At 37.8% G+C, this 72089-nt stretch overlaps 2 protein-coding genes across 10 annotated transcripts; one reads left to right on the top strand and one right to left on the bottom strand.

Annotated features, from left to right (window-relative positions):
• Positions 1-4172: 4172 nt before the first annotated feature.
• RBM12B (RNA binding motif protein 12B) lies at positions 4173-11843 on the top strand. Of its 6 annotated transcripts, none has more exons than XM_027856988.1 (3): positions 4173-4231; positions 8184-8239; positions 8899-11843. In XM_027856988.1, the coding sequence occupies exon 3, from the start codon at positions 8927-8929 to the stop codon at positions 11162-11164; it is 2238 nt and encodes a 745-aa protein (XP_027712789.1). In that variant the 5' UTR covers positions 4173-4231; positions 8184-8239; positions 8899-8926; the 3' UTR covers positions 11165-11843. The 6 variants fall into 6 exon arrangements, with proteins under 6 accessions (XP_027712789.1, XP_027712788.1, XP_027712786.1 ...); XM_027856987.1 differs by having other exon boundaries at positions 4183-4235; XM_027856985.1 differs by lacking the exon at positions 4173-4231 and adding an exon at positions 4283-4427.
• Positions 11844-14166: 2323 nt separating this feature from the next.
• Positions 14167-54419, bottom strand: FAM92A (family with sequence similarity 92 member A). Of its 4 annotated transcripts, none has more exons than XM_027856944.1 (9): positions 54343-54419; positions 53672-53906; positions 50654-50722; positions 49589-49690; positions 41748-41753; positions 35709-35813; positions 23873-23986; positions 21060-21179; positions 14167-15325 (listed from the first exon to the last, which is right to left on the bottom strand). In XM_027856944.1, the coding sequence occupies exons 1-9, from the start codon at positions 54366-54368 to the stop codon at positions 15239-15241; spliced, it is 864 nt and encodes a 287-aa protein (XP_027712745.1). In that variant the 5' UTR covers positions 54369-54419; the 3' UTR covers positions 14167-15238. The 4 variants fall into 4 exon arrangements, with proteins under 4 accessions (XP_027712745.1, XP_027712744.1, XP_027712746.1 ...); XM_027856943.1 differs by having other exon boundaries at positions 14167-15328; XM_027856945.1 differs by lacking the exon at positions 35709-35813 and having other exon boundaries at positions 14167-15328.
• Positions 54420-72089: the final 17670 nt, after the last annotated feature.

Genomic DNA, 72089 nt, shown 5'->3' on the forward strand with positions numbered 1-72089 from the left:
AATTCATTCGAGGTAGGACTTGTGTAACTATTTTGGGGTCCCATCATCCCTAAACCTCAACAGTGTGACTTCCCCACCCTTGAGAAATTTATATTCTAATAAAGGAAGATAATGGCATATAAAATCAATCAATCAATATTCACTGAGCACCTCCGCAGGCCTGGAACTGTGCTAAGAGCTGGAGATATAAAGAAAAGCTTACAGTCTTCCATTGTAGTTTGGAGGAAACAATGTATAAACAAATACATACAAGGCAAATTGTTGTTGTTCAATTGTTTTAGTAGTGTCTGACTCCTTATGACCCAATCTGTGGTTTTCTTGGCAAAGATATTGCAATAGTTTGCCATTTTCTTCTCCAGCTCATTTTAGAGATGAGGAACCTAAGGCAAAGGTTAAGTGACTTGCCCAGGGTCTCCTTAGTAAGTGTCTGAGGTCGGATTCGAACTGAGGAAGATGAGTCTTTCTGACTCTAGGCCTAGCAGTTTATCCACTGTACTACCCAGTTGCAAAGCAAGCTATATGCAGGATTTATAATTAAGGGAGAGAAGGCACTTGAATTAAGAGGGGTTGAGGAAGGCTTCTTGTAAATAATGGGATTTTAATTGGGACTTAAAGGAAGCCAGGGAAGTCAGTAAGTGGAATTGAGGAGGGAGAGCATTCCAGGCCAGGAAGACAGCCAGAGAAATGCCTGGAGTGGAGAGAGATGGAGCATTTTGTTTGTGGAATAGCAAGGAGGTCAATGTCACTGGATTAGAGTACATGGTGGGGTAATAATATGTAAGAAGATTGGAAAGATAGGAGGGGGTTAAGTTATGAAGGGTTTTGAAAATGCCAAATAGAGCATTTTTTATTTGATCCTGGAGTCCACAGGGAGTCACTGCAATTGTTGGGTAGTGGGATAACATGGTCAGACCTGAGCTTTTGCAATGATCCAAGCATTCAATGATGAGTGCCTGTTCCACATTGGTGGCAGGATCAGAGGAGAGAATGGGGAGGATTCCAGAGATGTTGAAAAGGTGACGTTGACAGTTCTTGGCAACAGATTGGATATGGGAGAGTGAGAGATAGTGAGGTTATAAACCTGAGGGACCGAGAGGATGGTGTTATACTTTACAGAAATAGGGAAGGTAGGAAGTGGGGAGGATTTGGGGGGAAAGGTTGTTGTTCTTTTTCATTTTCATGGGTGAATTGGATTTAAGTCCGGCAAAGTTGCACAAAGTTGTCAGCCTTACTCTCTCTTTCTGAGTCATCTAAGTCCAGTGGCAGGACAAAAATCAAGATGACTGATGATGGCCAGGATGAAGTGAATGACCTTGGCATCTTGGATGTCTGACCAAACTCTAAGTGATCTACAATGCTTGCTTCAGCCATCTTTGTGGCCATTGGAACAAATTGTTCTCATCTGACCATTCTGACAGGGGAAGTTTTCACATACTTAGGGTACAACCCACTGATGAGTTTGAGGCCTGTTGTTTACTCTCAACCTAGTTTAACCCTTCTGCTGAGATGGTTTTACCAAAGTATGACTGCTGCTCCTGCTACAGATTCCTGGAGCCACAGGCAAGAATTGGGTGAATTAGGTAGATACCAAAAGTGGATGAGCAGTCTTGAAAAGTGATGAGGTCTAGAGGTTAGGGGTCCTGGAATCCCAAAATCACGACACTGGGGTCCTGCCCGAAAGAATTTGACCCAAGCCTTCTTGCAGCCAAAAACAAGGTTTATTGAAGATTTGCCATATTAGCCAGACTCTTAAGGAATCTGAGCATCTGTTGTGAAAATTGTGAAAATCTGAGCAGTGGCTAGATTTTAGGAATCTGAACATCTTAATGGAGACAAAGTGGACCTTATATACAGAAAGACTGTGGGAGGGACCTAGGAGTGGCCAGTAAGCTCGGGTGAACAGAACTCCTGGAACCTGGACCTCCTAGTCAAGGGAGAATGGAGCCTAGCTAGGATTAAGGGTGGGAAATGGCAGGGGGTCATACATAGGGAGGTAAAACAAAGAAATGCCTGGCTAGGTTAACAGAATTGGGAGACTGGGTGTAGCCACAATGAAAGGCCAGTTGATGGGATTATAGCCTCAGGCTAACACCAGAGATTTGGCCCTGTGGGAAAGTCCAGGGTTCTTCCTTTCTGGGGCCCAGATCCCAACCCCATCAAAAAGGGCTTAGCAAGTCCCTCACACCAGAGGTGCTAGCTCTCCTTGAACATCCTATACAACTCAGAGGGAAAGATAATGTTGAGTTTAAGATGTCTACTGATGTCTGAAAGGAAGTTGGAGATGAGGGAGACTGGGGGTCACAGGAGCGGTTGGGACAGGATAGGTAGATCTGAGAATTAATTGTCATAGAGATGCTGATTAAATCCAAAAGAGCTAAAGAGATCACCAAGTGACTTAATATGTAAGGTGGAATGGTTAGAGGGTGTGGTCTAGATAAGGATCCAGCCAAGGATCCTTATTAAGACTGGGTGGCCAAGGAACAAAAATGTGTGGGGAATTTACAGGGATAGTGAATTGATCATTAAAACAGTCAAACAATGTAACTTTCCAAGAATAATGGTATTAGAGAAATGCTAATTTGATCAAGATTCCCAAATCGTGAAATGTTTTAAGAGATCTCATCAGAAAAGGGCAACCAGGCACTTAGATAGTGAAGAGAACTAAGGAATGTTTAAAGGCAAACTTTAGTTCCTACAGGAAGATCTCTCCTTCACTGGTACCTTTTAGAGGATTTAAACGAAGCAGGGGACTAGATACACATTGGATACAACTCTGTGCATTGGTTTGATCTGTACCACTTGAAGGAGCAACCAGAAAGATAACAGCCCAATCCATTTTAGGAAGCCTGGCAGCAAGTCTTACTTTTGCTTGTTCACTTTTGTATCCTTGAATACACAGTTATAATGTACACAGTTGCATTTTAATAAATATTTGTTGGATGAATGTAAATTTTTTCCCAGGGTGCACATCGAAGAGCTCCTCCTAGATCCTTTTTTAAAGAGGGGGAACTCAGGAAGATACCTCGTCATTTCCTACCTGAGAGTCAGCAAACATTTATTAAGTGCCTACTACGTGTCAGGCACCTTGTTAAATTCTGGAGATACAAAGAAAGCCAAGGCAGGCTCTGCCCTGGAGGAGCTCAAGGAGGAAAACAACACAAAAAAAGAAGCTGAAAAGGGGGTAGGGGTGGGTAGGACGAGTGAGTACCCAGCTCTTAGGCATGTGCATGATGAAGTTCTGCATGGGGGAGGGGGGATATGATCTAAGGATTGTGAGTTACAAAGTTGAATTTATCTTTGTAGAATGATCAGTTTCTGGAAACATACTAGAGATCACTAAGGGATGAGGTGAATTCCCTGGCTGCTCTCCTTAAATGGTGGGTGATCTGGGAGGGTCTTCAATGTCCCACCTCCATCCTCTCCAATCAGAGGGAGGGAGAGCTTCAGGGGCAGGGGTATTGAGGAGGTGTGAGTTACAGAGTTGAACTCCTCTTGCAAAATGAGCCAGGTGAGAAATGATGAAGTGTCTGCGAGGCTCCCCCTACCCCCACTTAAATACAGGAGCTGAGAGGCGCTTTCAAACGTCTGACTTTCACTCCTTCCAATCAAAGGGAGGGAGAGGCCTAAGGGGCAGGGATACAGAGGCGGTGTGAATTACCCAGTTGGGAATTAGCAGTCTGTGGAGACAATGATGAAGTCCAGTGGAGCCGCCTGGTGGGAAAGGGAGGAAGGGGTAAGAAGCTGAGAGTACTGAGGAGGTTTGAGATGCAAAGCTGATGCTGTCCTGGCCTTCACCATTCCTCTCCTCTGACACCTTCCCTCTCCTGCCTCCTCCCGTACTCGCTTTCTAGGTGGTTTTTACATGTCTTCCTCCTTTAGACTGTAAGTATCTTGAAGGCACTATCTTATACCTTTCTTTGCATCCGTAGCGCTAACCACAGTGCCTGGCACGTGGTAGACGCTTTATAAATGTTTACGGATTAACTGACGTCTATTCTTTCGCTCCTTCTCCTTTCATTAAATTTCCGGAAGACCAAAATGCAGAGACACAAACTTAGCGCATGCGCAGGAGTCACGAAGTAGAGGGAAAGGGACAGATTTCCTCGAGGGAAAAAGACTGAGTTCGGCGACCGAATGCGCATGCGCCTCAGGTTGCCCGGCGGAGAGGGTCGGGAGGCAGGGGAGAGCGCGAGCTCAGAGAAGGGAAGGCGCATGAGCGGACCAACTGCAAGTCGGTTTGTCTAGAGACCCCGGGGGGGAGGGGTAGGAGTTGCCGCCATTTTGTTGTAGGCTTGCTTCGAGTTGGAGCTTTTTTTTTTATAGTCCCCCTCCCCCCCTTAAAAAATTTTGTTTTTCGTCTGGAAGCGGTTGTGGTGCCGAAGGAGACCTCCCAGGCTCGGCTGGGGGCTTGAGACTCGGGAGCCGCGGTGTGTGTTTATAACCGGGTTGTGGAAGAACTACGCTGCAGGCTCCAGGAATGGTGGGAGGGGTCCGGGCAAGTGGGGGGACTAGGGGGACGGGGGGGGGAAGAAGCGGGCCAAGGCCGAGGCCCGGGCCGAGGCAGGGCCCGCCCGCGCCGGAGGAGGAGGAAGCGGCGGAAACGGCGGCGGCCGCGCAGGGAAGTAACCGCCGCCACTGCTGTGGGCAGCGCCCCCGACACGAGCGCTGTGGTGTAGCTCCCGCGGCGGTTGCCGATCGCGGGCAGCCGCTGCCCGTTTCCCTCTCCCTCCCCCCGCCCCTCTCCGTGTTAACCCCCTCCCCTGTGTTCTGGGGCCGTGGCTCCGGCCCTCCGGCGTGGTGACGGTCGGGGAGGCCCAGGCCGGCCTGGATTTCGGGGGGGGGAGGAGGCGGCGGGCGCCGCGCGCCTCCCCTCGGCTCCCCGGAGTTAGGTAGGATGGAGGTAGCGGGCGACCTTGGCCGAGCCTCTGGGTAGGGGTGCTTGCCTCCCCGGGGGGAGAGAGTGACTGAGTGCCCTCGGCCCCGGCCGCGGAGACGGACGGAGGCGCCTGCGAGGTCAGGCTTGATTGACCCTGGGGGCTGGCCCCGGGCCTGGGGGACGGCATCGGATCCCATCCGGCGACCTTGGCCTGGCGGGAACGAAGGAGCCTCTTGACTCTCTTGGGAATGTGGACGGACTCTAACGGCATTTGGCTCTAGAACCCGTGGTAATGGAGGCCCCTGGAGGATCCCCCCTTTGAGCAGGATGGAGGATGTTGAGGGGAATCCTGTGCACCCCATGGAATCCATCGTCTCCATTATTTTCTTGTGTCTATCGGAGACTAAGGCTCTGGGCAGTCAGTGGTTTTGGCGCTCAATTGAGGGAATCGTTCCCAAAGACACCCAGATAGGCAGTTCACCGATCCTAGAAACTAATTGAGAATGGCAAAGGAAGAGAGAGACCCGTAACGTTGTTGGGAGTTTCTGAAGAGTTGTGGGATCAATCACGTTTGATCCAAGAGCCCGAGAGGAAAATCGCGGTTTTAGTCGTCATGTCTGGAAGTCAACTTACGGTGTTCTAGTTAAAGGAATGTAGATAGAGCGCAACTGATGCCAGAATTGAAGGGCTGTTTTTGCGTGTGTTGTGTTTTTTGGCTCAAATTAGAGGAAGATTTTGTTAATTTTGTAGGAAGAACTGGTGACAACATTTATGCATTTAGTGGTTGTGTAATCTCGATATCTTTGTTGCAGATGAGTATATTTTTAAGTGAACTTTTTTGTAACCAGCCTCCCCCTTCAAGTTTTCATTTAGCTCTGAAGGTTTTTGTTGTAGTTGACCAGTCTGTGTGTAACTCTACAAAAGTAGGCAAACTTAAATTTCTCTACTTGTTTTTCAGAGTACAGTTGAATGTGTCTTGTTTTACTGTCATTTTGTCTGATCTTTTTTTTTTTTGTACGAGGGTAGACAAAAACACGGAAATTTAATTTAAAGATGCAACTTGTGGATTGACAAACTTTTGAAAGTTTGTCTTTGGGTGTGCTTGGTTAGTCTGCCAAGCAGATTTCCCTGTAGAGTGAAAAACTTGCCCTTTCCCCACTATCTCAAGACCAAAATGTTTTCATAAAACAAATTGGAATGTTTGGTGTAGCTATGGTGCTTTGCTAGAATACCATCTTGGCCACCACCTTTAAACAAAAAAATCTCTGGTATAGTTCTGAAGTGGAATCATTAAGTGTTCACTGAACTACTTCGTTAAAATGACTTAGTGTTTTTAATATCAGTGTCATTAGAGGTAGTTTTAAACCTGACACTTTTGCCCCTAGTACTATCTATACCCTTCAAAAAGCTTCACCTTTTAATTTTCTTTAATATCTCCAGGGAATATAAATTGCTGCAAGAAACTAATTGATTTTACTGTATAATAGGCACATTTTTACCTTATTTGACCATGTGTTCTATAGTTTATACTGTTTTCATCTGTTTTAATCATATAAAAAAAATTTTCTGGACATTGTGCAGAGTAGGGAATTCTGTAGTTATGCATAGACCCAGTGCCAGAGAAGCTTGCTTATAGTGTTTATAGCTACTTTCAGAGTGTTCTAGATACTACTTTATAAAAAGAAAAGATTAGGAGTATTCCTGGCAGTTTTTTCTTGGTGGCTAGTGTAGTTACAGTAGACTTCATTAATTTGAAATTAATCCTAATTCAAGACAAAGTCTGAGTTAAAGATTTGTTATGAAAATATTAAGGGTTGAGGTGTGTTTAATCTCAAGTCAAACAATTTCAAGCTTCAGTTTTTTAAAATATAAAGTTAATTACAGAAGCAGCCTGTTTGTTTATTAAATAAAGCTTGGTAAAACATTTAATTGGATATAACTTTTAGTTCTACTTGAATTGCAAAGTAGTAAAACCACTTTTCTGAAAATATTCCGTAATTTGAACCTTTGACTAATTCAGACTGCCCTTCTTTTAAGCCCCCTTCATTGAGAGTAAGTTTGGTGTAGTATAAAGTGCACTGGTTTTGGAATAGAAGGCCTGATTTAAAATCTGGCCCTGGCACTTATTTGTTTGACCATGGGAAAGTCACTTCAAACTGTTCGAGTCTCACTTTTCTGTAACATTCCATCCCTGACTATGATGGGGATAAAAGTACTTGTTCAACCTGTCTTACAGAATTATTGTGAGGAATATTCTATGTAAAGTTGAAGTGATATGTAAATGTAAAATATTCCAAATTAATGTGATGTTACTGTATTTCACTTGATTTTTTTCTATAGTTTATTTAGAACTTTTTGTAAGCAAGTGCAATTTGGTTGTTTTGAAATGAATTAAGATCATATTGTATAGATGCTTGCTGCTTTGTCTGACTGATTTGGTGGGTAACTGGTATGTAGTGGTTTAAAATTAGCTAATTAGTTTTTCTTTGTAACAGTAATTATCTGTGGGAGTTCTAGTCCATATTATGTTCCTGTTCAGTAAAAGCTCATTTGATTTTAGTGATGGTGTAGGAATTGTTTCAAGGTTTTAATGAAGACTAGTTTGTTTTTTTGGGTTTTTTTTAGGAGATGGGTGTATGAAAACTTGGTTCTGTCTGAAAGTTGGGCATAGTGTATCCAGTGTGTACAAGTGTCACAGGTGGTGACACTTGGTCGGATTGGATTTGTGGTTTACAGATGACAAAAGGATTTCAGGCATTGTCTTTTATGGTTTCCTTTCCTTAGTACTTTGAATGGTTGAGTTGTTGCTTTATTTTGCTTCGTTTCAAAAAGGAGGAAGGAAGAGGAGTTGAACATTAGTATAATCATATCTTGAGCTGGATTTTTGTTCCTTTCATGGATGGAAGTAATGGAGGGTTTTCCTCCTAATAGTCTTGGAGCTCTTGAGTTTCAGCTATTCGTTGTGGAACAGTTGATGAGCAATTAATTTCAACCAAGTTTTCACCATTTGCTCACCTCAATTCTCATTTTATATTTTCTTTTCTACTTCTAAAATGGAATCAATCAGATTACTTTAAAAAAACATTTAAGCAAAGACACAGTATGTGGCTTTTTGCTGAAGGAGACCTGATTTGCCCTTGGAACAAAGAAGAATATTTCATAAAAATGTGCCCATAATGGTGGTTCCTTGCAGTGCTTCACTGTTGTGTTATAGCCACTGAAATGGACATTCTACAGTAATCTGGCATTGTTTAAGACAAAATACAGATGGAGCAGGCATTAATTATGTTTCATTTTCTTTCCACAGTTAAGTTGGTTTTACAGAATTATCAGGTCTTCGAGAAAAAAAAAATAAACAAACAGGTAAGCTGTCTAGAGCGTAATGCTTTTCACTGAGCCTTGTCAAAGATCATGGCTTTTCTCACAGAACTCTACCTGGAAAAATAGAATTGTACACCTGGGTACTCATGGCTTCTGCTCTTTATGTCTGATCTACAGTGCGCCATTGCTAGGTAGTTTTACATTGGTGAGCAGAAATCATCCACTGATAGAACTTGTGTGAGAACAAAATTCATCTTGTTTGGTGAATTATTTTAATTCTAAAGCTTTTATTTTTGTCTTTTAATATTCAATCAGTTAAGACTTCAGTGTAAGAGAGTTTTCTAAGTCAAACTAATAAGAGTTTGGTCTTGGTATGAAGCAGCAATTGGCAGGCTGGAGCCATGCCATGGAAGATTTGATTTTTTCCTTTTTTCTTTTTTCTTTTTTTGGCATTTGGATTGTGCAGGGCAGGTGATATGGGACGTTTCTTTGAGGAAGAAGTTGTTTTTACTTTTTTTTAGTTGGGATAAAGTTCTTCCCATGATTTCTTAAGAATAAGATAGGATCAATGTTTTGTGAACTTGAGTCTCGCTTTCATTCATAAATCTTGAATGAGACAGAAACTAGTAATTAAAGGTTTAGTTTGTGCTAAGATATTATAAAAGTAAGACTTGCTATTATGTGTACCTTTTTGTCTGCAGGTCATTATTGCTGTGGTTTGAGCTCAGCATGGCTGTAGTCATCCGTTTACAGGGGCTTCCTGTTATTGCGGGGCCTGTGGATATTCGTCACTTCTTCTCGGGATTGAATATTCCTGATGGAGGAGTGCATATAATTGGAGGAGAAATTGGGGAGGCTTTTATTGTTTTTGCAACAGATGAAGATGCACGACGTGCCATGAGTCGTTCAGGAGGGTTTATCAAGGACTCCCCTGTAGAGCTTTTTCTTAGCAGCAAGACAGAAATGCAGAATACCATAGAAATGAAACGAAAAAGATTTGATCGTGGAGGAAGAGAACTGATACCAGGCTCCAAAAGACCTGGATCTAGTAGTTCTGGTGCATCAGGGGTTGGCAGCCTATCTAATTTAGTTGAGGCTATTAAGAAAGGAATAAATAAACCTGGCTATGATCCTTCGGATGATCCAGAGGCTGGTTTTCATACCAATGGTACAAGACATGGTATTATGGGGCCAAGAAAAGAAACACGTACATTCAAGTCAGATAACCGTTACTTATTTTTACGTGGTTTGCCATACTCAGCAACTGAAGATGAAGTACGTGCTTTCTTTCCTGGATTATGTGTGGATGGAGTCATTTTACTAAAACATCCGACTGGCAGAAATAATGGTGATTGCTTGGTAAAATTTGCTACATCTCATGATGCTTTAGGAGGGCTTCAACGCCATAGACATTACATGGGCTCAAGATTTGTTGAAGTTAGTCCAGCTTCAGAGCAACAGTGGATTGACTGTGGCGGTAGCGTAGATATAAAGGATGAAGTTCATTTCAGGAGTGAAGAGCGTTCTCCACAAAGAGGAATAAATGATGCACATTTGAAAAAACGATCACGATCAAAATCTCCAAGAAGAATGAAAAGACGCTCTCGTTCCCCTCACAAATACGGATTTTATGTTCACTTAAAAAATCTATCACTAAGTGTTGAGAAGAGAGATATAAAAAATTTCTTTAGAGATACTGATCTGGCCAGTGACCAGATTAAATTTTTGTATAAGGATCAGAAAAGAACAGGATCTGCCTTTGTGATGTTTAAGACATTGAGAGACTATAATTCTGCTCTCGCCTTGCACAAATTTATATTATTTCATCGTCAAGTTCTTATTGATCCTATATCTAAAAAAACAATGCTGAAATTCATTGAATGTTATGAAAAGAAAAGATCAGGGTCAGTGGGGAGAGAACGACCTGGGCATATTCCGGAAAAAAGCTACCGGGAAGGACATTCTGGCCCAAAGCTGTGCATATATATAAGAAATTTTCCATTTGATGTCACTAAAGTTGAGGTGCAAAAGTTCTTTGCTGGGTTTTCTATTGATGAGGATGATGTTTACTTGCTTTATGATGACAAAGGAGTTGGTCTGGGAGAGGCGTTGGTGAAATTTAAATCAGAAGAACAGGCGATGAAAGCTGAAAGTTTAAACCGACGAAGGTTCTTGGGAACAGAGGTATTATTAAGACTTATATCTGAGGAACAGATGCAGGAGTTTGGTGTGAATATTTCATCGATCCCAGGTGAGAAAATGCAAGATCATTCACAGACACGAGATAGAGATGAACATTCCCATTCAGTTGATACACAAGGACCATCTGTGCATTCATTCGGCCCTCCTGGGAAATTCCGGCATCCCCCAGAGGATTTTCGTCAACAACCTGATAATTTCCGGCATCCTCCAGATGATTTCCGACACCCTCCGGACAGACACCCTCCAGATGATTTCCGGCACCCTCCAGACAGACACCCTCCAGATGATTTCCGGCACCCTGCAGACAGACACCCTCCAGATGATTTCAGACAGCAGGATAGTTTTAGACCACCACCTGATGATTTCATGTGCCCACCTGATGATTTCAGAGGTCCTCGTCCTTTCATGAATTTTGGCCCCCCTGAAGGTGAACCTTTTGGCCGGTTTGATTTTGGAAACAATAACATGGGAGGTTTTCCAGAGGGAAGATTTATGTCTGATCCAAATTTTAATTGCGGCTCAGGTAGAGTAACTCCTATTAAAATAATGAATCTTCCATTTAAAGCAAACGTCAATGAAATCTTGGACTTTTTCCATGGTTATGGAGTAATACCAGAATCAGTTTCAATACAGTATAATGAACAAGGATTACCATTAGGGGAGGCCATTGTTGCAATGGTAAACTATGATGAGGCTATGGCTGCTATTAATGACCTGAATGACAGACCAGTTGGCCCACGTAAAGTTAAACTAATTTTGCTCTAGAGGCTACTTATAAATTGAATCACCCCCACTCCCCCCACAGTATTGGTGCAGCAAAATGCATTTGTATAAAAAAAAAAAGTGTTTATTTTTAATTACCAAAAAGCCCCAAACCTTTAATTTTGACAATTTCTGTGAACAGAGCAAGTTGTAAATAGTGGAATGTTTAGATCTTTTTTTCTTAAGTTTTTTTTTGTGTGTGTGTGCAAATTGCCATCTAACTTTTTTAAATTTTCAATTTCATTATGCTTTTATTCTTTGACAGTGGAAGATAGCACTAATCCTTTAAATGATTTATGTAAATTGCATAGCTTAACTTCAAAAATTGAAAAGTAGAGTTGTAATGTATTTGGGAAAAGGGAAATTTTAATTCTTCCTTTTCATAGCCCATAGTATCTTTATACGAATGTTTAAGGAAATGTTACATGATTGTTCAGGGATGACATTTTCAGTGCTTACCTGACTGTACAAATACAATTCCCTAACCACCACCTGGGATAATATTGTATTTAGTTCCATGTTAAATATTTCAAAATGGACAGAATGTAAACTTGAAAATTTCTTCTGTGAAAATCTTACTAGACTTGTTGTTTCATATGTTCACAGGGATTCTTAAAAGTTTCCATGTTCATTACTTTACAGAATTAAAAAAAAAAATAAAGATACAGCTGAATGGACCAACTATTCATTGTTTACTTGTGTTTGTGTGAAGGGGGAAAAGTCCTACCAGCTTGTTTTTTGGGGGGATTTTTAATGAAAATGTTAGAACTGTTTACAAGCAGAATCAGATATTCTTAGTGTATAACACTGTTGTTCCTCACAATAATATCTGACTATAAAATTTGTAAGATACCTTGATTTATTAACTACAGGCATGAATCTAATGTATCAAAGTAATTAGGAACTCTCTGGGTTTCTTTGTGAGGAAAACTGATCCAGAGTGGTCTCAGGGCCACATGATAGTTAATCTAAGTTTGCATAGTTAGTATTTGTCATTTCTAGTTTCCAAACAGATGGCTCTAGTTGTTACTGGTAGGTACCTTAGAGATTGTGGAATAATTTTTTATAGATAAGAAATTAATACTCAGAGAGGTCAAATAGTTTGCATAAAATCATACAACAAGGAAATGGTAGGGTCAGGACTTTATTCAGGCATTCAGAGCCATACTACAGCATATTGCTTCTCAAAGACTCAAATTACTATAGGCACACATTAATAACTAATAAAATTTGATTTTATTTTAAAAAGCATTTTTTACTATTGCATAACTTTGAAAGGATTTCAAGTTTGTGCAACTTTTGAGAATTGGATCAATTTATGCATTTCATTTCAGCAAATATTAAAGTACTTTTTGGGAATTCTACCATAGCAAATACATTATGGTGTGTAATTCAAAAATACATGTATTTTAAAGTTTGCTTTTACATTAGGCCTAGCAGTTTCTAAAATACTAAGGTATCCCTTGGCTTTAGTAAGCAAAGAGAATGTCAAGTAAATTTCTGTTATCAGTATTTGGGCTGGTCACTTATACAAAAAATTTACCAGTAGGTTTCCAGCTTACAAACAGTTGCTTTTCTTTTGTTACACTTATTTTTGATGGTGCCTGCAATGTACTTATACAGCTTATTTCCTTATTTTAATCATTTTAAAGTTTTCCTAAAATGAGTCCCAGTTCTTTAAGTGTGACAGATTGAGTCACTTAACCTTTCTGGGATTCCTCTTTCTTTATCTGGATAATAAAAGGGGGTTTGATTTAGATTATTTCTTAAGATCATTTTCTACTCTGAAGTTCTGTAATTGTAGTTTTTCTGTGGTTTTATATATCAGGATTTCCTCTCCCACTATACTTTATTAAACAAGAAAATAAATTCAGTTTCGCTCTTAGAAATATTCATTGTATTCAAACCCAGCCCACCTGTATCTTGATATAGTTTAAAAAGCCTAATAAATCTACGGAAGTGTACTTTGAAAAAAAAAAAAAGCCTTTTGAAAGTGACATACTGGTACACCAGTGCACTAAGGAGTTATGTCCAATTAACTTGTTTTTTTTCCCCCCAGCATTCTATTGCATATCAGAGGCAATGGCATTAAACCTGTGGGTGAAAATTTAAAGCAGGTAGTGATTGGTAGCCCTCAATTAAATAGGAACTAGGTGTTTTGTTAAATGTGTTTAAAGGTCATGTAGTGATGGCACATTTATCCTTGTTTAATGTGTCTAACAAATAGATCTGTTAGACTGCAGTAATGAAGGCAATGTACTCTCTGAGGTGACTTAGGATTATTAAAGGTATAATTGGTATTTTTTTTTAATCATTTTAAGTTTTATTGGCATTTGGTCTGTATAACACAAGGGCTTTGCAAACTCTTAACTTGGCATCCTTGGGAAAAACTGATTTGAAAAGATACTAATTAGCTTTTAATTTGAGTACTTAGATAATGCCAGGAACCTGAATGTAACCATTATCCTGTTAGAAATGTTGACAGCTGATAAAGACTACTCGTAACTAATTTTCTGAAGTAACCCTTTATCTTGAACCAGAATTAACATAAATTGATTTGGAAAAATGAATTGATCAAATTGTCAACATAGGAATTTTGAGGCACTAGTTTTGAAAATAATGGAAATAATGGAATTGATATAGCCTCAGAAGTGTTAAATAGGAAACTTATTCATAGGGTTCTGAAATACAGAATTCTTCAAGTTTTTTGATGTTTATGATATTTTTTAAAATGGAAGGTCATGTGGGGCAGAGGGAAGTAAGTACTGTTTAGATATGTAGAAAAGAAAGCAAGGTCATTTAGTAGAGTTCTGATAGAAGAGAACCTCTCATATATAACTGGCTAACTCGTATCTTTACTACTACATATCAGATTACTTAAACTTTTGAATATATTTATAGTAGTTAATTTACAGTGGTATATTAAAAATATATGAATGATTATATACTAATTGCAATATTTTAGAAGCAGTACCTTTATTAAAAATTAAATCACAATACCAACATAGTTTCTGTAAAGTCTTTATTTTTATGTGTTGTGAAGAGTTGGTTTTCTGGCATTCCAAAGAAAATAAATTTCACAATTAGTAAAATATTCTTGTCTGAATCAATGAAACAATATGAAGATTACAAACGTTTTCCCAGAAGGAAATTATGGAAATGAAAAAATGTCACAGACATACCAAAATCCTATGATTCAAATGTCTCCAACTTCATATTTCTGGGTATAAGAATCAGTAATTAATGAGAATAAATTTCAGTATTTAGAAATCCTAATACAATTTCAGACTTCCTTTACTTTTACTAGTGGCTTGTGCTCTCTCTATAGCAGGTTCTCTGAAGTCAGGATCACACATTGTAATAATTGCTATTTGAAATTCACTGCTCTGTTTTTTCACCCTTTTAACAACCTTATCCTTTTTATGTTTCATGGAATATATAAAAATACAATCAATTTCCTTAGCCTTCTAATTTCTTGGCTTATTTTTGACTATTAAGGTATTAACTAGGTAGATCTGACTTGGCAAATAATAAGTAAAGCAACTGCATTTAAGTACTTTATGGAATGTTACTAATTTATCAGAATGATTCTGAAGCAATTTTAACTGATAACAGTTTTTTTTAATGAAGGCATGGAAACTGTTTGTTCCCTATATACAAAACCAAGAGAAAGTGATACAGTTCTTTTGGCAATTGTCATTTGTCTTCGTGATATGACAACAATCTAAAAGACAGCTTTCAAGATAATACAACGAATACCATAACCTTGGGGTAAAAGAATTAAACTAGTGGTAGATTTTAAATTTTATTTTACCTTCTTAATTTTGGGGCTACAGAAATTTTCTTTAATTACATTCTTTTCTGAGGATAATTCCTCAAAACCCATTTGCTTTTTGAAACTTTAGGTTCTTTGAAATATTTGTTAATGGTGTGTGTGTATATATATATATATGTGTGTGTGTGTGTGTGTATATACATGTTAGTTTCTTGTTGCCTAGTTTTAAAATTTTAACAACTGATGATCTAAATTGAAGTTTTGATGATTTTGAGGGAAACTGGTAAAAAGCACATATAAAATTAATTTTCTTCTTCTGTAACTTCTAATTCATCATCATCCTCTTCATCATCATCTTGTTGATCTTTTCTTATCCGACTGGTGGGAATCTGCTAAAAATGAAGTTTAACATAAATCATTTGTTTTTTATCTGAATACTGACTAATCTTTTTTTCAGGATCCTTGAACTTTAAAAGGGTTGTAGCTCTTATAACTGGTCTACAATAAAGTCATGTTTTGTGATGAAAAGGACTATGATACTCAAACTACGAAGCATGAAAAAATAAGATGAAGTTACATGACAGAGGACTTTACAATGGGCTATGAGGCAAAAGCATTAGTGCTGCCTTGACCAGGAGAATACATGAAACAGTTTGTAAAGATAAATACCTTCTAAAAGGCTGGATTAATTTTCGTTCTAATGAAATACTCTTGTAATATCCAATATATTTAAAAATCACAGAATTAAAGTTTTTAAGCTGTTAAGCTTTTTTCTAATCCCATAATTCATTACTGAAAACCTGAAAACAACATTTTTGGTGCAGCTAGGTGGGTCAGTGGATAGAGCACCGGCCCTGAAGTCAGGAGGACCTGAGTTCAAATCCGGCCTCAGATCAAACACTTGACACTTACTACCTGTGTGACCATGGGCAAGTCACTTAACCCCAATTGCCTAAAAAGGGAAAAAAAACAAAAACAAGAAACACCATTTTTATATGCCAACAGAAGCAAACAAAACATTAGATATTTATGCATTATAAAAGTTTACTATTTTCAGAAAGTCTCTAAGTAGAATTGTACCTTTGAAAAGTTATAAATGTCAATCAAAAGTTGTGTAATTGGGATAAATCCTTTTTAAAGTGTATCAGCATACCACCATGATAACCTAATAAGCACAGAGATTAAAATAGGAGTGAATACTGACTTCAAAATCGCTATCAAAGACCATCTTATTTTGTGCTTGTTTAGGTTATATGTAATTAATACTAAATGCTCAAGCTTTTTGTGATATTTTTAGTATAATACAGCAAATACAAACCTTCCAATTCACAAAGAAAAAGACTATATCATGAAGACCATGTCATATCTTTCATCACTTATTTTACCAAAAATACAAATTAACAAATTAATTGTGATATTAACTTTATGTTCTTTTCCACTTAAAAACATTTATATTTTGGGATGGGACCTGTGATTTTATTGGTATGGTTAACTTACATGGAAACTCTATACTGATATAGTTCAACATATAAATTACCATTAACTTGACTGCCTTCTAAATTTAAAATGCCCTTCAGCATACCCTGTATATATCTTGTTTGCATATTGGCTCCTCTGATAGCTCCTTGAAAGCAAGTAACATACTTTGCTTTTCTTTGCAGCTCCACCAGTTGGCACATAGGCACTTAAAAAATGTTTGTTGACTTGACTTACCAGTTTAGGGGGCTGTCTGGAGTTCTCAGAGTATTAAGAGATTAATCATCCTGCCCATGAGGCAGGACTTTATCCCAGTTCTTCCTGTCTTTGAGGATGTCCCTCTATTTACTACGTCACACTGGCTCTCAAAGCAATTTTTAAGAAATATTTAATGTTTATTAATGTATAAGAGTTGTTTCTAGAATAGAGAGCTCAAAGTGGCCCCCATATGAGCAGTAACCATCTGTCTTCCAGCTTTCCTACCTGGAGACCCAAATTTTAACAAACATTTATATCTACCATGTGCGAGGCAGTGTGCTTTGCACTGGGGATGAAGACAAATGAGAATAATTACTTATCCATCATGAGCTTTTATTCTACCCTGTATCTCAACCGGGGAATGAAGGCACTGCAGAGGCACTCCAAAGTCTACTTCAGATTTTGGGGATGATTAACTCATGTCATACCAGTTTATTTCCCACTGTATTGAAACTTTCATCTCTTTTTAGAAGCCCTAATCTGCCCTAGACTCAATTTTCCTTGGCCCAGGAGTTGTTAACCTGTGTTTTTTTTTCCCCCCAATTTGGTAATTTTCAATATAATTGGTTTTCTTTGTAATCACACGCATTTTATTTTGCTTTAAAATTTTATATTACATACACACAAACATATGAAAACATTTTATTATGTATGTAGCTATTTTATATGTAAAATTAAATTTTATTTTAAAAACATTATTCTGAAAAGGGATCCATAAGCTTCACCAATCTGCCTAAGGTGTCCACGACACAACAAAGGTTAAGAACCACTGTTACAATCCATATCACTAGAAGATGTAATACCTCTTGCCACTTCTATTATCAAATGTCCTTATATCTTCAAACTTTTTAATAAACATTGTTTCTACTTCTTTAACTAAAACCTGGCTTTCTCAAATCTTTTGCAATACCCAAGTGGAACTCACTTAACCTAAGGCCAGAAGAATGGATGGGAATACTCTTTGCTCCTTAATGTAATTTCAGACCATAATTTTGGTTTTTAATTTGAAAAACTATTAAAAAATTGCCATACTGGCATTTCTCAATGAACCAAAGCCACAGAGCAGTAAAATTAAGTAAAACAAACCAACATATTGGCAACAACTTGATGTATTCTTGCACCTGCAAATCCATCATGCCGTTGAGTATAGAATTATGATTTTTATTGTAATTCCTTTGAAGTCAAAATTGATCTAATGTCTTTCAGTGTTGTTTTCCTTTGTGTTACTGTGTACGCTGAATAAACAATTGTCTTGGCTCTGGTTACTTAGCTTTGAATCTTTTCATAAAGTTCTTCACAAACTTATGAGTCTTTCCCAGCCATCATTTCTTAGGGTACATTAATATTCCATTACATTCATATATCAGTAGTCAGTGATATGATAAACCATTGATGAACTGATGAATACTCACTTTGTTTTTATTTTATTTTATTTTTTTGGCAACTACAAAAGTGCTGCTGTACTCTAAATTTTAAAAAATAATAGGGCCTTTTCATCTAAATCTAGTCCTCTTTAAACCTATCCTTTAATAACCTGACATCTTTTGATATTATGCAGTTTGTGTTTACTGTTCTCCCTACTGCTGTGACTGTCATCTACCAACTTCCAGGTGACAACCTTCTGGTTGAGTTTGGTGGATGACTCATGGTCATCATCATTCCTTGCCATATATATACCCTGGAGGCTTCACTATTGCTGTGAATGACTTATCTAAAAACTTGATCTCAATTTCAATGAATACCTTTTCCTCTCACCCACATCAAGGTTCAGGATCTCTTAAAACTGTATGGTCTCTTAACAGCTTTGCAATTACATTTTGTTCATGATCACTCAATCCCTCCAATCTTTCCTTCTTAATTTCTAAATCTTCCATCCCCACAAAACTCCAAACCACCAAGAAGTAAAAATAGCCTCAACTACTAGAAAGACTGCCATCTGATGCCTCCATATTTCTGACTCCAGTTTTCCTCAAACTTGCTATTTTCCATCTCTCATCACAGAAGAGGTGTCTTTACTCCTTAAGGCAAGTCACTTGATCCTATTCATTACTACCTCCTCCAGAATCTTCCTCTACCAGTGATGATCTCTCACTTGTCTTCATCATCTACTCCACTAGCCTCTTCCTATATGCTTATAAACTTGTTCATATCCTTCCCTCCTCCCCCAACCCTAAAACAACCTTTTAAAGTCTTTAGGTTTACATTTAGCCTACTGTCCTATTTCTCTCTTCCCTTCAATGCTAAACTTGTCAAAAACACTTCCTGTGCTCAGTGCTCCTACTTCCTTATTAGTCACTGTCTTAGAATAAGGCTTCTACTCCCATTATTCTACTGAAACTCCACTCAGATGTCACAAATCACCTTTTTGTTAACAAAACTGAATGACCTTTTCCCATTCCTCAATCCTTGACTTATGTTATTTTTTACTAAATTGATAATTTTTTCATATTGGATATTTAAATTGGATGTTCCATATCAGACTCAACATGTCCAAAACAGAACTCAAAATCTTTTCTCCAAAACCCTGCCTTTTACCAAATTTTTCTTATTTCTGTCAATGGGACCATGTTCTTCCATAGTCTCATAGGTTCATAACTTGGATATCATTCTCAACTCGTACTCCCTCACTGCACATGTCCAATCAACTGCCAAATCTTGCTATTTGTACCTTTAAAACATCTCTTTTATCCACCTCCAAACTACTCACACTGCCCCTACCTTAGTTCAGGCACTCATCATATCCTGCCTAGACCAACTGTAATGACATTCTAAGTAATATCTTCTGCCTTAAGCCTATCCCACTCTAGTCTGCTGCCGAAATGATTTTCCTTAGGTGTAGTCTGACCATTGCATTCTCCTATTCAGACTCTAGTGTTTCTCTCTTCTCTCTAGGAAAAACTGAAAACTGGCTTTTAAAGCCCTGACCCCAACCTATCTTTCTGGTCTTATTACACATTATCCTCCTTCCCACAAAGTTGGTCCAACCTGGCTTGTATTCCTCAAAGACAAAACTCAACTTTCCATCTCCTGGCACCTTTGCACTGTTCCCCATGTCTGGAATGTACTCTTCTCATCTTTGCCTCAACAGAATCCCTCACTTCCTTCAAAGCTCAACTCAAGCACTACTTTCTACAAAGCCTTTTCTGATCTTCTATTGTTATGTTGTTCTCCTCTTTCCTAACTACCTTACATTTATTTTGTATTCAATATAGACTTTTTTGTACATTTTTAGTTTTTTGTTTTTGTTTTTTTTTTTTGTCTGTGTCCCCAGCACATTTATTGGCATACAGCAGGTGCTGAGCTCAATAAATGCTTGCTGATTTGTTTTCTCTCTTGGTTTCAGAGATATCATGCTCTTGTTTTTCCCTTTCTAACAAATCTTTCTCTGACTTCTTTGCTGATTCATCCTCTTCCCAGTTCCTTAATGTGAGTGTTCTACAAGGGTCTGTCCTGGGACTTCTTTCCCTCTCTCTCAGTAGATCTGAATTTAATTTTACTTTTACATTTACTTCCTCTATTAGAGATCCTCATGAAGATGATTCCCAAATCTTATGAGCTCCAGACACACAAGATTGCATATCTAAGTTGATAAGGAGTTAAGATGTCATTTAGTGTAAACCCCTTTGATGCCCATTTTACAAATGAAAAAACAGGGACTGGGCGGTAAAGTGGCAAAAGTAATAAGTGGAAGAGTAAGATTTGAATGCAAATCCTCTGACTCCAAATCCAGCACTCTTTCCACTGTATTATCCTACATCTAGAACTGTCTCGAGGTACACTACTTGGATGTCCACCATCACCTCAAACTCATCATATGCCAAACTGAGATGTTCTTTCTTTCTGCACATGTTTCTCCTTTATTGTTTCCATTTACAGTACTACTATTCATCCAGTCTTCCATAGTCAAAACCTTGGCATTATCTTTTCCCATTCTATATCTCATCAGTTAGCAAGTCTTGTTGATTCCACCACCATAAGGTTTCACATTATTGACTTCTTTATTTCCACTATTTCTAACCTTATTATTATCCTTATTAACTTGTATTATTAGTATTATCCTTATTAACTTGACCCTATAACTATCATTTATACTCCTCCTAGACTATGCCTTGCCCTTTATTTCTGAAAACTCAGAAATGTTCAGTGGCTATTACCTCTCATGTAAAGTTCAAAGTCGTATTTTTTCAGTGAAGAAATGGAGGTTCTGAGAGGTTAAATGATTTGTCCAAGGTCATGCTGGCCATTTAACAGATATACTTTAAATGAATTATTTAAGAATCAAATCTGTATAAGTAATATTAATTTTTGAAGGTTGGTAAAGTCCTTGAAGTATTATCTCATTCTATTTTAATATCTAAAATTTTTACTGATTCTTTGGTTTTAACTTACCTGTCCTGTTCCAGATACACACTTGGCAGAAATAGATCTCTGAAGAGGAGATTTTGAGTTTGCTCGAACAATATCTAAACGTGTTGAATAGTCAGGTGGATAAAGAGAGCTCCGAAAAATCTATTGCAATGATAAAAAAATTATACATGGAGATGAAAAGTTCTCCTTAGTTAAGGAGATTCCTTAGTCTATTACTTTAGATAAAGGCATGAATGATGTATTTTTTAAAAAGCTATCAATGCATTAGATCAAGACTTCATTTTTGAAAGATTAAGATTGGAGGTTATGCTTGAAGATCAGAATTATAAATGGTATAAACATTTGTTAATTCAATTAATGTTCACTGAGCACCTACTATGTGCAAGAAATAAATTAGGCCTCATTAGGGGATACAAATTTGAGCAACATGGAGCTAAAAAGGGAAATAAGTATAAATAACATGGACTTATCCAAGAAATAATTAAATTTCATACTTCAAAGGCATCCCTTTAAGCCTGAAAGATTTAGGACACTAAAAAGGAATTGCTTTAAGAAGCAGGAAAATGACTGATAAACTCATGAATCTGAAAGCAAGCCAACTGAAAATAAAACAAAGGTTCCGGAAAGGTTTATTTATGGTAACTAGCTTCCCAACAGTCAATTAAGGGAGGTTTGTGATATCTGAAGGTACATTCTAAGCACTAAATGGTTGATGCCTTTTTAATAGTGTGACTTTTGCAGTTGTCAGTTTGGCTACTCTTTTGCTAATTTCACCAAATGACATTGTGGAAATACTGAAGGAACTTCATAACTTTTGACACAAAACTTATTCTACCTGAGTAAATGAAGAAATAATTGATGGAGAGCTATGATTCAAAATTACAAATACTTTAATCCACTAAAGTCTTACTGAAAATTAAGCTCCCTCATAATTAATTAAAGTATTTACAGGAATTTTAACTTAGAAGCTACAGAGACTAGCTTAAAACAAACACCGCCCCACCCCAAACCCAACTTTGTAATATAGTCATACACAAATAATCAGACATGCATCATTGCATAAGTTTGCTCTAGCCTCCTCTTGATTTTAATTTATTGTTCAGTTAGCTAGGATCCAACACAGTGGAGGGAAGGGAAACCTAAAGTCTGTCTTCTTGGATCCACTCATGGATAACTGGGTTATTTATAAAACATTTTAGTGCTATCCTCAAAAGTTGTCAGGTTTTCTAAAGTGATTATCTTTCCCTCCCCCAAAATGTACTTGCAATCCTGTAAATTTAATAAATCTAGATAGCTTTAAGTGGGGATGCTTCCTCTGCCAATGCATATCAGCAAACGTTCTGCAATTAGTCTTAATATAAGAGTTTACTGGGGGCACTGAGAGGTTATATAACCCAGGCTAAGTTTGCCAGTATATGTCAGAGGTAAGAGTTGGACCCTGGTGCTGTTTCTAAAATCTACCCTCTATCCATTATACCATGACTGTTAAGGTGCTCTTAGCAAAAAAATTTTAAGCAAAGGTATAATCTACCAAAAGATTTGGCTAAAAGATAAAAGAGAACTCAACATTAAAGCATTTTTATGAGAAACTCTTAAAAAAAACCAGTTTATTTTATTATCAAGGTTAATGGTTATATATTGAAACTATAGTTTATTTGAAACAGGCACAGTATGGATAAAAGAACACTCATATATCTCTGGAGAAACAAGATTTTTCCTTTGCCAAAATCATCTAGGTAAATTGTTAGTTCTGCTCTGTTTGTTGATAGTTTGGTTTCAGTGGAAATTTAGTTGCCATGTACTATTTAACTAAGCAGTATTTATAAATATTCAAAAGACACACCTCTAAAACAAGCCAAATTTTTGTAATCCTTCAAAAATGTAAGACAGCATGGTGCAGTGGAAAGGGTGCTGGATTTGGAGTCAGAGGACCTGTGTTCAAATCATAGTTTGGTCATCGGATTTTGGGCAACTCACTGTACCTCTTAGTGCTGTGGTTTTCTCATCTGTAAAATGAGGGGTTTGGGCTAGATGACCTCCAAGGTCCCCTCCAGCACAATCTATGATCAATAATTCCACTAATGTGTGTAATTCCTCGCATGGAAATTGTTCCTTCCTTACTTTACTAGATTGGCAAATTACTCCATTGCCTGGTAGCCATCTTTTTGTAATTAATCCCTCTGAATTTATCCAGGATGGTACTGAGATGAAGGATATTTCTATCACTGAACCTGTGAGAACTCACTTCCATGCCAAAATGAGGAATGGGAGTAGAGGATTTTCACTTTTACTTCCCCATACAACAATACTGCCTTATTTATAAGTTTCATTTAATAATTAATAATTGTAAAATCACTGCTAAAACTCAACCTAACCATCTACAATTTGAAAAGCAAAAATGACAAGACATTTATCCTGCTTTTTACCTTATAAACAAGACCTACACAGCTAGATTCATCAGTAGAGTTCAAGTCTCTTGGATTATATGGAAAATTGAATGTTAATTTAACAAAATTTTTAGAGCCTGTATTTGAGGCACTAGGCTAGGCGCTAAGCAAGATGCAGAGATGAACAAAACATCTGACATTGAGGAGGTTTCAGTCTGGTGGGAGAAGCCATCTAAAATTAAAAACTATAAAGAGTCTGTAGTTCACAAGAGGTCCACCATTTAAGAATACAAAGAAAGAAGGGATATGGGGTAGCAATGTTGTGATATGCAAATTACCATCACCTCTGCCATGTTTTTGTTCAAAACACTATAATCATCATGAAAATTTCAGTATACCTTAAGATTAATGAGTGAAATGGGCTTATGTATTAATAAATACTCTTACCTCTATATCTTCTTCTTCATCAATCTTCTGTATATTTTGGTAGGCAGCAGTGTAGACTTCTAAAGCTTTGCCATGGAATAGCATTTCAATTGTTATAAATTCTGAAAATATATTCTAAAAAGAGAAGTGGAATTTTATTCAATTATGTTAATCCACAATAATTAAAGCCAAATTTTTGTTTTTCAAACATTTTGTGAAATACTGAGATGGTTGCTGAGAACATGTTGGGGAACTGGGAGGATTTAAATGTTAACTTTTAAAAATGGGAACTGTCCGAATATTACCTCCACTTGCTATTCCTTTTATCTTTTGGTTTTGGTCGGCACTTCTACCTGTATCTAACAAAATGTTTTCAGCTGGCAATGAGAACACAAGACAAATAAGATGCACCACACTAATCTATGTGTGCTGTTCTATCCCATATATGTAGGGCAGGGATTGTTGTACTGGATTGTTGTATTCCTTGCATTTGTATCTGTAGCACTTAGGGCAGTGAGTGACACATAATGGTAGGCATTTAACAAATACTTGCTGATTGTGTAACCTTAGGCAAGTCATATAACCTCTTACCTCATCTAAAAGAATGGGATAATAATGTCTGTAGTACTTACCTCCCAAGGTAACTGTGAAGTTCAAATGCGACAATCTAAATTCCCAAGTTAAGCCCTTCACAATTTAACCTCAATATTAATTTTCCAAGCTTACTGACCATTACTCTTCTTCACACAATTCAAACTGGCCTACCTGCTAATCCTGGAACTCAGTATTCCATCTCTTGCCTCTCATTGCTATTGCACAGACTGTACCCCATGCCTGGTGGTGTAGTGAATAAAGCACTGGACTGCTATCAGGACATCCTGAGTTCAAATTCAGCCTCAAACATTTACTAGCTGAGCAAATCACTTAAAGTCTGTCTGTCTCAGTTTTCTCAGCTGTAAAATGGGGATAATAATAGTATTTACCTCCCAGGGTTGTTGTGAGGATCAAAAGAGGCAATATTTGTAAAGCACTTGGCATGGTGCCTGGCACACAATAGGTATTTAATAATGCCTGTTCCCTTTGCTTCCCCTCCCTGGAATGCACCCTTTTTTTTCTCTGCCTCTTAATACTCTTTAGCTTTTTCCTTTAAGGCACAGGTCATGCACTATCTTCTATAAGATGTCTTTCCTGATTTAGCGTTAGTGCCCTCTTCCTCTTCAGTTTATCCCACATACATTTAAATTTTTACATGCTATATTCCCCAGTAGAATGGGGATCCATTGAAGATATAATATATAATAGTATAATACAATATGTAACATAATCCTTAAGGATAGGATTTGTTTGTCTTTGTATCTCCAGAGTTTGGTATTGTGCTTAGTAAATGCTTGCTGGATTGGGTTAAGGAAGCTACAAAGCTTAGATGAGATACAGCTCCTCAAGGAGCTTACAGTCTGGTAGAAGGATCTGAAACATATACAGATAAATATGATGTAAAATAATGCATAAATTAAGTGTAAAAGAAAGTGTTAATATGAGAGCCTAGGGAGGCGAAAGACATTTACATGGGTGATCAAGAAGATGGAAGTTGAGTTGAGGTTTAAAGAATGTTTCTGACAGAAAATAAGTAGTCTTGTTGGCAGGATAGAGCACACAAATGGGAGCAGTATAAGCTGAAAAGTCAGGATGGCCAGATTATGAGGGGTCATGAATGACTATCAATTTGAACTTGGTAGGCAATAAAGTGCCATTTAAGATTTTTGAGCAAAGGAATGATGTGACCAGAACTGTGCATGAAGGCTGTGTGTTCAGTAAAATGGGGTCCACTGAGCTTGAAAAACGTTGCCTTTTCATTCTAGGAAATTTTCATTTTGCATCAATGCAGACTTAATTAATAGGATGATATTATAAATACAGTAGGAGAGACTATATGCCTAGGGAAGAACACACAATTATGATGACATAGTATCTTTCAGATGTATAATCTGGAAATCCTCAAGATTTCAAACTGATGGTTTACTGACCTATTGGAGGAGGAAGTTGTAAGGATTTTAAAAAAAGGAAACCATTTTACTACTCTGATGGGCTATAGCTCATAAGCAGTTCAGAGGTAGTACTCATAGCACTCTATTCTGGCGGCTGTGTAGTTCACATTTGATTTTTTTTCTTCTTTATCCCTGGCTGAGTTTCAATGTTTAGTAATTGTCTTAAGGTTCATTATCACCTTGTTCAGTTATAGAGAGCTAAAAAAAATTAAGAGGGAAAACCTTTGGTCTAGCCTATTTTAGTAGAGAATTTAAATGTTTACCTAGATAGGGATTCTCTAATCATTTATTGATGAAGAATTAATTTTGGTTTATTTGAAATCTTTTGATTTACAGTTTGTATTAAAATATTTAACATAAAGATTTCACTAATTAAAAACCCAACATTATGTATTCTCTCCCTGTTTGTTAAAGTTTGTTGTATAATTTATAAAAATGTTAGGCAGTCTTTTAGATAAATATTGCACATTGTTCTATTATGATTTAACTTTCTATGCTTGCAAATATAAGGTGTGTGGGGCAGCTAGGTGGCATAGTGGATAGAGCACTGGCCCTGGATTCAGGAAGACCTGAGTTCAAATGTGGCCTCAGACACTTGACACTTACTAGCTGTGTGACCCTGGGCAAGTCACTTCACCCCATTGCCTCACCCCTCCCAAAAAAGTAAGATGTAGTTAATACAGCTTTCCTGTCACTTATATTTACTTTGATCCTTTCACATATTAGAAAAAATGCTTATTCTAAATAGTTGCAAGAGCCAAAAAAATACTCTACTATGGAGTGCAATTTTATGTCATTATCAAGACAAATACGGTTTCTCAATAATATCACATATTGTAGTCATGAATACTGACTATAGTAATTTGAAATCCTGCTGTCTTATCAGCAAATATTGGATGGTCTGCAACAATGTAAGACAACTGCCCCTCTATAGTATTTTACCTCATGTGAACCAATTAACAACCTCAGGCAGTGCATGTTTGCACTGAATAGTCACATAAATGAGTACTTACAGCTATGAATTTCAGTTGTATGTCATTCTAAATACCTGCTTCATTTTACAGATATGTCTTGTCAAGATTAAATACTGGCCCCATTTTTTCTGCTATCTACCATTATCAACAGTGATGAATGCAATGGGTGTGAAACTGCTGACTGGCTCTAACATTCAATGCCTAAGTTCAAAATCTAGCTACAGCAGGCTCCCCTACCACACTAACCTAGATTTCTCCAGTATCACCTAGCAAGTCAAATGGCAGTCAGAAACAAAGCCCAGGGGTCCTACTGTTGAATCAAAGAATCCTACCTTTCCAGAATTCGTACACTTTGACCCTTTCCCTTCATGAACTATATAATTCATTGACACTGACTTCCTTGCTCTTCCTCATATATGACATTCTATGCCTGAATTCTCTTCCTGTTCATCTTTGCCTCCTAGACTCCCTAGGATCCTTCAAATCTCAGCTAAAAGCCTGCCAGCTAGTGGCTTTCCTTTGTGATTATCTTTAATCCCTAGTGCTTAACACCATGTCTGGAACATAGGCATTTAATATAAATGCTTGTTGACTTGACTTAGTTGGAGTTGGAAAGGGCTTTAGAGATCATCTAGTTCCAACTCTATTCATTCATTGCTTCAAACTTCCTTAAAACATCACTGCCAAATGTTTGGCCAGCCTCTACTTGAATATGTGTAGTGACAGGGACTCATTACATCAAAAGAAAGTCTATTCCATTTTTAAATAACTGGTGGTTTTAAAATCTGTCCTTCTAATAAGCTGAAATTTGCCTCCCTGTAACTTTTATCCCTTGATCTTAGATTTGCCCTCACAATAGAATGTTTATTCCATCTTCCATAAGACAACTCATATATTTGAAGACAGCTATTATGTATCTCTTTCTTCTCTCTCTTCCTGACCCATAATAAATTCTCTCCAGGCTAAATAGGTCCTTTAACCAATATTCAAATAACGTGATTTTGAGCCACTTCACTATCCTGACTGTCCTCTTCTGGACACACTCTAACTTGTTGTCACTATTCCTCACCAAGTATGGCCTCCAAAACCAAACACAACAATCTAGATATGGCCTAGCTAACAAACAGTATGATTCTCCTAGTTCTGAACACTATGCTTCTATTAACACTTCCAAAGATTGGAACATATTAGGTCAGAGTAGCTTACCTCACAAGTTGCCTCCTCCTCAAACTGTTTTCTGTGGCCCCAGTGAAAGGCTTATTTTCCCATGCTCACCACAAGGGCACAAACAGAACTCCTAAGGACCAGGGTGAAGATGTCAGATAGAGAGGAAATAACTAACATGTCAGAACACTTTTTGCCTTAGGAAACCGCTGGCTAGCCCCACCCAGCTGAGTCTTTGCCCTTCACACCTTTCCTCTACTGCCTCAAGCACCTGTTCCTACTAACATAGCTGTTCTCTCTTCTACCTAACTAAAGAAGTATCTATTACTCCCTCAAACACGGCAATGTTAACTTATCCCTCCTCACCCCAAATTTAGGTGACTCTAATACTCTGTCTCCAGTTTCCTAACCTTAACCCTAACCAGAATAATCTCAAGGCTTCAGGCAAGTGAAAATTTGAGAATCACTGCTACTATAAAACCTTGGCAATCTTCCACTTGTCTATATTATATTAAAGTTGATTTACACATTCTTGATGATATTGGGGGTAGGGAAACACTATTGTTTTTTCACTCAGCTGTAATTCAGATTTGATAAATTTAGCTTTCTGTAGCTTCCACAGAAGACTTAGTCCAGTGTGTAACTGTGGCACGGAAATAGTTTCATATTTGAAAAGACTATGTGCTGCAGAGCCTTGACAAACCCTCTGGCAGGTCATATGGTAAACTGGAGCATTCTTTAGGATCACTTCCATCTCTTAATCATGGTGCTACAGTCCTAAGTGCAGCCCACTGGGGACTATTTGTCTGTGATGCAAGGACCGGCCTAGTTAAATCCTGAGAGGCTCATTCCTAGAAGCATGACCATCAGGTAAAAAAGACTCATGTCTTTTCAATCATTGCAACTTGAGAAATATAGAGAAGATGGGAGCTGTCTTTGAAAGGATACCTGAATGAAATCAAAGATCTTTCATTGTATCAAGGTATATTTTATTAAAAAACTGAACAAAAATATTTTCTGCTAGATTATAAGATTACAGTGATGGTAAATCTGCATATTTTTCCAGGACTTGCTTGGGAATACTTATACTTGGGCAGTTTCTTGGAGCACTTACCATCTCCCCATGTATAGACTGGGGAAATCCACAGGAAGAATCCATACAGTTAGTCCTGGAGATCACTCAAAAGGTCTCAAATGATAGGCTGGAGACCCCAAACCTTGGACAGTGTCACTGTTTAAGTTTAAGTATAATTTTAACATTATATTTTATAGTTAATACATGAAATTGGTCACTTGTATACATCTACATTTTATGTAAACTTCTGTCTTTCTATGCATAGGAAAATATAGGCCCCAAAATATTAACATTTTTCTGTTGCATAAAATAACTTATAGAGCTTGTAAGCAGAGGAGGATGATCTATTTAGTCTCTAAGACAGAATAAAAAGAAAGCAATTATTTTCAAATTCTATTGTATTAAGTGACAAAATCCTCAGCAACACTGAACACTTTTAAGATATAAAAATAGACTTATATGAAGCAGGATATACAACTCAATAGAGTAAGATATTTTAAAAAATATAATACAACTTAGTTTTTATTCTTGGAAATGCCTCTCTTTTCCCTGGGATGTCACTTGTATGTACAATTAAAATTTAGAAGATAAGTTTTAGTTGAAAATTTTAAATTTTTAAAAGTATCAAAGAACACTGTAGGTTTATACTTCTGGCTCTACATTTTGAGTATGTGTGGAAATAAAGTTAATTATTCATTTAATTGAGCATTTCCACATTAGTGTAAGTTAACTCTGCTAAAGGTTACACAAATGTTATTATGCACAAGGTACGTAACGAGTTATTTATGAGTAATTAGTATTTTCATATGCAAAAACTAGTGTCATTTTTATGTTCATACTTTACACATACTTTGAGACTGTTGAATCAATGGATCATGTAAAATGTAATCTGCAGTTATAAACATCATCTAGAGGCCTGCTAAATTATACTTAAGTCATGAAATGTTGAAAGTGACCTACACTGCCAACATTTGCAAAGACATGTAAACTCAAGTCATTTTATTCAGCATGAGTACAAAGTTTTGGCTTGTCCTGGATGCATGGTGGGAAACTCATTACGTTTCTACAGTTACTGATTAAAGCACTACATTAAAACATTATAGAATCAATGAGTCTTTTCATAAAGGGCATAGACAGAAATGCCTTCTATTCATTTCCCAAGCTTAAGGAGAGAAACAGTGGCTATATCACTAGTTATGTACAGTGGCCAGTAGGACTACTCTCCCTCAGGAGTAACATATTTTTCTAAATACAGGCTGTACCTCTCTGAAGTAAGATCTCTTTGAAAGTTTTAAAAAATGCACAATGGAAAATAATTGCATAAAGTTATCATATTAAAATGTTTACTTAAAATTATTTCTTTCAAGTCATCAAATAAAGATGTTCAGGGTATTTTTATTACTACTGTTCTCTTAATCTGTCATTTTGATTATTGTCCCTTTGTTTCCAATTCTTCTTAAAATGATGACCACATAAAAGGTAGTAATAGGTTACACTTATGTTATGTACAACACAGATTTTAAGGAAGAAAGTGAAACCCTACATTTAGACCAATCCATAACCATAACCATTTTTTTCCTTTGTGAGGAGAGTCTTACAAAAAACACAGCGATATGATTAATTTGCCTTAGAAAATCCAAGGTAAGGACATTCTTATACCTTGGCTGCTCTTATTTTAGGCTATAATAGGATTCTACATAGGTAACAGAGCCAGCCATAGCAGCAATGTGAAGAGGTAAAGGAAATAACGTATCTAGAAGGGAAATTCAAGATGCTGCCTCCTATAGTCTCTTGTGTAGGACTAAAATTAAACTACTCAAGAAAACTTATCATTCAACTCTTTAATACATCTAGTGATGGAGATCTTATGCCTTCCTTGATAACCAGTCTCTTTTTAAATTGTTTCACAAGTTGGTAACCTTATCTTACCTAAATTTCAAGTTAAAATTTAAGCCTATTTCTTGGAGAGGGAAAAATCCTTCTTATGTTAACTTTTCAAATATTTTAAAACCATTATTAAATTTTACTTAGGCACTTTTTTTTACTCAGTTCTCTATAATCACTTGATTACAGCTATCTCCATTCTGCTTTCCCTATTTCCCAAGCAAGTCCTTGAAAAATATGCAGAATTACCATCACTGTAATCTTATAATCTAGCAGAACATGTTTTTGTTCATTTTTTAAATAAAATATACCTTGATACAACAAAGGATCTTTGATTTCATCCAGGTATCCTTTCAAAGACAGCTCCCAGCTTCTCTATATTTCTCAAGTTGCAATGGTTGAAAAGACTCATTACCTGGTGGTCATCCTTCTGGGGATGAGCCTCTTAGGATTTAACTAGGCTGGTCCTTGGATCACAGACAAATAGTCCCAGTGGGCTGCACTTAGGACTGTAGCACCATGATTAAGAGATGGAAGTGATCCTAAAGAATGCTCCAGTTTACCATATGACCTGCCAGAGGGTTTGTCAAGGCTTTGCAGGCACATAGTCTTTTCAAATATGAAGCTATTTCCATGCCACAGTTATACATTGGACTAAGTCTTCTGTGGAAGCTACAGAAAGCTAAATTTATCAAATCTGAATTACAGCTGAGTGAAAAAGCAATAGTGTTTCCCTACTCCCAATATCATCAAGAATGTGTAAATCAACTTTAATATAATGTAGACAAGTGGAAGATTGCCAAGGTCTTATAGTAATAGTGATTCTCAAATTTTCATTTGCCTGAAACCTTGAGATCATTCTGGTTATGTTCTGAATAGAGATAGGAGAGTTCAAAGTTAATAAAATTCTTCAGTGGAACAAGGTCCCTACCTCTCATCTGGGAATCCTTGCACACCCTAGATGGGGCCCTTGTAGCAACAACCATCATAAAAGATCTGTTAGGCTAAGGCTAAAGCTAATCAATTGATAGGTTCCTAATCTACTGACTAATTTAAGGAGTAACAAAATAACAATCATGCAAGTTATAATCTATGGTACTATTTTTTCTTTTAAAAGAAGAGAAGGGGGCAGCTAGGTGGCACAGTTGATATAATTCCAACCTTGGAGTCAGGAGGACCTGAAATCAAATCTGGCCTCAGACACTTGACACGTACTAGCTGTGTGACCCTGGACAAGTCACCCTGACTGCCTCACCAAAAAAGCAACAAACAAACAAACAAAAACCTAAAGAAAAGGAAATATTCTTTGAGTTTTCTAACCATCTAATATTTCACAAATATGTGAGTGTCCCAAAAGTCTCAGTGCAGTTTTAAGCTTCAATAACTTAAGAAGTATAAATACTATAAACTTACAAAAAACCATCTGGAAGATTAAATTGGAAAAATATTTGATTTTTATAATTACAATTCAACATAATCATCCTTTTATGTTCCCACTCTTGTTGATTTTTGAACTTTGTAAAAACTTTCATCAGCTACTGCTACTCAGTAATCAAAAGGACTGCATTTGTAATCCTAACCTTAAAATTATCCAAGAATGAGGTTTTGATGCATATGTAAAAGTTCTAATGTAACTCCACAAAAAAAAAAAAAGTTTAATGGAGATAGATCAGCTGACTGATGGCCAAGCAAGAGATCCTCCTCTACCAATCTATCAGTCTGAAAAAATGGCACCCAGAAGCTTTTCTACATGGGCAAGGCATAATGATTGAGTGCCCTATCTTGTTAAAATTAAAACCAAACATTTAGTATTCAAAATTCACAATGCTAAATAAGTTTAAAAGAAATTTAAATTAACTTTCAAACTTTTTTTTGTAATTTTGTAGCAACTTATGTCTCTGAAGCTATTAAAGCTTAAAACTGCAGTAAGACTTCTAAGTTTGAAAACTATTTTTCTCATATGTTCAACTGACATTTAATTATTTCTACCAATGGAGATGGGGAAGAGAAAAGAATTACGTATATGGAGTTGAAAGAAAAAATAGCATTGCAGGTGATTATACTACTTGTCAGTATTTGGGTTCATAAAGACAAGGCAAAACTTAGAAGCAGGAGTTTTGAAATTATAATTAAGAAAACTGATTAAAAATGCAATTTTTTTTTAACCAGAAAACAAGAAGTTATAACATGGAGCTATTTTACTAAAAATGTATAACCACATTCAACTCAGATATAAAATAGTGGGGATGTTCACAGATCCTCTACTGGAGGAGAAAGCAGACTTTAATATTCATATTTAAAACTCCTCAGCACCATTTTTTAGTTCTCCTTCTTACAACAATGAAAAACCTTATGAATGATTGGTTAGCAGCTGAAGAAAGGAAGCTTCTAAACTTAGTTCATGTCAGGCAACTAGACTCCCACTTCTTAACTTAGGTGTCTGTCCCCAGTTCTGTCCTTCAAGTAAAAGCTAATTATTTTAGGATTAATCTTCCTCCCTGTTCTCTTCTCCTAGTCTAATAGCAGAAGCCAATCCCTACAAAATTATTTTGTCTTGCCACCACTGTTGAGAGCTATTTTTGGTGAGCTACATAGGAGCTGGGCTGGCTCTAACAGGGGCCTCTGAATAATCTGCAAAACAGATTATCCAACCAACAGATAAACAGCTTCCATCCAACTGCTAATTTATTATACTTAAAGCTGTCAGGCAAGTACTACATATCAATTTATTTTAGTTAGTCTACTTTACGGGACAGACCAGGGGTGGGGAACCTGCAGCCTCGAGGCCACATGTGGCCTTCTTGGTCCTTGGGTGCAGCCTTTTGACTGAGTTCAAGTTTTACAGAACAAATCCTTTTATCAAGGGGATTTGTTCTGTGAAGTTTGGATTCAGCACTTGAGGACCTAGAGAGCCACTTGCGGCCTTGAGGCCTCAGGTTCCCCACCCCTGGGATAGGCGACTCTCCTTAATCTTGTGTCTCAGGACCCTCCCTATGTCTCTACCTCTCTAACCTATTCCAACAAGGGAGGAGGAAGACAAAGATAAGGTATATAAAGGAAATATAATGGGGGGGGAGAGGAGAGGAGGGAAGGAAAAATAGGAAGAGAAACAGGAAAGAGAATGAAATACAGGCAGGAAGAAGTGTTTGGCTAAAAAGTAATGAGAGGGGCAGCTAGGTCGCGCAGTGGATAGAGCACCGGCCCTGAAGTCAGGAGGACCTGAGTTCAAATCCGGCCTCAGACCAAACACTTGACACGTACTAGCTGTGTGACCTTGGGCAAGTCACTTAACCCCAACTGCCTCACCAAAAAAAAAAAAAAAAAAAAAAAGAGAGAGAGAGAATAATTTTCCTGTGTGGTAACTTCGAAAATAGAAATTCCCAAAACATTTTGAGCAACAGCATTTTCATCTGAATAAGCAAATGGTCATCCAAAGGGGCTGTTGTAAAGGACAACAGTTATTTAAATTTACATACGTAATTTATATATTACATATTATAATTATATTTTACATAGATATATTCTATAAGCCTCATTACTTCATAGTCACATTTTATTCAATTCTTAAAGATGATAAAAAGGGGGAGGGAGATGGTATATTAGAGACCACTGTAATTTGCCATCATAAGACAAAGTATAGGACTCCTAGCTGAGACAGAAAGGCTCCATTTTATTGATTCGGAACAATTTGAACTACTAGTGGGACCATCTCTTAAGCATAAATCTTTCTTCTGACAAGGTAAGCTACATCATAATGAGAGATTAAAATATTAAAAGTTCAGTACAAAACTGAGTTGCTTCATTCATTTTAAAGGCAGATTTACTTTTAGAAAATGTCAGATTTGGTTAAGTGTTAATGCTAATCCATTAATCAAGAAGCACTTACCATGTGCCAAGCATTCAATGGCAAGTCAAGAAAGAAAATGATTGTGCTTGTTACAAAGAAACTTACAATGAGAAAATGAAGCAAGAAAAGTCATTTCTGGATCAGTTTCTCAAAAGACCATAAATGCCTGTATGACTCCTCCCAAATTATCTCAAAAGTACCTGTAAAAATGTCTCCAAAGAGGCCCTTCTAAATTCTATGCTCTTCTGATGTGTTACTGTCTATTAGATATACTATATACAGTAAGTATGAAGGCTTATTAGAGCTAAGTATAGCATCATATCATAATATATACAATTTTATATGTTTGGCTATTGTGTCCAGTTTAATTGAGATAGCTATACTTGAAAAAGATTTGTTTACTTCTATTAAAAACTTGCCATCAGGACCTTTGTCAGTAACATAACCTTTTATGATAATTTCTATGGAAAAGCAGATTACACATACTGCTCTGATGCACAGTTTCTTTTCCAGGAATAAACCTTTCTATAAGTATAAAGGTTGCATATATTTTAAAGTCACATAATTATGACTTTATAGCCTAACATCCCTAGAAAGTAGAAATAAGGCTTCTAAAAAACGCATTTTTTAAACCTTAACAATCACAGGGTCACAGACAGGTTTGGAGGAGTCCTTAAAGTCCTATATTCCAACCCCTTCACTTTACAAATGAGTAAACTAAAGCACAAAGAAATGAAGTGACTTACAAAGGTAGCAATTAGCACTGAGATAATAAGGGGCAAAACCAGGATTATGACCCAAGATAGCTAACTCTAAATCTGCATTCTTTCCACAATAAGGTGCTGCCTTATGGGCATTTTTTTTTTACCTTTATGTCCTTTATTTTTTGCTTTTCAAAATTGTCAATTGTTTCCTCCAGATGCCGACTCGTTCTGGTAGCATCCATTGTAGCTCTCTGCAATTCAGTTTCTGCCTACAAAAATATTGACAAAATACATAAAAAAGAATCTCAGAATTGATTTTCTAAGCCTACCAGGAAACATACACTGGGATAGTAATACACTGCTACTGAAGAATTTGTTTTTTATTATTGGACTGTAGGTAAAACAAATGTAAATAACAAGGCTATCCTTATGTCAGAACTACGGCGTAAGTATTTAATAGCATGAGCACCACTAATCCCTCTTCTTCACTTGGGAAAATGAATATGCATCCTATGGAATTCAGTAAAGATGAAATCATTGAGTGACAAATGGCTGGCAAAAAAATAAAACAGAGAATCCTAGAGCTGGAGGGGACTTCAGAAGCTACTTGGTCTAACTCACACCTGAACGATAAGTTTACAAGATTGCCAACAAGAAGTCTGCTAGTCTTGGCTTGATGGTCTTGAGAGGGAAACTACTTCTTCCTGAGGCAGCTCAAAAAGAACTTTAGGAAATTATAAAGTTCTAAATATTAAAAAAAAGTTTTTCTTTATATCAAGACTAAACCTGACTTTTTGTAACTTTTTCCAATCGCTTTTAATTCCTTCCTTTGGGTCTAAGCAGAACAAATCTAATCCCTCTTCCACTTGACCATTTTTCAAATAGCTGAAAACATCTCTCATGTCCTCCTTGGCTTCTTCTCTAAGCTAAATGTCTCCAATTACAGCATGAATTTGAAGTACTTCACCATCCCAACTGTTTTCTTTTAAATGGTCTGCTGCTTGTCAATATGTTTCTTAAAATGTGGGGCCCAGAACTGAACAAAATACTACAGATGGATACTGAGCAAAGAATCATACGGTATGGCATCTTCCCAGTCCTGAGGCAGCCTGCTTTTCTTAACGCAGCCTGAGAATGCATTAGCTCTTTAGGACACCATTATCGCATAACTGGCTCATACTCAATTTGTAGCTCACAAAAACCCTTTGGACTTTTTCAGACAAACTGTCATCAAGTCATCCGTCCCTTGGCTTTTACTTGTGAAATGTTTTTTTAAAAATATAAATTTAAGATTTTACATTTATCTCTATGAAGTTTTGTTTTACTAGATTTAGCTCAGTTTTAGCCTGGCATGACAAGATCTTTTGGGATCCTGCCATCTAGCTAACTTTCCTATCTTTGTCACTTAAATACATTTGATAATCATATCACTGTTATCTTCAAGTCATTAATAAAAATGTTAAATGGAACAAGGCCAAGCAAAGACCCCTGAAAAACCACTTTCAAGATAATACTAAACCATCAATGACTACTTGTTTAGTGTCAGCATTCAACTTGTTCTGATTCTACCTGAAATGATAATATAGTCTGCAGCTTCCTACCTTTTTTCATAAGAATACCATGAGATTTTACCAACTATTTTTCTAAAATCCAAGAAAAAAAATTACAATATACCTCTCTCTAGCAGCCTAGTAATGTAAAAAAATGAAAATAAAAAAGGAAAGATTTACATAAGTATGCCTTGCTGTTTCTGATAACTACTTTCTTCTAATGCTCACTAACCATTCCTTTAGAATTTTTAGAGTTCCATTTTGGTGTTTTTCCTGGAATCAAAGTCAAGCTTACTGCACTAGAGTTTAAAAACTCCACACATCTGTTTTTCAAATGCCCAGAATTTCCCCGAGTCCTGCAGCACCTCTATTCTCCTGTGATAGCAGCTCTGTAATCACATCTGCCAGTTCTTTCAATCCAATGGGATGTAATTCATTTGGCCTGGTGACTCAAACTCATAGAAAGCAATGAAGTGCTTTGTTACTATAGCATCCCTTCCCCCTTTATCTTGGTGAGTATTATATACATCTAGAATAATTTCTGTTCATTTCTGGACAGCATTGAGATCATTCTTCTTGGCTGAGGGAAAAGAATCAAGAATTTAACAACTTTCTTTTTGCCATTCATTAATGTTCCATCTACCTCAGCAATAGCTACCCCTGCTTTGATCTTTCACTTTTCCACAGTGTAGCTTAAAAAAAAAAAAAGACCTTTTGTCCTTGCCAGTCTCAGCTCATCCCCGTGCTTTCATACTCCTGAACTATTCTTATATAGTCTGACATGCTATTTTATCCATCTTACGTTGCCTGCCCTGTCTTCCATATTCTACATGGCATTTAAACAAAATTATTCTGAATTGAACACCAAAAAGAAGACCATTTCTTTAGACAAAGTGGAACAGAAAGATATATAAAAGTGACTCTATTAAGTATAGCTTGATTTTATAAATATACACATAGAAAATAAATTCAATGTTACTTTCAAGTTGTTCTACTTGTTTGAGTTTCTCCCTGAACTTCCCTCTGTTCCTTTAAGTGCATTTTTTAAGATACTTCAATGATATTTTTATTTCTCATTTTTTTGGCAGCTCTATCAATAGGCTTCCCCTTTCCTCCCCTCTTAACCCCCTTAAAAAGGAAAAACACAATCCTTACATAAAATGAGCAGTCAAGCAAAACCAAATCCACACATTTGCCAAAAACATGGCTCATTTTGCACCTTGGCTCCATTTTACATCAAGAAGTAGGGTAGTATGCTTCATCACTGGTTCTGTGGAATCATGGTTGGCTTTTGCATTAATCAGAGTTCTCATGTCTTTCAAAGTTGCTTTAAAAAAAGACATTATTGACTTGTATAAATTGTTTTGAGCTTCTATTTACTTTACCCTTCATTAGTTCATATTCCCCAGGATTCTCAAAATGTGGAGGAACTACTGAGGCAAATTGTTATTCTGTACCTAGTTCTTACCAACAAGGAAAAAACTAGTCGTTGGAAGTGAAAATGGGACTCTTGAGAGGGTGTTGGTGGGAACAGAAATGTCTCTGTTATAAATAAGAGCTGCTATAAGTATTTTTGTACATAAAGATCCTTTCCTTCTTTCTTTGTTCCCTTTGGGGGTATATCTGGGTCAAAGTTAAAGAGTACAGTGACTTTTGGGGCATAGTTCAAAAAACTGCTTTTCAGAATGACTAGACCAATTCCTCACTCTACCAATGGGATACCCATGTGCCTATGTTCTTTTACCCTTTCCAACAATGGTCATTTTGGGGTTTTTTTGGGTCATCTTTGTCATTCTGATGTGTGAGGTGGTACTTTAGAGGTGTTTTAGTTTATATTTCTCTAATTAATAGTGATTTGGAGCATTTTTTTCATATTTTTTTGATCACTTAGATTTCTTTTGAAAACTGCTTGTTCACATCCTTTGATGTGAACATTTCCCACAAATCCAAGTTCATCACTAAGTTCCCTGTGTATTCACATAGGTCTCTATATAATACCTCTTTTTATCATCAGAATTTTTCCTTGCTATGTCTTTCGTATTTAATTTTGAGAACTTTCCATATTTTCAGAGTTGGCTTCCCCTCTAGGATTTCAGTCCACGCCATTCTTTGACTTTTCTGAAATGCCTTCTAAAAAACTAAGAGTGCAAGTCTTAGAGTGGTCATCTCTTGCTCCTCTTCCCCATGATTCTTATTATTTCCACTCCAACAACTAGTTTTTCCTCGCTGGTAAGAAATGAATTACCGAATGAGTTTCCCCATTAGTTCCTCCCCATCTTGAAGGATGAAGTAAATTACTATTAAGGTTTGTTGATCAATTATTATCTGCTTTGCTTTTGGCACAGACAGAGCTCAAGCAGATAACTGGATAAATGAAAACTCTTCCAGTGCTACTTTATTATGTCTCTATGCTGCAAGGCTTCTTCACCCTGCATTTATCATCTTTCTTTTTCTGCTGAGTTACATTCTGCCAACAATAATGCTTCTATTTCTATGGCAATCTTCATCCATCCGCCTCAGAGAACACATGCGGTTCCTGGTTAGTGCATGTTCTTAATGTGCGATATAACCTTTCTGAGCCATATTCTAATTGTATTTCCAGTGTCTCAAAGACAAAGATGTCAAATAAGGTTCCTTGCATTTGATTCTTTAGTTCACCCCATGCTGTGTGCATTTGTGTACAGACATCTTGTGTTTTCTATATATTTCTGTGCCCTTCTACTGCTATTCTTCTTAGTATATATTCTTTATATGTGACATGACCTTTTGAGCCACTGAGGAAGGAAGAGCTAGGCATAATGTGAATTGAGTTCCAGATTTTGGGAAAACATATTTCAAGGATTTTAGAAAGATTATAGGTAGGATAATTAATACACTGAATACAGGATTCAAAAGGACAGGCTAGAACATTGGGCCAAATATACTAAAATGAAATTTCACAGATATAAAATGTACAGTTAGGTTAAAAAATAAACTTTACAAAAGATGGGAGAGCCTTGGCTTGATAGCAGTTTGTCTGGAAAAGATATAGTATTTTTAATGAGATTGAAAACTGAATAGAAGTCGTGTTATATGGCAGGCAAGAAAGCTAAGGAAATCTCAGAAAGTGTTAAGAAAGGTAAAGGACTAGGAAAGTTGTGACAGGAATAGTCTACCTCGTCCCTGCCATGTGGGCCAAACTAGTTATTTTCTTAAAAGGCAAGGAAGCCAAGGGTGAAACTTGATTGGTCCAGGGCTGGTCACCTAAAGGCATAAAATGGGCCAACCTCAAAGAAGTCTGTGTCCTTCACACCTGGAGGATGTACCATTAACCACGGGAGTCACCCTGCTGACCAGACAGGTTTTTGTATGGAGGTAAGCTGCACCTACCATTGAGCCAAAGCTGTATTCTTGTAGATTATCTCTTTCATGTTACAGCTAAGTAGATCTCTTTTTTGTTAATTGTTAAATGGCCCACAGATGTCTCATTTCATTCCAATCTTGAACCTCAATTACCAAACTGGCCTCAGTCAGGCCAGGTCTACAATAGAAATGGTAGCTCAACTGCACTCTGCCCTACTCAGACATTTTCTATAGTACCATATTCAGTTCTGAGTGCTACATTTTAGAAAGCACGTTTACAAATTAGAGAACATCCAGAACCAAAGCAATATAGTAAAGGACCTCAAGTTACCATATGAAGATGGATTTAAGAAAAAAAAATGTTTAGCATGGAGAAAAGAATACTAAAGAGAGACATAGCTTAAGGGCCATCAAGTAGAAGAAATATTAGATTTTTTTTGTTTAGCACAAAAATACAGAGCCAGGAACTGTGGGTAGAAGGGTTAGCATGCAGAACTGGCATTTTGCTTGTTCTGACTGGCACTAGGAGTACAGAGTTAGAAGGAAGAGGTGGAAGCTGTTAAGGCAAATTAAAACATGAAATTTTAAGAAAAAAATTTCTGACAATTAGAGTTGTGCAAAAATTGACTGGGCTGCTTTTTAAGGTAGTGGTGAGGTCTTCAGGATAAGGTTGAACATGACTGCTTATCAGGGATGTTGTGGAAGACATCAGATACCTGTTCAGGATGGGTTGGAGTAGATGTCTCTGAATTCCCATCCTATGCTGAGATTTTGTGATAATGAGGATGACAATGATTATAATAATGCTGAGGACAGAGACTGGACCAGTGATTTCATTAGAAGGAAATTCCTTCTATTAATGCTGATTGGTATCTTCTCTGCAACTCAGAGTCTTAGAGAGCTGCCTAACACATTGATAAGTGGGATTTGGAGGATAACACTCTAGCTGCTATATCACACTAACTTTTATAAAGCACTTTAAAGTTTGCAAAGAACTATAAATATATCGTTTCATTTGATCCTCACAACAACCATGTGAAACAGATGCTATTATTATCATCGTTTTACAGATGAGGAAACTGAGGCTGGGAGGAGTTAAATTATTTGCCCAGAGTCATATAGCTTGTAAGTGATTGAGGCACAATTTAAACTAGAGTATTTTTATTTCAAGTCCAGCATGCTATCCACTATTCCACCTCTGCCTCAAATTGTGGTGTCTACAGTGATTTTAGAATTAAATGTATTTGTGATAAAACTCAGAAAGGATTTACTCTAATGATCCATCTTGAGAAGCACCATGCAATTACCCACCTGTGACTGAAATTGTCTATAAAGGAAAAAAAAAAATTCTCAAAGGTAATATAACAATATTTTCAAATTAAAGCTATGCAATCTTAATTATAGATAATTCAGAGACATTCCAACAGCTTACAGTGATCATTCAAAATTAAGTGACATGGATACTAACCCCTTCCCCTATAAAAACATAAGTTTTTATTAGAATCAATTAATAAAAACATTCTTCTCTGTTAAAAGCCTGAGTTTCTTTTAAATATAACCACAGAGAACATTTCAAACACAAGGAAGTAAATTGATGTCATGAATGTTACTGAGACTTGAGGAGAAACTGAAACATAGACAGGAGAGGATAAGGTGGAATAGCAGTTTATATTAAGTATAAACACTTGTGATAAAATCTAGCTACTAGAGTGGAAAGTACAATGTAGAACATTTGTGTAAGGATCAACAGAGGTAATATCGTTATAAGAGGATACTATGGACAATTTGGACAGGAGGTAGAAACAGAGGAATTTTACTACGGAGGCAAGATGGAGAATTTCAATTACTCAGTTATCTATTAGAAGTGTTCACTGCCCAAAACAGATCAAATAACACATTTCTGTACTCCTTTAAAAATAAGTTTAATCTTCAAAAACTAGAAGAACCAAAGAGGGGTAATTCTGTTTTGACCCTGATTCTTACCAATAAATATAGAGCAGTTACTGGGTTGAAAACAATGAAAACACTGGCATGGGGGAAATAATCATACCATCTTACAATCTGTTAGAGAGACAAGAAAATCCAGGCATATATGACATATATCCAAGATTTGGGAATAGCAGATTTTTAAAAGGTTTCACTGAGAAAGGATAGATAAGATCCCATGGCTTAAAATTCCACAAGTTATAAATATTATTTTACATATCTATAATTTATAATATCCTATATAATATATGTTATATTATTATATCTATAAGTTATAAAATTCTATAATTCTTTCAGGAATTAAAAAACAAAAATACAAAAAACTGAACCAATTTATTAAAGATACAATTCCAATGAAAAAGAAAAGGAAGAACTGTCCAAAGAAACCAATATGAATGTACAAGGAACTTACTGAGAAATTCAAACTTAAAATTGAAATCTAGAGAATATAGAAGCCAGAACAGGTAATGAAGGATGAAACAGAAGCGTGGTAAAAATAGTATCAGAAGTGTTAAAGCTCAGAAAGAGGTAAAGGCTGGTGAAGAATGCTAAGGACTACATTTACTTTTTCAGCTCTTTTGGGGAAAAAAGGGAGTATCAATGAAGGGATGACTCCAAGGTTGTGCTGGAGCCAGCTTGAACCGACTTGTTAATTACTAAATTTTCAATGTGTGCATTCACGCCTTAGAAATTTGCAAATGCTACAAATCAGATCTTGATTTATTGGTTTTTTGACTGTCTAAATTTAAGAGATGGAGAAAATGTTAATAATGCAGTGTGCCGTACATTATTTTTTTCTAGAGAGCTAGTTGTTAAACATTTACTAGCTCATCATGAGTTTCCTCTTCTTCATCAAGGCCACTTCAATGCCTTCTGCCATGTTCTCCGCCTTTACCACTAACTCACATGATGAAGTGGCCTTGCTCCTTATCAAGGATAACCCTTTTACTTGTTCAAGAGATCCCATTCCATCCCGTTTCTGATAAAAGATTGGCACCTCTGTTATCACTACTCTATTGCTTATTTTTAATCTCTCCCTCTCTACTGGCTCATTTCTCACCTCCTACAAACATGTTGTTGTCTCCCTTATCCTGAATAAAAATCCCTCAGTTGATCCTTCCATCCCCCACTAACTACGGCCCCATGCTTCTTCTGCTTTTTGTAGCTAAACTCCTCTAAAAGGCTGTAGGTGCCTCCACTTCCTTTTCTTTCACTCTTGTTAACCTCTTAGAGATTCTGACCTCAGCATTACACCAAATTGCTCTCTCTAAAGTTACCAAATCCAATGGCATTTTCTCAGTCCTCATTCTTCTTGACCTTTGCAGTCTTTAACAACTGATTACCCTCTCCTCCTTGATACTCTCTTCTAGATTTTTGGGAGATATGCTCCTGGTTCCCTCCTATTTATCCAACCATTTCCTGTTAGGTCCTCATCCAAATTATACCCTCTAACAGGCAGTGTCTCTCAGAGTTTTGTCCTGAACCCCCTTCTCATCACCTCAGTATTATTTCACTTGGTGATCTCATCACTTCTATGGATGTAATTACCATCTCTATGATGATTTTCAAATCTACCTATCCACCCTAAAACTTTCTGATGACCTCCAATCTCTTACTTCCAACTTTCTTTTAGACACCTTGAACTGGATGTCCGGTAGATATCTTAACAAAACTCTTTCTCTCTCTCCCACTCCCCCCACCCCCCACTCTCTCACGCTCACAACCTAGGTGTTACCCTTACTCTTTACTCTCACACTCCTCATATGCATCCAATCTGTTACCAAGGCCTGTTGATGTCACATTTGGCATCTCTTGAACATGCCTCCTCCTTTCCTCTGACACTGCCATTCCTCTGGTACAGGCCCTCATCATCTCATCTTTGGACTACTGCAATAACCAGTCAGTGGGTCTGCCTGCCTCAAGTCTCTTTCCACTTCAGTTCATCCTCCATTTAACTATTAAACTGAAAAAGCATAGTCCCAGCATGACCCACCCCCCATGCAATAAACTCCAGTAGCTCCCTATTACTTCCAGGATCAAATAAAATTGTTTGAAATTCCAAGCAATTCATAACTCAGCCCTCTTCTACCTTTCCAAACTTCTTACACCTTACTCTCTGCCATGTACACTTCAATCCAGTGACACTAATGTCCTTGCTGTTCTTTGAACAAGAACTATCTCTTGACTCTGGACATTTTCTCTGGTCCTCCCCTGTGCCTGGGATGCTTTTTTAATCTCTGCCTCCTGGCTTCCCTGGATTCTTTTAAATCCCAACTAAAATCCTACCTTCTACAAGAAGCCTCCTGAAACCTCTTAATTCTGGTGTCTTCCCTCTCTTAAGTATTCCTTATAGGTTCTGTATGTGGCTTGTTTGCACATATTTGTTCCTTGTTTTCTCCCCCATTAAACTGTGAGCTTCTCGATGGCAGGGACTATCTTCTGCCTTTCTGTTTCCACAATGCTTAGCATAGTGTCTGGCATATAGTAGGCACTTAAATCAGTATTGATTAACACCCCTAGATTAGACCCCTACTTATAGTGGACTGATTGCCAAAGGCAAGAGATGACAAAGAGAGGTTGAGGCAATCTGAATCTTACTTTGCTTTCATTTTCTCTGCCAAAGAAAATGAATTTTGTACTGGAAAGCACAGAATACAAATGATTCTGTTCAATACAGGCAGGGAGACTCTAAGAACATACCTAAGTGTTTTTGATAAATTCAAGTCACTAGGACTAGATTAACTACATCCCAGTATGCTGAACTGGCAGATAGGACTGATAAAGCCTTCTTCGACGATTTTCAAAAATTGTGAAAAACAGGAGAGTTACCCCAAGAAAAAGGCAAAGGTAGTCCTGGCTTAAAAAGAAAAGAGAGAATATTTTTCTCTCAATCTTATAGAGTGGATTCTTAATCAAATATAAGTTGGACTTAATAACTTCCGAGTTCTTTTCCAGGTGTGAAATTTATGAGTTCAGTTTTGGATATGTTGAGTTCGAGAAGCTGGAAGAACATCTAGGTGGAGGTATCAAAAGGGGAATTGGAAGTTTGTGATTGGAATTTAGGGGAGAAATCTATGCAGAAAATATAGATTTGAGGATCACCTGAAGAGACAAAGGGAACAGAACAGTTTACAAATTATAAACCAATGGGCTTAATTTAGATTTCTACCACAATTCTAGAATCTGTTACACTAGATGGCTGATTAAGTGAACAACTAGAAAAGGAAGCAATGATTATAGTATGATTGCATGAATAGGTCATACCACACTAAATTAATTTCATTTTCTGACAATAGACTGTTTTTGACTTAATTTGTATCATCACCACCCCCATAACGTATATAATGCTTTAAAATTTGCCAAACACTTTATAAATATAACTTTATCTTCACAACAACCCTGGGAAGTAGATGCTATTATTACCCCCATTTTATAGATTTGGAAACTGAGAAAACAGAAGTGACCAGGGTCACTAAGCTAGCAAGTATCTGAGGCTAGATTTGAACTCAAGTTTTCCTGACTCCAAGTCTGGTACTTTTCACTACACCCCAGAACTTAGCAGTGCTTACCATGTAGTGTATGCTTTTTGTTGACTTAAGGAGAATGCTATAGTTACAGTTAACCTGGATTTTAGGAAAATATTTGATAAAATGCTCATACTATTTTTGTAGAAAAGATTGAGAAATGTGGACTAGAACAAAGTTTCTCCAACAATTAAACTGAACTGAAACTGGATGAATGGAGGGACTCAAAGGTTAGTCTATGAGGGTTCAACATCAACTTGGAAGAAGGCCTCTAGAGGACTTCCCTACGGATCTGTGCTTAACCTTATGCTGTTAACATTTCTGTCAAAAATGTTGACAAAAGTAAAGATGGGATGCTTATTGAGTTTTGAGATGAAACAAAGCTAGCAGGAATAGCTAATAAATTGGATTAGAGAATCAGAATGCAGAAAGTTTATGGAACTTTCCAGGGAAAATGTAATCTTCCACTTGGTTCAATAAATCAATTTTACAAGTACATGGTGGTAGAGGTATGGCTATATGTGGGAAAAATAACAGGGTTTTAGTAGACAGCAAGCTCCATGTTAAGTTGACACTGACACTAATCTTCAAATGGTATCATCAATTTGGGTGTTTGCTCCAATGATGCAGGTCACAAAGCATAGGTACATGCCCGTTCTTTGTGCCTCTTGTTCATATCTTTCCATAAGTATGCCTTGGAGGTCCATCCAACTTCTATGATTTCTTCTGAAATCATATGAATAACAATGGAGCTCTTGAATTGTCCGCTTGAACTGTTATCCCTCAATCTTGCCATATGAGAATTCATGACTTTTATTCCTATTTTTCTTTGAAGGTTCTTATTTGTTTTCTGTTGCAGTCTGTCATGTTCTGTATTTGTAGCAAAAACAACACTGGGAGAATACTGCTATTACAAAGATGGACCTGCAGAAAGCTGGAGTCAATTAAAAGTGCTTAGCAATTTCCTGAAGACAATCCAGCCTGCTCTCCCCTCCCAAGTTTGGATTCAACTGGCTGTCTATTTGTACCTTGGCACACACATATGTGTATGTTTGTGTGCTCTACAGGTTTTCCTTCCAACTGCATGTTGGTAACTAGATGGCAAGTGGATAAAGCACTAGACCCGGATTCATATCTAAGTTCAAATCCAGCTTCAGACACTTAGTACTTTCCTCATCTGTTAAATGGGGACAGTAATAGTACCTACCCCTATGATTGTTGTGAGGATCAAATGAGAAATAATTGCAGAGTGCTTAGCATAATGCCTGGCATATAGTAAGTGCTACATAAATGTTAACTATTATTATTATTGTTGTTGTTGTTACATGCATTCTTCATCCACTTGTTTTTTTTTCCCCATGTGTATGATTAGGCCATATGTTTGGTGATTATAAATCTTTTCCAGGAGATTCTCTAATGTTCTGTGGCTTGATTCAACAAGCTTACAACACCTGCAAACAAGAGTCCTTGGAAGACCTCACCATTCATACATAATCCCACCTCAATTTGGACTCTGTTTCATCCCCCTCATCACAGTAGCAAATGCCTTGGGAATTTGAGTGTCTTGTTTAATGCTTCACAAGATTTTTGTGATCAGAGTGGGTCAATGAACAAGGTTGTCTCTGTTGTTCTATCTTTCAAAGCTGTCTCTGTTACATAATTTTGATATATGGACAAGAGTGTTACTTGTTAGAAGACAGCCTTTAAGGTATCATTATTTTCTACAAAATCACATGCTTTTTATAATCAACAAACAATAAGCACACTGGGATCTTACATCTGCTACATCTTTCAGTCAATTGTGTGACAGAGATGTATGATGAAATATATGAAATATTACTTGTGAAAGTCTGCTTATGTCCTATTGATACCTTCATTGAAGACTGCATTGATACATGCAGGCTCAAATTTTATATAGATGGTTAAAACAGGCACATGAGTCAGTAGTTGCTGATGTTCTGTCCTTTAGACCTCCAGCACAGTGTGATATGGCAACCAAAAAACCAAATGTAATTTCAGGCTGTATCAAGACAGGTATAGCATGGGCAAGGAAGTGAGAGTTCTACCATGCTCTGCCCTCATCAGACCATATCAATGCCTCATTCACTTCTATAGATGATATTCTGGAAAGACTGTAGATATCCTAGAAAACATCCAGGGCAGTGTAACCAGGACAGTGAAAGGAGTAACTGGTACAGGAGAAATTTAAGATGAAAGTAAAAATAGGGTTGATAAGTAGAGTTCGTTCAAGGCCACAGAAGCCAGCATAATTGAGATAAAGGAAATAGATGAACGTATTAGCTTTGGCAAGAATAATAATCTCCATCTCTTTAGATGAAAGAGGAAGAGAGAAGGTATAGTGGGGTTTGGAATATTTGACGAGGAATGATGGTCTCAGTATTTTTAGTAAAGTAGTAGACAAGATAATGCGGTGGAGAGGTGAAAGCAGAACTGAATGCTTAAAGAATATAAAAGATATTACAAAGACTGTATGTGAAGAATGGAAAGACCTATGAACTGATGCTAAGTGAAAGAAAATCAGGAAAGCATATGACTACTGCCATGTAAACAGAAAGAACAACAACAAAACTATCAAAACTGAATGCTTTAAAATTATAATGACCAAATCAGGCCCCAAAGTGGAGATATTAGAAGATACTTTTCCTTATTCTTTGCAGAGGTAGGGGATTATGGGTGTGGAATACTACATATAAGGTTAAATTTTTTTGATGTGCTTTTTTAGCCTTTCTGAACTGTTTTTCCTCCTCTTTATTCTTTATTACATGGGAGGGGAAGGATGGAGTGCTATAGTGAGAAATATAGGTGATGTAAAAACAAAAAATAAAAACTCTTAAAAAAGGGAGTGAGATAAAAACTAGATGAGGAAAAAAGAGAGAGGTATGGTATTGATAACTCTGGAGCTATTCTTTTCTTCTCTACAGGTAAGCAGCAAGTAGCCTGAGACTATTTTCTGTTCAATGTAAAATTGTCAATAATGAAGCACATTCAAGAGGAAGACAGTTAAATGGGAAAACTTTCAGTTTTGTTCTAGAATTCCTATCTTGATCATTTTATTTTTCACTATGGGAATGAATCTTTAAAATAATTCTTAAATCTCTCAAGGAACTTTGGTTATTCGTAGAACAGGTGGTTGTTTCGAAGCTGATTTTTTAAAAAAAGTGTGTTTGGGACTGAGGGTTATGTTAGGAAAACTTATTTTCTTCCCAAAAAATAAACATAAGGAAAAATTATGAGAATGTGCTTTGACTGACTTCAGCCAATTCACGTACAACTGGAGTCCTACAAACCATTTTTATATTTCTGGCCATCAAATCCTCTTGGCTCATGGAAATCCTGTTGTTTTTTATATTGTCACCATACAAAAAGATGTACATTAGTGTATTTGCTAGAAATCCTGGAGAGAACTGTTTAGGGGAATCAATTAAAGTATTATTTTTACAATGAATAATTTCTAAAGTTGGAAAAGAAAACCTAAAATCCTTTTAAAGTAGGAACTCTAAATTCTCTGACCACACTATATGTTTTTAGTAAATGTAAAAAATAAAACGTCAGTTTTTCAAAGGACATTACCTTTTTATCAAATAAATTAAAAATTTTTTTTCTTCAAAATTTAAAGGATACTATAACATGCCGATCTGATGGATTCCGCTGACGTGTCCTTTCTAGTTGAGTTAACTGCTTAGCCTCTCGATTCTTTGCTGTTAGGGTTGCTTTGAGATCCTCCTGTAGACATATTTACTTTCTGGTAAGTTACTGCTTTATTTACCCATTAACTCGGAGCTACAACAATAGGAAAAAGTCCCCTGCTTAATATGAATACTTTTACTAAAAGAACTTGCACACTTTGCACATGTACAGGTCCACAAGGCTCTTCTTCACTTTACAAAAATAATGCTATTTCCGTAATACCTTCAGAATCTTACTATCACCCATGCAGAAAGACCTTCTGCCCTGACCTGTATACTAACTCTCTGGTCGTGACCCTTTCTATCCTTAGCTCTGCTGCTGTAATGAAGTCAGAATTCTGGGTTTGCCACCTATGTGATCTCAGAAGCCACTTAACACTTCCTGGTTCTCAGTTACCTCACTGGTAAAACATGAGGGTTGGAACAGATTCTATCTCTAAGATCCCACAGACCTCAAACAAAAGGCACAAAGTCCGCTGCTGAGGCCAAGCAAAGCCTTTTCAAGTTGGTAGGACCTGCCAGAATCTGTGCTCTCCTGGAACTGCCTTCAAGAACATGGAGTCACCTCACTACAGCAAGCAGGGCTTTAGTGGAGGAAGATGCAATTACATAGTTTAAAAATAATTTTACTCCCTCTATTTTTATGCCTAACCTGTACATAAAAGGTCTTCCAAAAATCTAAGTGTGGTTTTAATAGCTTTAACTACTTAAAACTGTACTAAGACTTTTGGAATACCCTGCATAGAATACAAGTAAAATTAGAATGTCTTACATTTGCATAGTTTTATAATTTTGAAAATATTTTTCAAAAACAACCTTTTCATCTAATTTCATTTAGTTACAGGCAATCATCTTCCAAAATCTATTAAAAAAGATAACCTGACCCCTCACTCCACTTTATATATATATATGTGCTTTTTATAAAATGACATTGGCACATGTATATGAATAACCCTCGCCAGATCAGCTAGTAACAGAGGGTAGAAATCCATGCACTTACCCGTTTCATTTTCACAATAGTTCCATAAGTTTTCAAAGGTTCAACTACTTTGGCTTCAAGTCTTTCAACCTATTGGCAAAGATTATAAAGTATAACTGAAACAAAATATAGGAATAAAATACTTTAAAAATTAAATCTATTGCTAATTTTATCCGTGTACAATCACTAGATAAGTCAGTTTTTTTTTTTAAAAAAAGAATCAATCTGATTTTTAACATAATGTTTTTCTAGATAAATCCTAAGGGCAATTACCAGAAATATTTTTAAATCTTATAAATTATATGTACAATTCAAATAAATTCACTGGCTTCCAAGACACTCCATTCTCCGGGTTCTGGGCATTTTCTTTAGCTGTTTGTTCTCTATACATGGAATGCTGTCTCTCCACATCTTTGTTTCTTGACTTCTCTAGCCTCCTTAAAGTCTCAGCTAAAATCCCACCTTTATAAAAAAGTCTTTTTGGTCTTTCTCAATAATAGTACCTTTCCTCTATTGATTATTTCCAATTTATCCTGTGTACAGCTTATTTGTATATATTTATTTGCAAGCTGTCTCCCTTATTAGACCATGAGCTTTTTAAGGGCTAGGCCTATCTTTTACCTTTCTTTGTATCCCCATAACTTAGTACAGCGCCTGGCACATAAGAGGGGCTTAAAAAAATGTTTACTGATTGACATCCCAAATAAGATAATAAATGCATCAATCAACAAGCCTTTATTTAGTGCTTACTATGTGTCAGGCCATGTGCTTAGTGAGAGAGATAAAAGAAAAAACGAAAGAAAAGTCCCTGCCCTCAAAAAATTTACATAGTATTGGTGGAGGCCATATCTATAAACCGGAACATATGCAATAAATACAGAAGGAAGGAAGGTAACCTTAGGTGCCACTTGCTGTTCAGTTGTATCTCACTCTTTGTGACCTCATTTGGGGTTTTCTTGGCAAAGATACTGGAGTAGTTTGCCATTTCCTTCTCCGGCTCATTTTCTAGGTAAGGAAACTAAGGCAAATGTGGCTAAGTGACTTGCCCACACAGCTAGTAAGTGTCTGAAGCCAGATGTGAATTCAGGTCTTCCTAACTCCAGGCCCAGTGCTCTATCCACTGGACTTTCCTATCTGCCCCTTACGTGCCACTTGAGTTGAGTCTTAAAGGACACCAGGAATTCTGTGAATTGGGAAGTTGGGGGGGGAAACATTCCAGGCACGGGGACCAGCCAATACGAAGGCAAAGACATGGGATTTGAGGAGCCTTAGCAGACCAGTAGTGCTGGATCTTAAGAGAATGTGGTTGGAAAGGGATGATAATACCAGTTGTGAAGCACTTTAAATGCAAAACAAAAGACTCCATATATAATCATGGAGGTAACGGAGTTATTGGAGGTTAGTGATTAGATAGGAGATATGATCAGATCTATGATTTAGGAAAATCGATTTGGCAGCTGTGCCAAAGGTGATGTATTAGAGGAAAGACTTGAAGATGACAAACTGAAAGGTTACTGCAACTGTTCATGCAAGAGTTGATTAGTGCCTAAATCAGGGTGGTGGCTTTGTGAGTGGAAAGAAGGGAACTATGTGTGAATTGCTGAGCAAGAAATTCCAAGATTTTGAATATAAACTGATAAGTGATCAAGGGAGAGTACTGGAAGAGACTTTGAGGTTGTCAAGCTGGAAAACTGGAAGGATAGTGGAGCAGTTTATGCAAAGGCATGGAGAAGACAAAATGTTGTGTGTGGGGGGGATGAAAGGCGGCCAATTTTGCTGGAAAAAATGTGCAAAAGGGAGTCATGTAAGATAGTAATTTGTGTAAGTATAACTCATCACCTGAATACAAACTCTGAGAAGTCACACCCTGCACAGGCACTTAAATGTCTGAATGGTAATAGATCAAGAAAAGAAGGCATCTACAAATGAAAAATGTATTCTAGTGAAGACAACATTGTCTGGGAATCACAATTCTGAGCGACCAATTAACCCTTCCCTCCTCTAAATACCTTTACAATAGTACAAATATAAATGAAATAATTCAAGTAAAAGCTCTTTGCATTGTTACAAAGAAAAAATACTATCAAAATAATCAATATATTACTACAAAGTCTACTGGTACCCATGACATAAATTGAGATACCCCAACCTTCTTCAGGGTGGCACATATCTATAAATTTGCTGGGGCAAGCTGAAGGGTAGGCTGGGGAGGGATCAGAAGAGACAGCAAGGGGAATGGCCTCTCTTACCCTGCACTCAGTTGTATACACCCTTTATTCCCAATCAGAGTTGTACACATATACATACACATCCTCTCTTCTTCAGTCACTTACAGCCAAAAATATGTGAAAAGTGGGGAAATCTAGGACTTCATGCCACAGCACAGCAACCTAGTATTTACAATTGGCAGGGTTCTATGGAGAACAATCTCGTGAGCCTTAGGTTACTTATAAAAAAAATACTATATGCAACCTGAGGCTCAGAAAGCAAGTAATTTGCCTAAGGTACCAGACCAGCTCATTCCACTTTGCCACCTGCAGCCCTGGCGAGTTTCAAGCGAACAAGATGCCCCTCCCAGGACAAGGTTATCACTTTACTCTCACCACCTTGTTGCTAACTCAAGCCTCCTCTCCCCTCTGATTGGAGGGCTGAAGGGTGGAGTACTCCTCCCCAAACCTTCTTTTATAGAGCGCAGAAACTGGACTCCACTTTGCATTTGCTGTTCTTCCTGGTTTCAATCCCAAGGAACAGGATGCTCTCTCCTATTACGCACCCCCCAGCTTCCTTAGCACAGAGCCTGGCACATAGTAAGTGCTTAATAAATATTTATCGAACCTAATTTATTGGAAAGACCAGGCTCTTTCCACTTCACCCAACCGTCATCTTTTCCAGAGTGGTTACCTACTATTGTACAATGTTGCTACCCTAAATATTTTTTGTTATCATCAATGTAGTAATAATAAAAAAAAGAAGCCCAACCTCCCTCGCCCTTTACAGGGCAGGCACAAATCCCAGCGAGGCTCTCCGCTCCCCTCCTACCTCGGCTTGCCTGTAGTCCTGAAGTTTGGCAAACTCATCAGCAAAGTTCTTCAGGCCGTGCTTCAGGTTGGGCGTCTCGGTGGCGGCGTAGGCGTTGATTTCGTTCACCAGGAGGTCGGCTTTGTCCCGCAGCCGGGCCGTCTTGCGCACATAGGCCGCGAAGATCTGGCACAGCTCCCCGAAGTGCTTCTCCACGTTGGAGACCGCATCCTGCAGCTGTCTGGTCTGGGCGTCCCTGGAGAGGGCGGCGACGCACGCGCGCACACACACACACACGCACGAGGCCTCGCCGGTGCCCCTCCTTTTGCCCTCACTCACAATAAGGTAACTCTCCTTTCCCCCCCGGCTGGAGCCCGCCCGTAGGCCTCAGGACCTCCCGCAGGGGCTGGACAAGACCCGCCGGCCAGAGCCTGGCGGGGCCGGGGTCTCCGAGTGGGCCCACAAGGACCCCTTCCGGGGAAGGAAGGGAGGGAGGGAGGAAGGAAAGACGGAGGGAGGAAGGAAAGACGGAGGAAGATAAGAGGGGTAGCCAAGAAAGGAGGAGGGAGAGAAAAACTGAGGGAAGGGAGAAGGAGGGATCTACCGGGCCTCCCCTCCACGACCTCCCTCCCACCCCCAGCCCGCTACCCAGCCCAGGCAGGGGCTCCCCCGGCTCCCGGGGTGATTGTTACCGGCTTTCCAGGCTCCGCCTCAGCATGTCGCCTCGCGAGCGGCCCGGGACCTCGGGATGGAGCCCGCAACGGGCCCTGCGGGGGAGCCGCCGCGGCACGCGCCGGGACGGGAACCCGCGTGCCCGTCCGCGCGGAAGGGAAGGAGGGAGAGAAGGCGGGAGCGAGCCCGACCACCTTCCAGCGCGCGCGCGCGCGCGCGCCCTCGAGGAGCCGGTCCCTCCGCCCGCGCTGTTTCTATGGAGACCGATCCAAAATGTTGGGGAGGAGGGGGAAGGGGAAAGCGGGGGAGGCCGGGGAAGGAGATCGTGGAGGATGGTGCCCTGCCTGGGCTCCTGCGACTAATTGAGCTCGGGGTTGGGGGGTAGACGCGAGTGAACTAGGTGGAAAGTGTGGGAAGGAGAGGAAGGGGCTAGGAGAGACGTTGAAGGTAATCCCAGGTTTAACCTCTCCAGTGACAAATGGGAAGACAAGGAGGCCTGCTTAAGTTGGTTTGCCAAGTTTACACCAGGAGTTAGGTGGAAGGCAGGAGCACCCTAGTCAATGTGAAATTGTACACCGGACGCGCTTTAAAGTGGAATCTGCATCGTGAACATTTTCTCTATCAGTTTCTTAAGTCTAGTGAATCAACGAAACAATAAATCAAGCCCTGGTGTGTGGGATTGGCTACAGATACAGATCCCACCCAGCCCCTGTAAGAAGTACCTTTAGGGGATGGTCTTCAGAAGTTGTGGTGATTCTGCGCCCACCCCCCTACCCCATGCATGCCCAGGTTGCCGACTCTCCAAGCTTTGTTAGTCCAGACAAGTTTCAAGACTTTCCAGCCTGATAGTAACTGTCAAAACTTAAACGTCATCGACAGTCTTAGAGCAGAGGTGTCAAACTCAGACATTTGAAAAGGCCCAGAACCAAGTTAAAATGCAATTGGCGAGTGTTTAATAAAATAAAGACGTGATACAACATAGATAATGTTAATTTGTGGTTTTCTAAGGCCGCGTAAGCCTTGCAGGGATCTTTTTCTATGTGAGTTACACCATTCTTTTAGAGAACCTGCAGTTACCTCCTGGGACTACATTGAAGTAAGACTAGTGCCGATTTTATACTTGAACATACTTTGAATATCAGAAAACTTTTTTTTTCCATAGCATAGGTGGATTTACTTTGTGAAGGCTCTAATATGGTGTGTTTCCAGTTGGATACTAAAACGTATGGAACACAATGTTCAAGTCTTGTTTGGGGGCACATAAATGACTATATTACTGCCTGAGTAGTACTCACTGCTTCCAAGAGAGTTTATTAAATATGACAAAAAAGCAGAGAGAGGCTTGCTTCCTTTATTATTCCTAAGTGTTGTGACTTTGAATCTAGATCTCAACTTGCTTCTACAGTTTTATGAACTTAAAACCACATAAAACAATTTATACAGTTATTACTTAGTAATGGAATAGGGGTTTCTGTACTGAGGTGTGGGTCTCATACTTAGGAGATGGGTTAGCAGGCAGATAGAAGGGCCACTGGAAAAGGCATCGGTTATAAGGCTGGGTAGTTACTCATTACTCCTTTTGTTTTGATTCAAGTTATGTCACAGCACACTTAAGGTCCAGCAAGTTTACATTGTTTCAGAGTAGGAGAACAAAATGAACCAGAGCTTCTTGTGAAAGAATAAAAGTATCCCAAGCCACTTTTAAATACACAACTCTTGATTAAACTTGGTTAAGGATGCACATTGGAGTTGGTAAAGAAGTTTTAGTACTCAGTGTTTCACTTAAGGATTCATCATTCATTTTAGCCTGGTCTTTCTACTTGTCTGCCATTCCCTTTGAAGGGCTGGGACCTGGTCTAACCTGACTGTTATTTGGGAGAGCAGTTCAGGTATGAAAGAATTCACTTAGATGACTTTCTCTTAACCAATGGGAGCTTTATTACGTAAAAGCTACACACAAACCTTTTTCCTGTAGCCATGGGGCTGAGTGAAAAAAAGGTCCTGATATTTGGAGAACAGGCTTATATAGAAAGAAAGCCTGTAGATGTTCAGGATGATGATGTAGTTTTAGGGTTTTATAGTGGTTGAAGATTAAGAAAGAATTTTATGACACAGGATGAGGGAGATGGTTGCTTACAAGATAAAGAGGAATTTTATGATTCAGGATGAGGAAGATGGTTGACAGGATAAGAAGGACAGAGGGACACGGGGATAAGGAAGGAAAGATTGCTTTTGGTCTTAGAAGATAAGTTTTGTGGTATTTCAAGATAAGGGGAAAAAACTTTAGAATGCCCTCAAGTTACAGGATCCCCAAAGTACTGGAAAAGCAACCTTTAAATATTCTTTTTAACCCTTAGAGTGCTGCTTGTATCCACATCAATACTACACAAGCACAGGATAGGGAAAATGAGACTAAATAACAGTTTGGGGTAAAAATATCTGGGGATTTTAATGGACTGCAAGCCTAGTATTAATTATGGCAACAAAAAAAATTTTTTTTTACTCTAAAGCTAGTATAGGGAACTCCTGGTAAAGAAATTTTCTCCACTAATGCCAATAGGCAAATTACAATCTTAGAGAGGTCTACAGGTTTGAGAGATGATTGAGGGCATTATGAGGTTAAGTGACTTGCAACAACAACAGGGTTAAATAGTGAGAATGTGTCACAGATGGTGAGCAAGCTCTCTTCAGCAAGACTGATAACTCTTAGCTTAGGATGGGCGGAAGTCTCTCCCTTTTGAAAACCATGATAGCAATAATAATGATAATGATAATAATAATAATATTTGTATATTATTATGTGCCAAAAATGAGACAATACGTTTCAAGAAGCTTACATTCTAATAGTGGAAACTACATATAAGGGAGTAGTGTCCAGGAAAGAGACTTTTAATCAAGGTAATCGCAGGGATTATGAACGAAGCTATAAAGATGGTGTCAGATTGTTGTGCCCTTTTCCAGTAATAATGGTGATACTTTTATTCCCAGGTCCACGGCAAGAAATAGAGAAAGTTTAAGTGGAGGGGGGGAGAAGGGATTCCACTTTTAGCTGCAGGGCAGATGGCAAGATATCTATAGGCTTTAAAGTAACTTGCTTTTACTTTTCACTCACTCACCAAACAGAACACTTCTGGCCTAGGAGGAATCCCAAAGCTGAGTGGATTGGAGGTGGAAAGGTGGGGAAATGGAGGAGGGCTTTAAAGCAGGGTGCCAATGGGCCAAAATCTCTGGACTTTCTGTTTGGTAGGGAGAAGGGTGCAGCAACAGGGTAGAGCATCATTATGTAACAAACCTGCCACTCTGTGGATTTCTAGATACTATTAGTATATAATCAGTCAATCAATAATCAATTAAGTACCTACTATGTGCCAGGCACTGGGCTAAGCACTGGATATGGTATAGTAGTATGTCCTTTTGAGGCTTAGCAAAACTGAGGTTACACTGGGAGGAAGTCCACACACTGAAATATAAAAGGGAAACCATTTTCATATGTAAGGAATATTAGAAATGGGCTGATACTTGAATAACTCAAATGAATATGAATAGGCCAGTGAGATAATGAACTTGTTGGAGGGCAAAGACTGCTTGGATACCTTTGTTCACAGTTGCTGATTTGAATAAGACCTAAATAGGAATCTGGGAAGTATAACTGGCTGGTCACCCTAAGTAAGAAAAGAACAACTACCTTACTAAGGCAATCTACTTTGCATAAGGAAGATTTATCAAATAGGAGAGTCTAGACTACTCCCATTTCTTGCCTGAATGCAGTGCATAGAGCAATAGACCTGGAGTTAAGAAGACCTGCATTCAAATCTAGCCTTAGATACTTACTAGCTATGCAAACCTGGGCAAATCACTTAGCCTCTGTTTACTTTGTTTGTACATAGCAATCACTTAATAAATGCATTTTGATCGTTTTATTGAATGGGTTTGCATTTACTACAGATCCAAGAAGAATGTGCTTTTATTATTCTTTATTTCACTTGGCACCACTCTGGACAGCTCTTGGTCTATAGACTTCCTCAAAGAACATTCTAGTACAATTGCTACTGTAGAACAGGCTCAGGGATCACATATTAGTAACCAGTTAGGGCTGCCTACTGCTATTCTAAACCCGTATTCACAGGGGCAGGTTGGGTCCCCCAAGGGTAATTACTTTACTCCTCAGGATTCTAGGGTAATCCTCAAGGGGTTAGTTTTCTTTTCTATTATTATAGCTGCTGAGCCCCCACCAGTATGTTAGCTCAATAATAATTAATTGACATCAATTAGCCTGCCAGACTTAATTAGCTTTTAGAAATGTTTTATACCAACTGTTCTTACTAATAAGGTGGTATGGTAAGAACAGTTGGTACAAAAATTTTCCCCCAAAATTTTGGGAGATACTTTTCCACAAATACATAGAGTCTAGAGTGAATGGGCTCAAACTTAGAGCTCATGATGTGGCAAAGGTGATCATCATAGCACTTGGAAGTTCTTTTGCTAGAATTCCTTTTCTTCCCTTCATGGAGCCCTTACAAGGTTTCCATTAGGTCTGATGTATTTTCTGCTGGACTCTTTGTAGAGTCGGAATGCCTTGTTTGTCTTTGCCTCTTGATGCAGACACAACTACCAGATGTTCAGGGGATACTGCTAGGATGCTGATGAGAAAACAAAATCATCTGACCCTTCAAAGAAAGGCTGAAAGGGCTGAAGTCTGCACTAATGGAGAAAATACTTGAAGCATCAGTTCACAGATACTTTTAAGAAGTATTAAAATACTTTCTAAATGTAATTTCTACTTTCTCATATAGACCATACTAAGGTTTTCAAGTCAAAATACAGTGTTAGCAAATCTGTTCCATTTTCCACTGATTTATTATTCTTTTAGTTAAGCCATTAATGCTCTTGAGATGATCTGATTTAATTGAGTCTCATGCCATTCTTCCTGTTTACTCTTTCATTCTACTGGTTTTATTGCTGTTTTTCAAAGCAAACTTCCTTCAGTCTCCTCTGAATGTTTTGCAATTGAATTTCTATTTATCAGGGCAGTTAGGTGCAGTGGATAGAATGCCAGGCCTGAAGTTAGGAACATTCATCTTCCTGGGTTCAAATCTGGCCTCAGACACTAGCTGTATGACCATGGCAAGTCACTTAAGCCTGTTTACCTGAGCTTCCTCATCTGTAAAATGAGCTAGAGGAGGATATGGCAAACCACTCTAGTATCTTTGACAAAAAAAAACCAAAACCAAAAACAAACCCAAATGGGGTCACAAAGAGTCAGACAAGACTGAATAACAATCATATTTGCAGAATTCATTAGGGTTTGTAAAGTCATTGAAAAGACTTTGAGTATGACTTCAGGGATGGTTTGTTATTTGTCTGTTGTGATAGGACCAGCCTAGTGGCTAAATTCATAGAAACTTAGAAGCAGAAGATTGGTCACTAGAATATTCAGTTTTTTCATTTACAGCAACTTAGGACTGTATAAGTTTGTAATCTCAGCTGGTTGAGGCAAAGTCCATACTGATGAAACACAGATCCTTGAAATATTGAAGTATATTTGAAAAAAAATTGTATTACTTTATAGTTATATCCTGTATATTGCTAAGAAGACCTCAACCTATGAATGTTTCTGCTAATCATCTCATGAACATATCAAAATGATTTGTGCGGAGGATAAAATCACATGCATATCAAAGAAAAGGTGAACTTTAAAAGGTTTGCCTATGTCTTGTTTTGCATTCATTCAAAACCAGTGCAAATTGCCAATACTTACAGAGTATGCATCTCTAGAGTATGCATCTCTTTAGTCAACAGGTTTGATGGGTTGTCTTGACAATATTGAATCCTTGGGCTCCCTCTGGTGGTAAAATTAAGTACTTGAACTTCTCCCAGACACACAGCTAGGTAATTAAAGTGAACCTGGTCCTGCTGTGTTAGGGTCCTAGGAAAATGACCACTTTTCAAGTGGAAAGATTTTTAATTTGCTTTATGCTTGGCATGACTTTCAATATTCCTTATTTGTGATTTTCTTAAAATTGATAGAACCACTTTATAATTTTGGCTTTGGGTCAAAGGACCAGTCACTTTATATTAATACCCTATAAATATCCTATAAATATTAAGCATTTGAAAGTTTTAATTTTTATTGTTATATTTAGAGGACAATTATTTGCCTTGTATTACTGTTTCTCTATACCTATGAGAGAAGATTTGGCTCTGATACAGATGTCGGATTCAACTTTTAGTTTTTTTCGGCAATAATTACATCTTAAAATTATTATTACTAATAATACTATAGGTGGTGATAGAAAGCTAGCCTTAAAGCCAAAAAGAATTGTGTTCGGGTCCCACCTGTGACACATACTGTCCGTGTTACTTAATTTCTAAGTGCTCTAGGCAACTCTCTAAGACAATAAGTTGCACAGAAGGTGCCAGCCTGTATTAGTTGAGGGAAATTCTTCACCTGGGAATTCTTTATATCAATGTAATCACAGTTCCAAGCCTTATTCCTATTCCAATATTATTAGATGGGACACTACCTTGCCAAAAAATGTGATATCAGAGTAATGTATTCTAACTTTTTTCTTGTATTCTTTATTATAATTGAAAATCACTAGATTAGCAGCAGTACAACTAGGGCATGGGGGTTGGAGTTGGGGAGGAACAGTAGCTACTGACACTCATAAAAATTCATTTGTGGCAGGCTGGAGTTGGGAGAGATAGGAGGATGGGAGGCTGATTAGAAACCCCTTGCAAGTCTGAGTGAGTGGTAGTGTGGGTCTGAAACAGGGTGGTAGCTATATACATGGGGAGAAGGGGATAGATATAAGAGCTAATAGGCAGGTAGAGTCCACAGAATTTGTCAAATGATTGAATATTGGAGTGAGGGAGAAGGAAGGTTGTATGATGACTTTGAGGTTTCAAACCTAGATAACCAGAAAGATGATAATGTCCTCAACAGCAAGAGGGAAGTTTGGAGAACTTTTCATTTTAACAATAAAATGTTTTGTACATACTGAGGTTTGAGGTGCCAGAGGGTGTTTCCACTTGGAGATGTTCAATAGACATTTGGGCAGGTGGGACTAGAATTCAGGAAAGAGATTGGTGCTGGATATAAAAATTGAAAGCCATTTGGGCAAAAACAGTAAGTGAACTCAAAGACAGAGAGTAGAGCAGGAAAAAAATGAGATATGGAATCGGAAGTAATATAGTAATAATACTATTAAATATACTATATATGTAAATATATGTACATAATTTATATAAATATAATGCTATCAAATTCTAGCTGTCATACAACCTAGTTAAGTCACTTAACCTCTCTAGACCTCAGTTTCTTCATGTAGAAAGTGAAGGAGTTGTACTAGATGACTTCCAGGATCCCTAACAGCTTTAAATCTAAGTCAGTTTTTCTGGCATTGGATAATGAGCCCAGTCATTTTGTGGTAATACTCTATAAATATCCCATTTTGAGACTTTGATTACTACGATTATATAGAGAGGGACTTGATTTGCCCTATTGCTGACCAGTCAAATATTGTATCATAAGAAGCCATTTTCTACTTCCATCTTATATTTTGAAATTTTTCTTTGCTTTTTATAACATTTTACTGGAAAATTAAAAGTGTTCTCATTCTTTTTTAGTTGACATTTTTATTTGCCTTTTGAATGGAGATGTAATTATAATTAAAAGTTTTGGGTTCAATAATTTTATCAAACAGTGGCCATAGACTGAGGTGTCCTTGATAATTGTTAGTATGTACTAAGCACAACCTTCTATACTTCTTGACCGCCACGATTGTTCGTTTGAAAACTGGAAATAGCATTCTTCAGTCAATAGGTAGCCTAGATGCTTTTTTATAAAAAAGAATATAGTTTATTTTTCTATCCAAAATAAGAGCCTTTTAATATTTATTAGGAAGTGATAGGCTTGGAGGAATTTTTCCATTTATTGCACATTCTATAACTTATTATAAATTATAAATGAATAAATATAAATATGTTCAGATCTAGAAATTGCTAAATTTGATTTCTGTCCTGTTCTGTTGTGTCCTGTCCTATTCTGGTAGGAATGAAAAGTTTGACAAAAATTAGAAATTATAATAAAGGAACTAAACCTTCAAATTGTGAAATCTTCAAAGACTTTATAAAAAAAAATAGAAACCATTGGAGAACTCTTCTGTTTTCTCCAAACAGCTTTGCAGTTGAACTGTGAGCAATTTGTCTGTATAAAGAACATGTCTTCCTATTGCTTTTTAGTTTACAAATTAAAAAGATTTTTATATACATGTGCATACATATGTATATGTATAAGTATTCATAATTTACATTTTCCAAATGAATGAAAATATTTCTTTGTGCTAGGGTTTTTACAAATGTTAAATAACTATGGGTGAATAGGTGGTGCAGTGAATAGAGCACTGGAGCTGGAGTCAGGAGGACCTGAGTTCAAATGCAACCTCAGACACTAATAAGTGTCTCTGGGTAAGTCACTTAACCCTGATGCTTTCCCCCAATCTTAAACATTAAGAAGTAACAATAAAACTATATATTTTCAAAAAGTAGATGTTTGTCTATATTTCTAATGCAAACTTGACTGTTGCATAATGAATATTTCTCACCTAGAGAAGTGACATGAGTTGTCTAGTTATAAAATGAATTTTGGTTCAAAGAAAAACCATTTCTACGTAATACAATATTATACAATACCTAATACAACGAGCAGTTCTTCCTGGCTCAGTTGTTCCATCTTCTTCAACACAATAGCATAGTCATAATAAGAGACTGGTTTGTCATCCCAAACACAAGTCCATAAGGATAGTGAGGAATTTCTGCTTTACCCCAAAGTGCAAGTGCATCAATCTATAAAATGTGTTTTGCTCTGAGATGGCTGAATATTTTTATAATAGTTTTCCCAGATTAATCTTTTAGTTACTGAATTAGACGGGGGGTCATTTCCAGGTGAATGGCGAATAAGAATGCTTTAGATGGGGTTCCACATCCTTACACGCAAATCAGCAACTCCTCTCCAGTTTATTTACATTTTTAGAGAGTACTGAGGGGAACTGAAAGGTGAAATTATTTGCCCAGGGTCCTATAGCCAAATGTATGTCACAGGCAGGACAAGATCAGGGCTTCCTGGCTCAGGATTGCTCTCTATCCATTTCATCATGCTGCCTAGGCTTTAAGACCTACTCTCGGCTCTGGGTAGTAGGCATGCCTTTCCCACAAAGGGCTCATATGGTCCCAGGTTCATTCTTGGGGAGGGAGCCTCACCCCTAAAAGAGAGGAGTTAGGCTTTTCTCAAATTCTCAGTGTTACCTTACTTGGAAGTTCTAGGAGAAAAGTTAGGTATGGTTTATGCTTATGGTAGCCTCCAAAGGAATTAACAGGGTTCATTTTAGAGAAAGTACTTAATAACAAAGTAGATAACACAGCTGTTTATTTCCTCTATTGCAAAAGAAAGGCTGAAAACACAGAAGATTCATACGCTTGCATTAACAAATAGCTTCTCTGTGAATGGGCCCGTCTTAGCTCATGGTTAACAAGACTCTCATCTGTATTATAGATAATATAAATACTAACAGAAAGGAAATAATAGATAATGGAATAAAATAATAAATAATATAAATTACATTTGCCCTATGATCATAAAGCAGTTCTGACATCCGTATCTTTTCAGCATACTACAGCTTGTCACTTCAAAACCGATCAACTTGTCTATTAAATGAAGCAGAGTAACTGATTCAGTAACTATGGCTCTTATAATTCTGAGTGGTGCAGATGAAACTCAGCAACAGACTCCGTGTGAAACACTTGTAGGGCTACTGGTCAAATACTTGGTGTTGGTTCACCTTTGCTCTGCACCGCCTGACTTTGGATCTCTAGGCAAGCCAGCATTTGACTTTGGCCCATTAGTTGAAGAACTGTCATGGTGGTGATGCTGCTCCTCTGAGAAGTACTGACCTTGCAGGAATCACTTCCCACTGGTTCTATATGTAGCCATCTTTAGCTCCCAGGTTAGCACCTGACTCAACTTTTAAACTCTTAATCTCTTAATTTACCGCCAAGGTTATGATTATTGTTCAGTCAGATGTACTCAGGGAAGGAAACATGAAAGCAGAAGAGGCAGCTGTGGGCTTTTGAGGCCAGTCTTGGGCTCCCCTAGGCAAGCATGTGCTTGCCTGGCATGTGTGTAGTCACCATACATGTTACTAGGGAAAACATCCTCTAACTCCTCCTCTCCCCACCCACTTTGCGAGTTCAAGGGAAAGCTGGAAGAGTACTATATGACATGCTAAAAGAGCTTTTTGTTTCTCTTCAGGTCCTCTTATAGCTTATTGAGTGTGCAGCGCTTTCTGGCTTAATTGCCCATCTTCTTCAACGCAGTAGCATAGTCATAGAGACCGATAAGAGACTGGTTTGTCTTCCCAAACGCAAAGTCCATAAGGATAGTAAGGAATTTCTGCTTTACCCCAAAGTGCAAGTCCATCACTAAAGGGCCAGAATACATATGGCCCATGGAAAAGGGCTAAGGGCACAGGCCCATTTTGCAAAGAGTTTGCAAGGAAGAGAGAGACATTAGCTTCACTTCCCAAGTGTGGTTATAATTATCTTCATATGTTCTCATGTTCAATTCAGAAAAAAAATAGGGTATAGAAGTAGCATACAAAGGTTTTCTTTTCTTCCATGTCCTGGAAGATACATCTTAGAGCCCAAAGAGAAAAATTAGGAAGATAATTTTTTTTTTACCCAATTGAAGATAATGAGCTTAGGTAAAATATAGGTAACGTTTACCCACTTTTACTTTTTTTTGGAGGGGGATGGGAAGGGTAGGTGCATTACCTTGATCCAACAATTCATAACTAATTGAATAGATAACTTCTCACAATCATGAAAATGAGGGACAGGTAAAATATGCACAAAAGACATCCATAGCAAACCTCTGATGTTCTCATTTATATTGATGTCTTCTCCCATAAAACCTTTTATTAGAATTGCTAATAAGTAGCTATGTGAAATGATTTAAAGCTCATTTCCCTTTTACTTCTGCGCATTTTCTGCCTCTGATAGGACCACCACCAAGCAGTGAAATAATCAAAATATGACATACTGAGAAAATTCAATTAATCAACAAAAATTTATTAAAAGTGCCTACTAAGTGCCAGGCATCAGGAATCCAGACAAAAAATGGAACAGTGTCTTCTATCAGGAAATTTACATCCCATTGCAAGAAACTATGTGTAAATACAAAATAACTTGGAGAGTGAGACTAGCAGCTGAGGGAATTACAGAGAATTCAAAACGTTTCTTTTAGTTTTCAGTTGGTCCTGGTCTGGAAACTTCCAAGGGATGTCTCAGTTTGGTTCCCCAGTGAAATTGGCTCTTCTCTAGGACAATAACTGAGCTTATCTGACCTGGAGCTGATTTGTGTTGTTCTCTTGAAGGTTACTCAAGTCATCTTTATCTTAAGAACATACCAAAAGTGCTTTGGGGGATTCTCAGACCAAATTGTTAAAGTAGGACTGATTTGATTTGTTGCTGTTTTCTGGGACCTTTTCCTCTCTTTTCAGCACCCTGCCCACAAGGTGCTAGGTATTTTCATCCTACCCTGGTCTCTCAGTAGAAGACGATGAATTACTTATTTCACACTAAATTGTCAAGGACAGCTTGATACAATGGAAAAACATTGGGGAAAAAATAAGAAAAAAATCCCAACTCTGACATTTACTGGCTATGTGACCTTGGCCAAGTTACTGCTTTGAACCTATGTTTTCTCATAATGCAAAATGAGGGAGTTGAACCAAATGACCTCTATGACCCTTCATAGCTGTTTATTCTATGCCTTATCTTCCCTAGAAATACTCACATTTGAAAAAGAAGATACCACTTAACACAGAAGAATAATTACTACTGATAAGATTTGCTGGAAATTTTTTGATAAAAGCAAAGTATTAAATATAATCTTGACTCACTTAATTTCATTTCTCAGGTAGTAGAGGAAACAATGAAGGAAATTTCCACCTTGGACTTAATCTTAACCAACCAGGAAGATGGTAAAGTGGAACTGATAAAAGCCTTAGTCACTATCTCATCTCAAAACTCTTAATAGCCAAGGAAAGAAAAGGGGATTATCTTCAGATAAAGACCCTCTCTTGAGAAAAAACAGATTTCAGAAAGCTCAGAGAAAAGGTAGATATTCTGTTACTCTGGCCAGCAACTTTAAAAAGGAAAATTGCTCTAAGGCGGGTGGTAAGGTCTAAAAGTTTTTGTTAGCTAGTATTTATATAACACTTACTATATGTAAGGCATCATGCTAAACATTTTACAATTATTATTTCATTTTAGCCTCATAACAACCCTGGAAGGTATGTACCATTTTACAGATGAGGAGACTGAGGCAAACAGAAGTTAAACGACTTGATGAAGGTCACACAGTTAGTAAGAGTGTGAGACTGGATTGGAACTTGAAAAGCTCTAAATATGAAAGAATTGAATGGAATGAAATAAGCACTTAATAAGCATCTACTGTATGCCAGGAACTGTGCAAAGCATTTTGAAAGTATTATATCATGTAGGGGAAGCAACAGCTAAAGATGGCTACATATAGAACTTTCCAGTGAACTTGAATTTTTAAAAGGACATTTGCAAAAGATAAAAGGAGGAATAGGAAAACAAGGTTGATTATGAAAGCTTGGCATAAACTGTAACATAAGTGTCATAAGCCTGGGTTCAAAGAAGCAATTTCACAAATACAGGATTGAAATGGTATGGTTTGACAGCAGTTTGAAAAAGATCTTGGAGTTTTAGTGGACTGCAAGCTCAATAGAAGTTAGTAGTATGATGTGGCATCCAACAAAGCGTATGTGACCTTGGGTGGGATTTGAACTCTGACCTGGTCAAACTATAGCTGGAACCCTGAGTTTGGTTCTGGGTGTCACAATTTAAGAAGAGCGTTGATAAGCTGGAGAATGTCTTGGAATACAGGAGACCATCACATGAGGTAGGTGGAGATTTGTGGGGTTCAGGCAGGTGGGCAACAGGTGTTTATTAAACATTTACTATGTGCCAGCCACTGTTCTAAGGGTTCAGGGATGGTGGACCCAAAGTCTACCACACACAGGAGTTGTTCTTCCTGGATTTTGGCTACCCACCTGAGCCATCATTGTGTCTACCTACTCAAGGAGTACAGATGCTGTCAGTGCTCTCGAAATTTTGGCATCCTGGATCAAAGCTCTAGTCATCCCTTCCTATTTGTAGCTCTTGCCAGGTGATAGTGAGTATGTTGATGCCTAAGTGAATGCAAATTTCCTGACCTGGGTAGGGGGAAAGTTGATATGCCAAAGTATTGAAAACTTTCTGATATGATCATTGAGTCCTTATTGAAAATCTTTCAGAAGCTGGGGAAAATCAGAAGAGGCACCAGAAGACTAGAGAGTGACAAATGTTCTGATATTCAAAAATAGTTATCCCTTCCACATTATGGGGTTAGGGGTGCAGCACCTGCCACGCCCTACCCCCCACTCCCAGTGATCTAGAGAATCTGAGTAAAATTTTTTGGCTCTCCATTCATACCAGAGAAAAAGTCTGAATTTTTTCTTTTTCTTTTATGAGGTGTTTACAGTACCTTATTGTAAAATTTAGGTTAAGTATTTGGACATAGGCTCTGTGTCATCTGCTGGCCTTCTTGTGTCGTCTGCAGCTTCTGCAAAACTCCCCAAAAATTCCATTTACTTTCTTTTTTTTTTCAGGCATTTGGGGTTAAGTGACTTGCCCAGGGTCACACAGCTAGTATGTGTCAAGTGTTTGGTCTGAGGCCAGATTTGAACTCAGGTCCTGGGCTCTATCCACTGCACCACCTAGCTGCCCCTCCATTTACTTTCTTATGCAATATATAGAAACTCTGCTGGGGAAAGTCGCAGTGTAGAAGGGAATAACTGCACTTACAAATTGTGGACCTTTGAGCTTGTTTACACAGAGAACAGTCAGAGTGCCTTAGGTGCAGGGCTGCCCTGTTTTTGGAGAGCTGACTGTAGAAACTAGGTTTGGGCCTCTAATCATCACTGACCCAGCAATGGCCTGAGGATAGTGACAGGGACGGTGTTCAGTGTGGAAACTGTGTCATATCAGGAACTGCTGAAGAAATTGTGACGAGGATTCAGGAATGATTTGATAACTTGTCTTCAACTATGTGTAAGATTATCATGTAGAAACTTTGGTTCAAATTCCAACTCTCCCGCTTTTTGACTTTAGTTGTGACCTTGGTCAAATCACTTAACTTTTATGGACTTCAGTTTCTTTTACTTTAAGATGAAGGAATTGATCTAAGTGATCTCTGAGGTTTGTTCCAGCTCTAAATCTGCGATCCTATGTTTCTATCTCAGTTTGAATCCCAGTCCTGCCACTTGTGGCCTATATGACCTTGGGTAAGTCACTTAATCTTTCTTGGCCTCAGTTTCTTCATCTGTAAAATGAGGAGGTTGGGCTAGATGGCCTCTGAGATTTCTTTCAGCTCTAAATTTGTGGTCTCTGACTGGATGACCTCTAAAATCCTTTCTAGCTCTAACATTATGATTCTATTATCCTGTGATTCTATGAGTTGAGTTATTCTGTGAGGTTCCAGCGAGGTCAACTAAGACCAAAGGAATTATTCACAAAAAGGCAGGTTTTGTTTCAATACAGGGAAGATTTTTACAACAAGTAGAACTGCCAAAAAATGAAATGAGCTACCTTTTGAAGCGATGTTTCCTTTCACTAGAAGTATTCAGGCAGACTAGATGATAATAATAGGTAACATTTATATACTTTGAATTTTGCAAATCCCTTTATAGACTCTGTCATTTTATCCTCCTCAATCCTGAAAGGTAGGTACTATTATTCTTCCCATTTTGCAGATGAGGAAACTGAGACAGAGATCAAGGGCCTTGCCCAGGTCACCGCTAGGAAGTGTCTGAGGCTAGATTTGAACTCAAGTCTTCCCGACTCTAGGTTCACCACTCTTTTTACTGTGCTACCTAGCTGGTGGTATAACTTCTCATGTCCTTCAGTAGGAGAGATTTTTTTGGGAAGGGACAAAGGAATTTTGCATCCCACCCACTTCAAATTAATTACTTATTTTGCCTTTGCACAATGTCTGCTATGCTCTTTAGAGTCTTCTCTAGAAGTCTTCAGTGACTTCAGAGTGGGAAAGGAAGAAGGGATCAGTAACAATGAAATTGGTTGGGAGAGAGTAATTTGGTCAGACTATTATAACTTCAGTGGGGAGGGGCTATAAAGCTTATAAAATCTATATCAACTTTGGATAATGGTCCTTTATTAGGTAAACAGATCACTCTGCTAAACTAATGGGTAAAATGCTTTTTCAGTCAGCTTACTTTTTTGTCCCCGTTTCTGACTTACAGATAAAGAAAATTGGTAAAGTTCCCTGTTTTGGGCAGTTATATTTAAACTGTGAAAATGAGCTTTCTGAGGAGTTAATGGAAAGAAGTCTGCAATCAGGAGTTAAAAGCTAAATGCAGATCAGGAAAGGCCACAGAGTTCTTTGATTGCTGGATCGTGAACAAGCGTTTTCCTAATGTAACATTGATTTGGCTAGTTTTCATGTTTAAATCAAATTTTTGGAATCATGATTACTGGACTGTATGTTGTTCATGAAATTATCAATCAAACAGTCAATCAATAGGCATTTATAGCTAGGTCCTGATTAACTTGAATAATGAATTCCCTGAAGTGGTCAAATGTATCTCAATTTTTACTATTTGAAATTATAATTCAGTAAAATATGGTAACTGGTTCCAGCCCAATGGAAATATGCATCTAGTATGTGCTAAGCTCAATACTGGATCCTAGGGATACAAAGACAAAAATGTAAAAGCCCCTACTCTTTTTTTTTTTTGGTGAGGCAATTGGGGTTAAGTGACTTCCCCAGGGTCACACAGCTAATAAGTGTCAAGTGTCTGGTCTGAGACCGGATTTGAACTCAGGTCCTCCTGACTCTAGGGCTGGTGCTTTATCCACTGCGCCACCTCACTGCCCCCAAAAGCCCCTATTCTTAAGAGGCTTACATTCTATCAAGGAAAATAATGTGCATATATAAATAAATTCAAAATGTACACAAAGGAAATACAGGTAATTTTTTTTTAAGTGGGGGCAGAGACACTAGTATTAGGGCAGGGGATGAATCAGGAAAGACCTTTCATAGGAAGCAGCATTTATTGTGAGCTTTGACGCAAGGCAGGGATTCTAAGAGGTAGAGATGAGGAGGTAGTACGTTCTAGGCATGTGGGACAACTTGTGCCAAGGAGACAGGAGATGCAGTATTGCATAGGAGGAACAGTGTGGGGACCAGTTTGGCTGAAACTGAGAGCGCTTGAAGAGGATTAATGTGTAATAAGCCTGGGAAGGTGGGGAGGAAGCAGATTGTGAAGCACTTTATATGTCAAACAGAAGAGTGCATTTGATCTTTCAGGCAATAGAAAGCCAATGGACTGTTTTTGAGCAGCAGCATGACACAGACCCATGTTTTATGAGTATCAATTTAGCCACTGTGTGGAATGACTCCTAGAGACTTGAGTTGGGGATATCAATTAAGAGGCTATTGCAATAGTCCAGTCATGCAATAATGAGGGTATGAACTCAGGTGGTAACCATTCAAGTGGAGAGAAAGGGATGGATATGAGAGATGTTGTGAAAGCAGAATCAGCGACTTGACAACTAATTGGATATATGCAGTGAGAGAGAGAGAGAGAGAGAGTGAATTAAGGATGATTCTGAAATTACCAGCCTAGGCAAGAAGGATGTTCATGTTCTTAACAGAAATAGGAACATTAGAAAGAATTATTGGTTTGGAGGAAAGATACTGAGTTTTATTTTAGACATGTTGAGTTTGATATGCCTATTGGACTTCCCTTTGAAAATGTCCAATACAAAATTGGTATTCCAAGACAGGAGCTCTGGAGAAAGGGTGCAGATATTAGAATGATAGGCATTGACATGAAAATTGAACCCATGGAGCAGATGATATTGCTGAGAGAGAATATGAAGAGAAAAGGCTTCAGGACAGAGCTTTGTGGACCACCCAGGCGTGTCATGGATGATGATTGAATTGGATTTTGATTCTCATTTGGAGTAGCTGGAAAGGTAGGAGGAGACCAAGAGAGAATAATGCTGCAAAAACCCAGAGGGGAGAGAATATTTAGGAGTTAGTCAACGGGTATTTATTAAGCATATACTATATATTGGGCACAGTGCTGAGTCCTGCAGATGCAAAGAGAGACAAAAGACAGTCCCTGCTCTTAGGAAGTTCACAGTCTAATGAGGGAAACAACATGCAAGTAATTATGCACAAAAAGGTATATTTGTCATGTATATGCAACAATAAATTGGAGATAATCTCAGTACCAGTAAGGGGGGTAAGACTTCTTGTAGAAAATGAGATTTAACTGGGACTGATGGAAGTCAGAGAGGTCAGGAGGTGGAAATGATGAAGGAGAACATTCTAGGCAGGGAAGACAACCAGTAAAAATGCCAGAGTGGGGAGATGAAGAATCATATGGGCAGCATGTCAAGGAGGCCAGTGTTACTGGATCACAGAGAACATGGAGGGGAGTAAGCTGTAAGAAGATTGTAAAGGTAAGAAGAGGCCAGATTATGGCTTTGAATGCCAAACAGAGAATTTTATAATATGATCTTGAAGGAAATAGGCAGCCACTGGAATTTATTAATAGTGTGTGGAGGGCGGATAACAGTATCAGACCTGTGCTTTAGAAAGGTTAATATGAGA

This window comes from Vombatus ursinus, unplaced genomic scaffold (genome assembly GCF_900497805.2).
Source record: "Vombatus ursinus unplaced genomic scaffold, bare-nosed wombat genome assembly UNPS02011767.1, whole genome shotgun sequence".
NCBI classification, from domain to species: domain Eukaryota; kingdom Metazoa; phylum Chordata; class Mammalia; order Diprotodontia; family Vombatidae; genus Vombatus; species Vombatus ursinus.

What these genes read in the sequence shown, in the direction of transcription:
- RBM12B (XM_027856988.1), top strand. Translation starts at nt 8,927, where the DNA reads ATGGCTGTAGTCATCCGTTTACAGGGGCTTCCTGTTATTGCGGGGCCT.
- FAM92A (XM_027856943.1), bottom strand. Translation starts at nt 54,368, where the DNA reads ATGCTGAGGCGGAGCCTGGAAAGCCG. An exon ending in CTATTGTGAAAATGAAACGG is followed by an intron (nt 49,691 to 50,653) that starts GTAAGTGCATGG and finishes ATATGTCTACAG; the next exon opens with GAGGATCTCAAAGCAACCCT. An exon ending in ATGAAGAAGAAGATATAGAG is followed by an intron (nt 21,180 to 23,872) that starts GTAAGAGTATTT and finishes TCATTGCAATAG; the next exon opens with ATTTTTCGGAGCTCTCTTTA.